The sequence below is a fragment of the Poecilia reticulata genome, chromosome 12 (assembly GCF_904066995.2).
Source record: "Poecilia reticulata chromosome 12, P_reticulata-male-v2, whole genome shotgun sequence".
Lineage (NCBI taxonomy): Eukaryota > Metazoa > Chordata > Actinopteri > Cyprinodontiformes > Poeciliidae > Poecilia > Poecilia reticulata.
Window position 1 is genome coordinate 26139794 of NC_088841.1, and position 72089 is coordinate 26211882.

At 36.9% G+C, this 72089-nt stretch overlaps 1 long non-coding RNA gene and 1 pseudogene across 2 annotated transcripts; both read right to left on the reverse strand.

The window, feature by feature from the left end:
• Nucleotides 1-1996: 1996 nt before the first annotated feature.
• On the reverse strand, nt 1997-16885 carry LOC145554423 (uncharacterized; annotated as a pseudogene). Its single transcript, XR_014090385.1, has 12 exons — nt 16690-16885; nt 16467-16570; nt 16117-16389; nt 15832-15925; nt 15654-15721; nt 15344-15565; nt 15186-15248; nt 14980-15111; nt 14851-14895; nt 14563-14673; nt 13413-13458; nt 1997-2586 (listed from the first exon to the last, which is right to left on the reverse strand). The product of XR_014090385.1 is annotated as an uncharacterized LOC145554423 (transcript).
• A 3858-nt stretch (nt 16886-20743) lies between these two features.
• On the reverse strand, nt 20744-27311 carry LOC145554349 (uncharacterized). Its single transcript, XR_014090333.1, has 3 exons — nt 25611-27311; nt 22710-22935; nt 20744-21404 (listed from the first exon to the last, which is right to left on the reverse strand). It is a non-coding gene; the product is annotated as an uncharacterized LOC145554349 (long non-coding RNA).
• Nucleotides 27312-72089: the final 44778 nt, after the last annotated feature.

A 72089-nucleotide genomic window follows, 5' to 3' on the forward strand; every position in this document is an offset into this window, starting at 1 on the left:
AGCTAATGTCAACACAAGTGACAAGATAAAGTATCAATCAAGCTGTTCAGATGCACAAACATTCTCCCAAACTTAAACTGTCATGATTTGTGGTTGTTGGTGGTGAGGATGAACACCGAGACCCAGGTGATGATGATGATGTTTATTATAATTTAATAAAGAGAAGCTCAAACACAGTCCAATACGGGCAACACGCAGGAAATCTTGCACACATCTAATACAGGTAGCCACTGAAAAAACTGAAGACTGAATGTGACAGCGACATTATAACTTGATTCCACTTAGCCCTGTAGGTTAAGTGGAATCAAACAAACCAAACCAACTTTATTTACAAAGCCCTTTAAAACAACCACAGCTGATACAAAGTGCTGTACATTAAAACACAACATAGTAAAAAATTAAAACATACAGCTTAAAAACAAAACATACAATTTAAAACTAGATCCCGCTGGTGTTGAAAGCCAAGTAAAATGATGGTGCAGTGGTGTATGCACAGCAGCTATGAGGGTTGCCAGCCTGTTTGGTTCAACCTATCTCTGTGAATCAGTGTTTTCTGACATGAACTTCATCAAGAACAAACAGAACATGCCTCACTGATGCACATCTGAAAGATGCACTCACAGTTGCAGTTTCAAGTTACACACCAGATTACAGAGCACTGGTGAACAGCATGCAATTCCAGTCTTCGCACTAATAAGGATTCCAGTCTTCTCACTAATAAGGAAACCAATACCAGATGTCAGTAGCAACATGGCAGTGTCATGGCAAAGTTTAATTAAAATATTGAGGAATTGTGTTCTATTTAAAAGTGTGTTCATGACATATAACAGTTACAATTTTGTTAAAAATGCAGATTTGGTCATGAGTTCAAAATGTGCTAAGATTTATTTAAAAATATGTAAGTTGATTCTTTTTTGCGGCAACGTTCCATGTCCCATGTTTTGCTTACAATTATTTTTTTCAAAATTTAAATGTTTAACAATTTGTGGTTCATATGTAAATGTTCATAACAGGGTGGAACACATTCAGAGATAATGGTGAAAAAAAACACATGTAATTATTAATTTATCTATTCCTGAGCTTGACCACTATTAATTTCTCATTGTTAAACATGTCAGTGTTGTAACAAAATATTTAAAATATATCTAGTGTCACTATTTAATAATTCGAGAGTAGTAGGGGAAATTCATTTTGAAAATTACCCCATTGCAGAGAAGGATCTCAATGATTTAGCTCAAAGTTCAATAAATATTGACTAATATAATATCACTAATATACATATTAGTTATATTATGAAAATAACCAATGAATTGATGAAATAAGATTAGTAACCAGCTTCTGCAGCCGAGGATCAGACCGCCAGGGTCCCCTCCCTTGGCCGCCGCCCATAGCACAATGCACCCGACCCCTTTGGCCCTCGACAGGTGGTGAGCCCATCGGATGCCTCCTGGACGCCTCCCTGGTGAGGTGTTCCGGGCACGTCCCACCGGGAGGAGGCCTCGGGGAAGACCCAGGACACGCTGGAGGGATTACGTCTCTCGGCTGGCCTGGGAAGGCCTTGGGATTCCCCGGAGGAGCTGGAAGAAGTGGCTGGGAGAGGGAAGTCTGGGCCTCCCTTCTGACCCGACCCCGGATAAGCGGAAGAAATGGATGGATGGATGAAGATTAGTAACACTTTATTTGAAGGGGGTGAATAAGACTGTCATGAAACTTTCATAAACATTACATAACACCTGTCATGAACATAAATAAACCTTCATGAATATTTATGACTTGTCAAAGTGTGATTCAGTAAATTATGACACTTTTAATACAAAGTTGACATTCAAAATATCCTTATGACAACTTGACATTAACCAATAAATCATTACTGTTTAAATGTTACTTTTAATGAAATAAACTTACCTAATTTTAATAATGCAATTGGTAAAGAGATTTTGTAAATAGAAATTCGTCAAACCAGTTCTGAAAATCCAATGTTTTTTTACTTTTCTAGAAGGAATTTAATCAGTTGATTGATGGAGTTATGAGACAAATGATGAAAAACAGAAATAATCCAGTTGCATTCACAATGGTCCACTCCAGAGTGAAGATGTTTTGACAGTTGCCTGAATGTCTTCCATCAGGTTTGAAGTTGACAGGAGGTGATGTTTCCTTTGATGCGCGCTATGGGTCTAGCTCATCAGTCTAGTCGACTTGGCAACAGAGAGAGAGAGTCCTGGATCTGGAAACGGAATCTGTAACAGAAATCTTGCCTGTTTAAAAACAGACCTTAACCTGGGGTCCTCTATAAAAAGAAAAAAAGCTTACATTAACACATTTTTCCCCCTCACTGTAGTGAAATACATTTATATTATAATGAAACTCATGTGAATACTCATACATTTCAACATAGAATGGACTGTATTCTACAATTCAAGTAGTTTCAGTTTAACTGCTTCATTGGTTGTTAGTTGATATGAGATGATGTTTCCTTTGATGCGCTGTATGGGTCCAGCTCATCAGTCTGGTCCACTTTGCAGCAGAGAGAGAGAGTCCTGGACCTAGAAACAGAATCTGGAACTGAACTCCGAAGAGAAATCTGACCTGTTTAAAAAAAACAGACCTTATCAACACAGGGTTATAAAAATAAATAAATCTTAAATTTAAACATTTTTCCCCCTCACTTTAGTGAAATGCCTTTATATTATAATTAAACTGTTTGAATACTCGTACATTTCAACATAGAATGGACTGTGTACTAACCATGTCCATTAAGACATTTTAGTGCAGTTGGTCAGATGAAACTCAACCCACATTAAACAAAACAATGATTATTTTTTCGTTTATTTTTTTTGCTAAAGAAATTACAGAAAAGATTCTATTCTCAAGTAAATCTTTAAATAAAATTAAATTAACGTTAATCTAACAAAAATGAAATACTGTGTCCTGGTTACACTTTCTTAATGCAAAAAATATATATTTATTAAGAGGTTTCAAATTTCATGCTTGTTTTCAATGTGTTCCATGGTTGTACAATAAAATTCACATCATACAAACTATTTTTTTAAAATGATAAACTCTTTACCTGTCAATTATTTGAACAATAGTAGGTTAAACATAACAGGAGAAAGCTAGAATTGGATCACCAATTTGTGGAATTGTACATTTCAACTCTTTTCCTGTGTATTTTACATTAAAATCTTGCTAAACTGCTCCTTCAAATTTGTTTTTGCTTTGTAATGAATGTAGCCATAAATTATGATTTCAAAACAAATAGTACAATGCTAAAATGTTTGTTAAAAAGCTGTAGTTACACCTGGATTTCATTTTTGTAAATTTAAATATGAGGCATTTTAAACATGATAATTTGCAAAATTATCTGGACTCATTGCATAAAGCAAATGCAGATATTTTCTATTTAACTCCCAATTTTAGATTAAGGAAAAAATGTTAAACTGTTCATTTATATATATATTTTTTAAATATTTAAAGCTTATGAGGTTTCATACTTTAATTTTTTTTACCTTCAATTGTCAGCACAAATGTAGTCGGGCAGTCCTGGGAATTGAACCCAGTTCCACAAATGGAAGTACCAATAAACTGCCTTTGCTTTTTTTGTGCTATGTGACAAGGTAAAGCAAACCCTGCATTAAGAACAGCTTCAAAGATTTAACACATGTACATATTAATTATTCAAATTCAAAAATCCTTTATTGATCCCAAAGGGACATTAAATATCAATAATATGCCAATTGTTAAAATGTTGCTTTTTCATTATTCCTTTTAGGTCTGTATCCAATTGTTCATCTGTCAAAGCTTAATAAATGGCAACTTAATGCAGGAAACGAAACCTTTTTCTAAGGAGAGGTTTTAAATTCCAATTTTATGTAGGAACTGTCCTCCTCTGATCAGTGAACACAATCAAATCTGATTTGATTGTGTGGTGTAGATATGAAGTGTTGTGAGTGCAAGCGGGGCTCAAAGACCCCTTGGTTTGGTTTATCTTTCCCCATTTCCTTTTGTATGTCAGGTGTGTGTAAGTGGGATGTGGGCATCCCTTGTTTTTGCTCCCTGTCTTTCCCTCTTATTAATGTGCTTAACCAAATTTAATTGAGGAGGCAGTAGTTCGGAGACAGCTGCAGTCGTCTTGGAGTGGGTATCTTCTAATTATTCCCTGACTATCCATGTGAAAACAGCATCCCACTGCCCGTTTATGTGCGGCATATGGAACAACTGCTTCACTTTTCAAGCCTAAGGATACCTATTTGGCCACCATGTGAAACAGCACCCACTGCCCGTTTATGTGCGGCATATGGAACAACTGCTTCACAGACTAACCATCAAATGTTTTGAGCAACAGAAGTAAAGATGTAGTTAGTGGCTTTGCTTAGTGTTTAAAGTGCCCAATTTTTTAAGTGCCATCACTCTTTCAAATGTAGCTCATGTCTTGCAGTCTTAAACATTTTTAAATTATTTTCATCAAGAAAAACCAATATTTCAAAACATCACATGATTACAACCGCTCAAAAACACACATTACTCCCTCGTGATCACTAAAATATGTAGGCACAACTACGGCTTCAACTTTATGCTTCTCTGATTTAACATAAACGTGATCTATTAATGTACCTTTTTCAGTGGTTGGTCATCAACCATTTGTAGGTATCCTTTATCAGACATAAATTTTGAGATAGTTGATGACTTCAAAAGATCATCATTAAAATCTGCAATCAGTGCTATTGTGATCGCTTTGTTTTTCAAGCCAATCAAACAAAGTTTGTAAATTTATTTTAAATAGTGACAGAGGATATAATGGTGGGCGATAAATTACCCCAAGGACCATTTTTAAATGACTAAACCGGTACACCAAACACTCCAAATTCAGCTCTGGCTGCTGCAGAACTTCAAATTCAATGTCATTTGCACAATAAATGCCAACACCACCATGTTGTTGGTCTTGCAACACACTCAATTGTGGATGCCTGTTAGAATAAGATAAATGTCGTGGACGGTTGGAGAAACTGTAACCATCAATTTTTACTGTATCCGTTTGAGTTGAAGTCAACCATGTTTCTGTAACAGCAACACATTTAGGTTTCCATTTCTCTGTAAAACAAGCCAAATCTTTTACATGCCGAGATAAACTTTGCACATTCATCAGGAATACAGTAAAAGGAGATTTGTTAAATCGGTCCAACTGAATAGATCCACTCAAAAGGGGTCTCATATCCTCAAGAGCAACAGCAATGTCATCCTTACAATATATCCTCTTTTCATCAAAATCTTGAATCGTCAATCCTGAAAGACTTTTAACACGACTCACGGCCACATAAGCTTGTCCCGGGGCAAAGATTTTACTAAAAGAAACAACAGCTTCCTCAACAGTCATTCCTTGAACTTTGTGTACAGTGCATGCCCATGCTAACTTGAGTGGAAATTGCCGCCGCAAGCCGCCTTTAACAGTGGCTCTGTCCTCCTCAGGTTCAATAGGTGTTGATCCTGCTAAATCTGATGATGCATAGTGGCAGCTCTTCCTCTTCTTCATGCCTACTCGATCATCATCAAATTTAACATAGACAACTTTAGGAAACTTGTCCTTTTCAGGTATTAATATTTCTGTCACAGTACCAACAACACCATTAGCTAAACCATCATTAACATCCACATTTTTACACAACATAACACGTGCTCCTTTGCCCAATAACAACACTTCTGATAAGCAGGTATTTGAAGCTTTTGCATGACTCCCTTCTAGCAACCTCAATTTTCCGTTTTTTTATCATTTACATAATCCTGTGCCCCAATTCTAACAAATTCAGGACAAGTCTGATATAATTGATGAATATTGTGCTCGCTCACTTGTTTATTAGTCGCAAATATGTGCAAGGCTGAGCTAACCTCACCCGTTTCACAATGTTTTAAAATGTTTATATCATCAGCCAGCATTGGTGTACTTTTGGACGAGTTCTCATCCTGTTAAGCAGTTGAGAAAATACAGCATCTTTTTGCCTCACAATTTCAGTTAATTCTACAATTTGAAATAACTCTGACCATATTTTGTGGCAACACCCTCAGCGTATATCGGCTTACCTCGAACAGGGGGGAGCTGATAGACATCGCCGACAGTAATTATACTGATACCCCCATATACTTTCGTGGTTTGTTTAATCTGACGCAATCGGCCGTTAACATATGATAAGAGATTGTGATCGACCATTGATATTTCATCTATAATAAGAAGTTGAAGATCACTATATTTGACACGCAAGGAATTTAGTTTATCTTCGCCCAAAGGAGTGTACGGTAGGCGTACATCCTTTCCAATAGAAAAGTGGTGTGATTGTTGTCGCTTCTAAATTATACGCTGCAATGCCAGTGGGAGCTGTCAGTAATACGCATGTATTATCAGGAAACCTACACACAGTGGACAATAACCGTTTTGATTCATATTCAATTGCCTTAATTAAATGACTTTTTCCTGTACCGGCCCCCCTGTATAAATATGTGCAATGGTTCTGGATTTTTTCCATTAACCTTATTTAAACACCACTGCCGGATTTGATAAAAAACAGAAAACTGTTTTTCATTCAAAGATCTAATCAATGCAAGGCCTTCAGATCTACTCATTTGTTTTTTCTCAAATACTGAAATGTCTTTAGGGTTAGAACTTAAATCAGGAATATGTTCCTGAGCATCATTTTCTATTGGTTTCTCTTTTCGTAATTCCACACACTCCAAGCGTTCCAATTCAACCTCAGGACACAACTCGGCCCATGTATCCTCCAGCATTACATCACCAGTAACATTGTCCACAGCCTCAAAATGATCAGATTCCAACTCAAATTCACTCCTATTTAAATCTACAACAGACTTTACAGAATGTTTTGTTCCATCAACAAATCCAATAACACCAGTCCTGTAAAAGTCACCATAGGTTTCACAATGTGCAGGTTTAAGTTCACTATCAGAGCGGTAAGGCAGAAATAACTGCATTATACTTTGATAAAACTTTTCTGGTTGTTTTGTTTCAGAGAAACGTGCATATCGAACAACTGCTGGTTTTGTCCGAGTTCTTTTTACAACAATCCCAAAGCCATTGTTCAACTTTACTGAATTTCTACATTTCTCATTTTTTGACAAAACACGATACTCTGAAGCAAACGTAGCCAGGCACATATCAGAAAACACATCTTCATTCGGCCTATTCTTATAGCGGTCAACTATACCGGTCATAAACATGTCTTCTGGGGTAAGATCCTGAGATGAAGCTTTTTCTCTCAAAACAGAGATGGGTAAACTCATTTTCACAATATTATCACCTGTTGGAATAAAAACAACTTTCCGAGAGCACTCCTTTAAATGCATGTTAGTCAGTCGGTACACGGCTTCTTGAGCACAAACATCCCGGTTATGTAAATAGACACTACCGAGTGTCTTTAAAGCCTCTTTAGCACTAACATTACCATCTTTAGCTGCTTCTCTCTGCGCATTTCCCAACAGAAGGCCAATTTCACGCTCACTTTTGGACATGTAAGATACTATATAAACACAGCATGCATATGCATCAACACAGTACTGGATATCAATATTTGCATTCCAAGCTTTTAACAGCGGCCTGCTATATTGATTAATCCAGACTTCATTAATTTGTCTTTTCAACACTACATGAGTATTCCTACTGGATCGCTTATATGCAGTTTCAAATAAACCTTGACTTATCCCCAAAGCTTGAAACATTTCTTCCACAGTACTATATGTACAGTTCTCATCCGAGATGGCATTCTTTACACTAGTTAAAATATCACTTGCTCTATCTCTCTCAATTTGTTCCCAACTTTTCTTGTCCTTGCTAAGACATTCACAATGTGCCTCATCAGTTTTATTCAAATTGCATTTGCAAGTCTTCACTGGATCTTGATATTTTTCACCACGACAAATAAAGGTTCGGCAAGATGCAGGCCGTGGGAAATTAAAACGACAAACGGTTTTTTTCTTTTTACAAGATTTTGAATGTCGTTTTGAATGCTGCTGTACAGATGTAACAACTTCAAACAACGGATCTTCTTCAGTTGGAATTTCACATGTTACATACTTATCAATAAATGCAGTAACCTCTTCATCCGTGTTCTTGTCGAGAATTGGAGCACCCGAAATCCAAAAAAGGCAATGACAATGGGGAGAACCACGCTGCTGGAATTCTACACGATAATAGTAGTCTTCAATTTTTCCAATTGGATTTGAAGGAGACATTAAAACTTCTTTAACAAAAACATGCCATCTAAAATCAAACATTCTGGCAGCAGTAACAGGATTTTGACGCAGCAATTCACACTTATCTGCCCACTGCAACTGTTCCAAAGTCTGCGTTCGCCCTTCCTGCTTCAAAATGCTGTAAAGTAAATTTTTCCATCTCATATCAGCAGAAGAAAATGAGGCAAACCATGTGGGTTTTCCCAACATTCTAACACAAGCTAGCAAGTCGCGTTGAGCCGACTGCCAGAAGGCAGGTGTGCCTCGAATAGGTTTCAAGAAGCGATACCCATCATCAAACTGTAACAACTTATTTAAAGAGTCCTCATTTTTAATACCTCAGTCATATTTTGAAATGTAGGACTTGTGCCTTTACGCAATGCTATAGACACTTTAGAGACAACTTGCTCCAGTTCTGACATGTATTGAGCAAAGAAGATGTATTCTACATTACGTGCAAATCTACCATCAGCATGAAGAAGTCTGTTATTAAAGTAGCGGCTTAAAGTCAAACGATATTGCCGCTTTTCATGGTATGTATTATACCCCAAAGGAAACAAAACAGGGAAACATTTTGCTTCATTTGTACAATCAGAAAGCAATTTTACCGGGTTATTATTTTCACTTGGTGCAATATTCAACACATTATCAACATATTGATCCAAAGCTTCTTGTCCTATATCTACTGGCATAAGACAAGTGTCCTGGAACATGCAGTGTTGCTGTCTGTCATGTAAAAGGTCATCATCATTTTCATCTATGGACATGTCCTCATCTTCTTTAACACTTTCATTCTTTATTAAAACTGAACTATTTTCTTCTGGAGAAAACTCATTGATCCAAGATTCATTGAACTCTACATCTTTATAATGAGAATTACAATGTTTCAAGTACCGAAGAGCTTCCTGGACATGCATTGTATCAACATACTGATAATCATAATGACCTTTGTATGTCAATTTACGCTTCAACTTCACAGGTAACAAAGAGCCTTCCATATTACTTCTTGGAACAGGCTGCAAGTTTCAACTATATTTGTAGGGACACATGTAACAGGTCCATGCACTCCATTTTGTCCACCTTTGGGCAAAGCCAGCATTTTCATAAATGGTATATGTAAAGCAATTAAGTGTTGCTCCAAAGTATTCAAACATGCCAACTGAGGTGGGATGGGATCAACAGACAAATTATTACATGAACTTTCTGGGGGTATTTGACCTTTACTCATTTTATAATGGCAAGAATAACAGATATACAGCCTATTTCGACAGGTATTAAGAGTGCATGGAGATGCACACACATCATCACACCTATGCACATAATCGTCACTTATACATTTATCTGCAATTAAAGACATTTCTTTAGTTTTTCTGTACTGGTCTTTGTGACAATTCAATATCTGATGCTTGAACAACAGACGAAAGCAAACGCAACAAACAAAATTTGGCCCCTCTTTTACCTTCTCCAAAAATTGTGCAACAACAAAATCAAACTCCTTTGACTTTTCTTTAATCTCCCGTCTTTTTAGCTTTACATCTGATATTATGTGCAACTTATGTCCTGGATAAAGGTATTGCTTTTTACTTGATTCTTTTACTTTTTGTCTATGAGATTCATTTTCATTATACTTTTTAATGCTCATTTGCTTCAGTTTGTCTCGATAAGATTCGTCTTTCTTATATTTCGCAATGCCAATTTGCTTCAGTTTGTCTCTATAAGATTCGTCTTTCTTATATTTCGCAATGCCAATTTGCTTCAGTTTGTCTCTATAAGATTCGTCTTTCTTATATTTCGCAATGCCAATTTGCTTCAGTTTTTCTCGATAAGATTCGTCTTTCTTGTATTTCGCAATGCCAATTTGCTTCAGTTTGTCTCTATAAGATTCGTCTTTCTTATATTTCAAATGCCAATTTCTTCAGTTTTTCTCGATAAGATTCGTCTTTCTTATATTTCGCAATGCCAATTTGCTTCAGTTTGTCTCTATAAGATTCGTCTTTCTTATATTTCGCAATGCCAATTTGCTTCAGTTTTTCTCGATAAGATTCGTCTTTCTTATATTTCGCAATGCCAATTTGCTTCAGTTTTTCTCGATAAGATTCGTCTTTCTTATATTTCGCAATGCCAATTTGCTTCAGTTTCTCTCGATGAGATTCGTCTTTAGTATATTTATTAATAGTCCTCAGCTGAACCTTTTTTTGATAAGTCTCATCATCATGATATTTTGTTCTACTCGAGTTTTTCTTCTTTTCCTTGTATAAAAAATTTGTCTTGTATTTGTTATTCTGCTTAAATTTTACTTTTTGCATATATGTCATTTGAGTTTTGTATTTGATCATTTTCTTCCCATTCCTTTTTTGTCTTAAATACATAGAAAAACTGTAGTTTCTTTTATTGCTCGTTACAGTTTGTTTTGTATCTTTCTGTACTTGGGAAGATCTTGTTTGAATGGATTTTCTCTGTAATGAACCACTTGGATTACAAAGTTCAAAGCAACAGTCTTTATTAGCCTGCTTTACACACATAACAGCATCAAAATGATTATTACAGTTCTGAAGATACAGAGCTTCATGATGAGTAAAATTACTGTTTTTTGAACTGTATTTGCGCCACTGTGTGCCATTAAATACATAAATGTCCAATCCCAACATGATTGCAGCAGATTTAAACTCAATTTCGGTAGCACAGTGACCCAAGTACTTCATCTGTGACTGGTTAACATATTCTGACACAGAAGCATAATCTCTTCCCAGAAACTCTTCACATTCTTCTATATTCTTGGTTATATATGAAACTACAGCAAGTCTAATTTTACGGTGATTATTCTGTGAACCACTGAGTACATGAGATATAGCTCTGAAAAAACTGTTGGCATCATTTACAATATTTTTAGTTTTACACACACTTCCTAAAGGCCCTCCCAATTTTACTGGTTGGAAATTGTTTTCTTCAAAGTCTATTTTTAGTTTGTTGCACAGAGTTTTAGCAGTAACTTCAGACAGGGGAGTAAATAGCAAAGTCTCTTGATCATCTTGCACAATACCCACACACTCCTCTTGCACAAAACTCTCAGTTTTGACCATCTCTACAAGAGCGATTTTTGTTTTGCAATAGCTTTCCGAGTTTTACATTTCCCAGAAACATCTTGATTTGTGCAATAACCATAACATATTTGTGACTTGGGCTGCTTTACACAAAGAACATTCTCATAATGATTACCATTAATATTTTGCAAATAGAGACCATGATTGCACAAACTGTTTGTAGATGTATATTTAAGCCATTTATCACTACAATAAGTAAAGATATTTATGTCAAAAAAGTCAGCTGCTGCTTGAATCTCTACTTCAGTTGCCCAACTGCCAACATATTGCATCCTTGAAGTCCTAATATATTCTGACATGGAACAATACTCATTTCTGAGAATACTTGTATACATTTGGAAATTCTTTTTCAACTGGTTTGTGACAGCAAGCCGAATTTTGCGATGAGATTTCTGATTGCCACTGACAGCTTGACTAAGTGCTCTAAAAAAGCAGTTTCCATCACCTACTATTTTTTCTGTCATACATGGCACACCCAGTTCACCAACCACGCAAGATACAGAATGTGCCCGTTCAAACTCTACATTCAACTTGCCACACAATGACCGTGCAATGTCTCCAGAGATGGGGTCAAAATACAATTCCTTACTTTGGACATCAGTAACAACCACATCATCATCACCATCATCCCTGTTTGATGTTTGCAGTTGTAATGAATGTCCTCCATAAGAATCCTCCTGTATATCACCATTGCTCCCTTCAAACAGACTAGTGCTACTTGGAACAGCAGCTGAATGTTCAGATACACTTTTACTTGAGTCCATCTTAACAATATCAACTCCACTGATCTCAAAAAACCTCAGAGTGACATTCAGTTCAGCAGAAAGCCTTGTAAGATATGCAAAGACATCATCTATACAGTTAAAGTAAAGAACAACGCTCTTACCATGTGCATCTACCATGCCCTCATTGTTACGTGCATGGGAGTCTACAATAGCATAACGCCCACTATTACTGATGAGAGCGCAAGTACTGCCACATACTGTCATAAAGCAGGTTTCATACTTTCCACACATCTTACTCAATCCATCCCAGAGAGTAGTAAGCACACCCTCCTCTATTAACTGTCCTCCCACTATATCCACATCTCCAGAAGCATAATCTGCATGATAAAAACATTCAAAATGCTGTCCATCAACATGAATATTTTCAGGCAAGTCTGGAATAGCAAGAAGCTCATGTCCACCACTGATTAAATGGTCGTCATGCAAAGCTGTGTACAGCTTATCGCCTACAGTCAGTACATCGTCCAATATCTCAATATTCCACGAAAAAACGCTTGTCAGTGTGTGCTTTGTTAAAGCTACAAGACTAATGGCTGCACACTGAAGTCCACCATATGTAAAGCGATCATCACCCTGATGAAATGACCCACTGAATGATGCAACATGGCTACTGGAAGCATGGCATGCATCTGTAGAGTGTGTGTCTTCAGTCAGTGCTGTGCATGTTTCCATATTACTGCACATCTCTTTTACAGAAATGGCATAGATTGCATATTCGGTTGCATATAAGGATTCCCCAAGTTTGTTCAAATGAACCATTAAATCAAGTAAGCTTGTGTTAAACACCACTACAGGCGTACCAGATTCTGATGCTAAGCCCTCCGAATTCCGTGTTCCAAAGTCTACAACAGCAAAGTACTCTCCATGCTGGATTACCAAGGTAGTTGCATCATGAAGAGAAAAGATACACATTCCATTTCTCATCAAATACATTTGTAATAGTTCAAAGAGTTCCCCCTCCTGGTCAAAATCACATGTCACCATGTCACAAATTCCTACATTCCACTTTCCACCAAAAATAGTCTGATCTTGAACCAACTTGCACAACTCTGGCTTTGAGCCTATGCTGGGTCTTTCTCGAGCAATATATTCCGCCAACTTGCGACCTTGCACAGAGACTTCATCTACATCTGACGTCTTCCAGGTACAAATGGGAGAAATGTGATGTTTTATTGCGGCTACAATACTGCATGACATGAGGGTCCCAGATGTAGACCGATTACTACCAAAAATGTCCCTGGGACAAGAGCCGACTGCAACCCCTCCGAACACCTACATAAAAGATCAGTCTTACCTTTGGATGACGTCGGCGTGCACTGGCAATCATTCCTCTCAAGCGTCTAGAATGAAAATTTTAAAAACATTAAGACTTCTATATTTTCACTTTATTTAGTCTTTTTCCTTAAATGAAAAATGCTTAGCGGAACTGCACAAAACAATTACTTAAGTTATTCAATAATCTCAAATAATTGTAAAATATATGCACATAATTTGAATGTTTCATTTTAGCATTTCTTACAACATAAATAAGTAACATGTACAAGCAATTAAAGATTATTGTAGTGAGGTTCCAGCTAAAATGTGTATTACAGTGGTCCTGCAATCAGTGTTTTTCTTTGCATTCTGTTAATTGGTTATAAATGTCAGAGGACACAAAACATTCCCTACAGTCTAACTCTCATCTACAGTCTGGTTCTTTTCCTAAAATATGTTAGAAAGCAAGCTTGCATTACTTTTTTCTCCAAAAGACAAATCAGATAACATTAAACATGATACCCATCTATATTTCATTTTGTACATAGTATACCACATGTACCATTACTTTTTATATACATATTTGTGCCAACACAGCAGTCACCATTAAGCTCCAAACAAATGATGCATTTGCAGTAAACTATGACATCATTTAGCATATTACCTTCAAACGTATTTAAGAAAGTAGACATGCACAACTGCTACATCCAAAAAAATAAAAATGTACAAACACTTCCAACACAATTGAAAACCTCACCCTTTTCTGCTGCATTTATGTTCAAATCAAAATAAGCATGATCTCTTGAGCATTTTTGGCCTAAAATATATACTAAGATTTCCTCTTTATTTTAGAAATTCTACATCTACTCAAGCTAACACTACATCTGAAACATTGTTACAATCCAAAGAAATAACTTTTGCATTATCTTAAATAGTTAATTGATATTTCAGTAATTCATTGAGGGGATTCTGATTAATTGCTTACACTTTGTTACTTTTTGTACAGATAATCTGTCCCTGCAAAATATTTACATGTAACGTTTCAATCTTATGGAATGAAACATATCCAACATTATGCATAACACATTAAACAAATAAGTTATACTGTATTATTCCAAATAAATTAGATTTTATGACAATTAGAAAATATTTTTCTTATTACACAGAACGATAAACATCACAATACATACCAACTGGCTGGGAGGACTCGCCGACAGACCAAGACAGTTCAACATCTCTTGAGATTCACAAGGCAGCACATTGCAGACAGACATCTTGGCTGCTTTAGCTTTCGCCTCAACCTAAAACCAAATGAGACCAAAGCAAAATATTAAACTTGCTTTGCAAAAAGTCAACAAAGATTCAATATAACGTGTTTTCAGTTAAAACACAACTCAATATTTGTTATACATTAAACCTTAATTTGCAAAATACTTTTATTCTACAATAACAAATTATTAACTTATGCTTTCACAAACCTGCTGTCTCCCAGCTGACTTCTTTTGATGTTCCACAGACTTTGTCTGTAAAAAACAGTTCAGGTTTGGATTCTTTATAAAAGAAAATACTAAGATGGTAAATGGTACTTCCAGTCTTCTGCAAATTACCTCATTGCCTGTGTGAACATCTGAAAGGTCTGATGGAGAGACCGTTTCCATGGCAACCAAGATATCAGGTGAAAAACGGGAAGGATTCAACAGAACAGAACACTTTCTTAACGATACTGGAGTCCCATCAATCTGCAAAATAAAAATTTTAATTAAGATACCAGTAACATTTACAATTAGATCTTATAAATCGCTACAAGCCTCACCTTGTGATGAACCACCCTTGTCTTCAGTGAATCAGAAGATTCCAATTCCCCTGAGTGGTTCCTCTGTAATGATAGAGCACATATGAGTTGTTTAAGATATTTAACAGTTAAAGAAACATCTTTCTTCTACTGCAAGGAAACTGCAAATATATCGATACCTTTCTGCCAGATCTCACAAGAGTCCACTCTGAAGATGGCAAAGATGGGACTCTTCTTTCCTCCCCTTTCACGACAATGCGAGGAACAAATCTTGGCTTGTAACCAGTAACTGCCTGACTCTGTACCGGTGGCTTTGGAGTTGACATTTCGAGATATCGATAAGCAAACATCCACATGAGTTTCTGGAGAATGGGCATGCCGTGGTCATCGCTGAGGTGGATCTGCACACATTACAATGAGAGATAAAATTAACATTCCATAGAAATGCACAATTTTACCTTCCTATTTTGAAAATGACTATGTACTCACGCCATCAGGGCTCCACAGATTGAGACGCTTCAGAGGAAAGTAGTCAGCTACAGGAAAATAGGGGATACCTGAAAAGACCAGAATAAAAATAAAAAAAAATCATACATTCCGTTCATCAAACACAACATACAAAGACCTATAATACATTTTACCAAAGAGAAACGTATTAAATACCTACCAAGCTTTGCTGCCCTGCGATGAAATTCTTGCTGAAACAAGTTCTGCTTCTCTAGGGATTCAGTCAAGCGCAGGGGGAAGCCAGTACAAAAAACCTAAGAAAAACAACCCATTTAGACATTTATGCTTATATCACCGTTTCTCAATTCCACACCTCAGTGACCATTGCTCTGCATTTTACATATGTCTAGCAAAGGGAAATACCTAAAACATGCTAGACAGTGGTCTCTGCAAACTAAAATTAATGAACACTGCTTTACATTCTTGCTGAAAACACAGTACATACCTTAGGCCAACGATACAAGACGGTCAAAAGGTACTTTTCAAATTCCTCTCCCGCTTCCTCTGGATTAAGGGATGCAGTAAGATTATTTGAAGGAGCCGTCACACAGACAGCATCAGGCTGACGGGGAACAACAGCGTGGTAGGCCTCAATGCGCAAGTCAGCTGCAGACGCACCAGGAGTGCACATCACTCCAAAATCAATGCACCCATCCGAAATCTTAACAATCCCATCAGCAAACGATCACAGATGAGACGCGCCAATCAGCAGCACAAACTTTAAAACAGAGAAAAACATAGAAAGATGAGAAATATGTAAACATTCCATTTGAAATGAATTCTAATTACACTTACTTTTCCATCAGAGCGCTCCTCCGGAATTACAAGCTTGTGACAATGATTGGTAAATGAACTGGAGGGCCAGTCTTTAACTCGATGTCGCCAGCCGGTTCCACTCCCTATTGAAGAACAAGCAAAAATAGAAATAAGTATTTTAAAACAAGTTAAATAGGTACTCTGAATATTTCATGATACAAATACATCACATTTAAAAAATGTAATTAAAATAAACACCAACGTGAAACAAAATCACTGGAAGTCACTGAGATTCCTACTCGGACTCGAGCTGTTTCCATTCGTCGGAGAGCAGCCAGAGATCTTCGATAAGATTTTCCTCTAGGCATCTGCATTTAAACATTAAAGGATTCAGTGGCATACAGATTTATAGATGATTACAGCAATATAATTGAAAAATGTATTAAAAACAAAAAATATTAAACATCACTGCACAAAAATGTAAAGTTTTTGCCATTGCTTTTATAAAAATAAAATTTATTTTTTTAAATAATAGCTTTCATAATTTACATTATGTAAAATGAAAATCACTAAAAGAAATCCAGCAGTAGAAAATGTACCAACTAAAATAGTTAATTCTAAAAAGCAAACAAAAAAGCAACCTCAAAATGCAGCTTTCACAGCTTAAAACCCCTAATTTTCCTTAAAAATGAATTAAATCCAAAAAATACCCATCAAGTCTCAAATTTGAATGAGGATACTACCATGTTTCTCATGAATATCACGTATTATACTAATTAAAAATATCGACTACAGATATACAACCTGAATGAAACAAAATGCAGATGGTAATCAGTAACTGTTTTTACCCGTTAAAAACGGAGCAAAATGGATCATAGCTATGTGCTTAAGCCCTAAATGGGTCGGTGTAGTTAAAAAATTTCAAAAGTAAAGGTGTCAATTTAACATATGATCCATATTGTTTTGGCAAAAATGACTTGATATAATATTGGGGATTTACCCAGCATTAAATAAATTATAAATAACCATTTGGTGTTACAAACTTCATCTTATACAAGAAGACTAATGAACATTTTCAAAGGCCTGAATGCTAATGTTATTAGCAAGCATTTTTTTAAACTGCATAAATCCTCTTCCTGAGCAACATCTGAATTCTCCGCCTGGTAAATAACACTTGTCTGCAACCCAGTAATATGGTCTTCCATTTAATCCACTCGAACCCTAAGCAAAAGGATAAAGATTTACTGTACTCTGGAATCCAACACTACAAAAAGGTGCTTGGTGTACAATATTCTGAATTAACTTCTATATTATAGTAGAAATAGATACAACTACACTGGACACCAACTACATCCAAGTAGCTAGCCGCTACAAGCCAACTCCATCCAAGTAACTAGCAGCTACTAGCGGCTACAAGCCGACTCCATCCAAGTAACTAACGGCTACGAGCCAACTACATCCAAGTAGCTAGCCGCTACAAGCCAACTCCATCCAAGTAACTAGTGGCTACAAGCCGAAAACATCCAAGTAGCTAGCCGCTACAAGCCGAAAACATCCAAGTAGCTAGCCGCTACAAGCCGAAAACATCCAAGTAGCTAGCCGCACAAGCCGAAAACATCCAAGTAGCTAGCCGCCACAAGCCGAAAACATCCAAGTAGCTAGCCGCTACAAGCCGACTACATCCAAGTAGCTAGCCGCTACAAGCCGACTCCATCGAAGTAACTAGCGGCTACGAGCCGACTACATCCAAGTAGCTAGCCGCCACCAGCCTTTAAGTTAATGCAAATGAATACAGCTCTCCACTTATTTTCAAACGCAACAAACGTCAGTCATAACATCTTTAACAAACACATGCAAGGACTTACCTCGACGAAAATATCCTCGAAGAATTGATGAACCAACTAAATATGCTTAAAAGCTATTCAGTAAAGTTCCGTCTGGTGTTTGAAAAGTTTGCTAACTCGAAGCTCACACGAAGCTAACTCAGAGCGTGTCTGTACAAGACTGACTCATTTCTCAAGGAAGACCGTAAAAATGGCCACTCAACCGATTGTTTAAAAAAAAACAACCAATGACATAACAGCATAACTCTACTTCAACCAATAGAGCAAACTGTGCATGACGTCACCGGACTATACACGTTCCTCATTCGCTGCAAACCATATTTGAAGGCAACAGCATGTAGATGGCTATGGTAGGCAGTTTTATCATGCATTCAGTTTCATGTGTAACATTCTAGGTATCTTACAAAGCATTTTCACTTTAAAAACCAACATTTTGACTATCTAGAATGAACATTTACGATATATGCGTTGACTAGTAAAACTAAGAATTCAATATCTCTTAAATTCCTTGTGAGCCCCTCTATAATGCCATGAAGCAATCTATAAAGAGTTACCTGCAAAATTTTAGGTTCTCTGGAAAGCTGTTGTAACATACATTCCATTTCATATGACTATCATTAAAAACATTCAATTGCCTGAAGAATTACAAATTACATGCACAAAATTGTTAGTAACTTTAAAAGACTAAAAAGGCCTTTGAAATATGCCATATATTGTAAAGAAATACGTTTGTGCTTTGGAATACTACTTCAGAAATCTCCAAAGATATTTCTGTTTATAGAATCATGAAAAACATAAAAAACTTCTAAACAATTTAAAAAAGTTATTTATATGATTCTGATAATAATTACCTTTATTTTTCCTCATTATTTATGTACATTTATTTTTATACAAGTCATACTTGTTTTTATTAAATTAACTAGCTATTTTTATATACTAATAATAAAAGTTTGTTTTCATGTTTAATAAAATTATGTATCTAGTAATACTGTGATTTTTCCAGCTATTAACCTTCCTTTCTGGAACAGTCATGCTAAGAGCTTCTGGAAAATAATATATCAGATTATATGCAGAATAATCTGATATGTTAGATTATTCTGCATGTTTTTAATATCACATGCATTAAAAACATTGTTACAACCTTTGGTCTCAAAGTTTGAACTAACCTTTATTTTCTTTCATTAGGCTCCTTACTATGCATCTCATAATGGAGAATTGCTTATTTAGATAATTAAATATCAAAGTAGGGAAATGATCTCATGAATCAGACGATTGAAAATATCAACCTTTGTATTTTAAATTTCCATAATAATATTATAAATGATAGATCTTTAGGAGTATGTTACTTTAGTGGAAATATTAATGATGATTTTTTTTAAACTGCTATAGATAAAGACTGCTATAAAGACTGCTATAAAATAAGTAAACCGGGAGTTTCTATGTGATCTTTTGGCTCTAATAACTTTGACTCGTGTTTCCGTTACTGAATAACAATTTCTTTGTGAAAATATATTATGACATATAAACCAGTCCCTGTTAGACATGCATATGAAATAATGACTACTTTTTAAACTATGACTACTTAACATCCACTATAATGTACTTTTCTCGATCTATGATTATCAGAATTCATTTTGTCTTTAATTTGCCTTATAAAAAAGGGTCCACACTTGTACCCACTAGGTTAATCAAACAGCTGTATCTCAGTACATGGCCCTATCTGCACCAGATATTTTGTGCATTGCCAGGGAGCTCTGCAAAACGATTTAAAGTCTAGTGATTGGGGATGGCAAAAGCGGAACAGCGTTAGGGTAACGTAAAAAAAATAGGTGTTCCGGCTTGACACATAAATCGCACACATCATTCACGTAAAGCAGCATAGGAGAAACTAATAAGATGAATAAAACATCAGAATTAGCATAAATACATATGACATAAGACGTTTGAAGAAAATAAAACAAAATTGTTTTATTACTGCATTTTAATTGTATCAGTGTATCCTAATCACATTCATGTACTTCACCCTCAACTTATTATACATTTTACATTGAATGAATAAAGCAGATTTTATGAAGTGAGCCCATATTTAAAAAGTGAAATGTTATTACTCACCAAACAAAATCCTTCACTATCTTAGCAAATGAAAACTATTTACTCCTTACAAATAATTTTTGTATTGTGTAAAAAAACACCTTGTACACTATAACAATTTAAAGTATTCTTCTTTGTTGATTTAACCCAATACCTTAATTATATTGAACAATGCAAACTATTACTTAATATTCAAAAATGAACATTACAAATCAAGACAAAAAAAATAGCAAGATAATAAAATACGTATTCTTTGTTGATCTAACCCATTTTCCATAAAACATTTCGGTACCTTTAAAGTGCATTACAAAACCTACCACCTAATAAGAATGTACCACCTAAATTTTAACCCTGTTAAAAAATGGTTTATGAATAATGTTTCTAATATTACAATTATTTTAGAAATGATTGTAAAACATTGTGAAAATTACTAATGAATTTGTTCCATTACCTGCTGTGATCTACTAATCATTCGTAAAAACTTCTTTACACCACTCAAAAAATAGATCCCCAGTAAACAAAGAAACCACCTAGAAAATGTCCTAAACTATATCCTGTTCCACAATGAAATTAGAAATATCCACAAGATTATGAACAGCTATTCATATGCACTACATACTTAACATTCACAAAAAAATGGCAAATCCGACATAAAAAAACTCTTAAAACAGTTAATCTCTCACCATTTATGAAAAACTCACTAATCTAGAAATATCTCACTTTATCTGTCCCTGAAACTAAAATGCTTGCCTTAAAAACTGTTGTTTCCAACCTTGAAAGACGATGTTCTTTTATAATATTACACAAATATTTTAAAAACAAAAATTACTAAACAGACAACTCCACACCAAACCACTTTTATTATAAATACTTAAGTTATAATAGTAAAAACACACCAAAAAACAAATTCACACCAAAACTATTTACAGAAAAAAAATGTCACTACGTTAATTATCTTGATCACACGTTGCCTCTGCTTCCATCAAGCCTTCAACATCATCCACAGAAAAATCTTCAGTCTGAGTGAAGAAATCCTTTTTTTCTGCAAAATATTAACATTAAAAAATTAAAGACAGATTAAATGCTGTATTGAATATACTACACATATTCCAACACTCAACAACATGAAAAAATAGGAAGTACTAAGCAAGAAAAATTTATTCCTTATCAACATATGTGCATGTCTTACAATGTTCTTGCTTTCTAACATTAACTTTACAAAAAGTATTACATAATGTTTAATTTATTTGAAAACTAATGCATATATTTCCAAAATAATTTGAATTCTAAAAAAAAAATACATGATTTACTACTCACAAAAACCACATCCAAAACATAGCAAAGTTGCTTTAAACCTGCTGATCAGTTGATTTTTTATGACCTATGTAAAAATGCACCTGCTGTAATTTTTAAACCTTTCATAAATGACTAACACTTGACTATTTGCTTGTTGTTTTAAAAGACATATTCATAACAATAATAAAATTCACACAGATATTATATAAACTATAACATTATTATGGGCTACATTGGATCAAATATAGCACAAACTATACAAAAACAATTGACCAAAATTAAAGAACTACTTTCTTACAAATATGTTGTATCTTCAAACAAACGCAACTATTTCTAAATTAATATCCAAAACAAATAAATAATTCATATGTACAAACAGCAACTTTCTCACATGTATTTCTAAATTTTTTACAATAAAAAATTTGGTATAAAGTAAGGCAATTACAATATTTTAATCCCTGGAAATTACGCATATTATTTTAGTTAAACATGAAATTCTCCTGATCTTCGGAGGTTATGCACCTTATCCTTGAGTACTTTTTTGTGAAGTGAACACAGATAACATTGCAAAATGTTAATTTTTTTTAATTCATTTCACAAAAACATATAATACACCTAAATATATTCAAGCATTTGACATTTTGGAAAAATAATCTCTATCTAATTAAGATATATGAAAAGAATCCTAGTCTACTATAAAGACAAAACTGTCCGACTTACACTATCATTATTATAAAAGTACTAAATATATGCAATTGTTATTTTGTAGATAAACTTTCACTTCTATATTTTCAAATTTTTATAATTCTTATGATTAAACTCTTTCATAAGAAATTATTTTTTACATGAAGAAACAGAAAGAATCTAAGAAAAATATTTTTCATAAGCACTGCAAATACCAAAGATCCCATTCAATTACCCAATTTTTCATTCACAAAAAGAACTAATCTGTGAATGACCCTTATAAATTGATATCTTATAAATAAATTTGTTTCTTCTACATGCTAAAATGATACCTTTCATAAACATTAAAAATTATTTAAATGCCTACCGTCATCAAAAAATGCCGCACACGCATGCAAAATGTCCAAATCCTTTTGAGCATTTGAATATTGCCTTTCAGCTTTCTCCAACTGTTCCTTAAGAAATTCCACCTTCTTTTCTAACGCCTTGCACTTCCTCTCCCTTTGAGACAAGGCAGTAAATGTCTTGTCAAAGACATGACACACATTTTTGAAGACGTCTTCTCTGGTACTGACACCATCATTCACAAGATACTGAAAATAAAAACAATATATATATGTAAATATTTAACATATTTCGACTTTAAAACACTAATGTTGAACAAATCATCACAATGATAAAAAATATAGAAATGAAATGACTGGCATAGGCTATACTCCATAACTCTAACGGCTGTATATGAAATGTACTTAAATTGATTATGAAAAATAGTAAGAAAATACAAGAGTATAAACAAATAATATAAACATTTGCAAAAAAACCTAATAAGTGTACCTGTCATTATGAATTATTGAAGAAAACTTATAAACATAACAGAAGCTGAAAAACTTCCACACAACTAGACTTGCAGATAATACATTGACACTGTACTATTGAAACACTGCAATCCACTTGAATTAACAAGGAACATATATCAAAAAAGCATAAAGTACTCTCCAATATCTATTCCATGATTAAAACATTTAAATAATGATAATTAAAGAATTGCATAAATATAGTCATGGCCAAAAGTTTTCAAAACAATTCACAAGTTAATATTTACAAAGTCTAACGAGACTTTGCATAAACTCCAGAATGTTATACAAAGTGATCAGCTTAACAGCAATTAATTGTAAAGTCAATATTTGCCTAGAAAATGTACTGTATCCCCCAAACACATTTAAAATTCATTGCAGCCCTCCCTAAAAAGCACCAGCTAACATTGTTTCAGTCTTCGCTCCATTAACAAAGGTGTGGTGTTTGAGGAAAGAAATGGAAATCAATCTATCACGATTAAGAAAGAATGACACAACTGGACACTTTAAAAAGAGACTGGTAATTCTCTTCTGTGAACCATGGTTATCTCTAAAGTAAAACGTGCAGTAATCATTGCACTGCAGAAAAATAGCCGAACAGGAAAGAGTACAACAGCTAGAAAGATTGCACCTCAGTCAACAATCTATCGCATCATCAAGAACTTCAAGGAGAGAGGTTCCATTGTTGCCAAAAAGGCTCCAGGGCGCCCAAGAAAGACCAGCAAGCGCCAGGACCGTCTCTTAAAACTGTTTCAACTGCGGGATCGGACTACCAGCAGTGCAGAGCTTGCTCAGGAATGGCAGCAGGCAGGTGTGAGAGCATCTGCACTGTGAGGCGGAGACTCTTGGAGCAAGGCCTGGTCTCAAGAAGAGCAGCAAAGAAGCCACTTCTCTCCAAGAAAAACATCAGGGACAGACTGATGTTCTGCAAAAGGTACAGGGAGTGGACTGCTGAGGACTGGGGTAAAGTAATTTTCTCTGATGAATCCCCTTTCCGATTGTTTGGGACATCTGGAAAAAAGCTTGTTGGGAGAAGAAAACCAGTCTTGTCTCATGCCAACTGTAAAGCATCCTGAAACCATTCATGTGTGGGGTTGCTTCTCAGCAAAGGGAGTCGGCTCTCTCACAGTCTTGCCTAACAACACAGCCATGAATAAAAAATGGTACCAGAATGTCCTCCGAGAGCAACTTCTCCCAACCGCCCAAGAGCAGTTTGGTGATGAGCAAAGCCTTTTCCAGCATGATGGAGCACCTTGCCATAAAGCTAAGGTGATAACTAACTGGCTCAGGGAAAAAAACAGAAATTTTGGGTCCATGGCCTAAAACCCCCCCAGATCTTAATACCATTGAAAACTTGTAGTCAATCATCAAGAGACGGGTGGACAAACAAAAACCTAGAAATTCTGACAAAATGCAAGCATTGATTGTGCAAGAATGGACTGCCATCAGTGAGGATTTGGTCCAGAAGTTGATTGAGAGCATGCCAGGGAGAATTGCAAAGGTCCTGAAGAAGAGGGGTCAACACTGCAAATACTGACTTGGTGCATTAACTCATTCTACCTGTCAATAAAAGCTTTTGTTACTCATGAGTGCAATTGTATTTCTGTATGTGATGAAAACATCTTAAATACACACATTAAAACAAGAGGACAGCAGATCATGTGAAAATATAATATTTGTCATTCTGAAAACCTTTGGCCATGACTGTACAAATAAACAGAAATAAGTGCTTGCGTTATCCATTTGAAGATTGCCAGCAATTCTTCTAAAAACAACCTATGTAATCTGAAATACACAAATAAAGAAAACCTCTAATACAATTATATTAAATAGTTCAAATAACATTAACTATTTGTCAATATGCTTAATTCCTCTCCAAAAAATTATTATACTACTTACTAAATCTTTTAAAACCTATTTTTATTCCATTAAAACCATTACCATTTCTTACTCTTCTACCTAAAATAAAATATTTAGAGATAAATACTGTTTTAATAATGAATGTAATTTTAGTTTATAAAAGAGATCTAGATACCACCTGTACTCCTACAACTATCATGTACATGTTATTCTTACATCTTTATATTATAAGAAAACATAAAATTAATGTAATAAATATACATTACAAACATAGAAAATCTAAAGTATTGTTAAAAAACCTATGACATTTTACCCATCTAAGCAGGAATACTCAAACGGTAAAATCTCCTCCCCACCAACTAAACTGGGAGACATTTCAACAATAACAGCTTCTATCCCCTCACCAGAACCCCTCACCTATTTTCTTGAAAACACATTTTAAAAATGATTTATGTCCAACAATTACTAAGATAATTCCATCTAAAATGAGCATCAAATACATGACCTGATAACAATCCTTTCGAAAAAATACTTTGTACATCTCAAATACATACGCAAGCGACCTGAGCCTCTTGCTTCAAACAGTGAAGTTCAGGATTGGAGAACACTGCAAACTTTGCAGGGGAACAGTGAGCCATCTTCTAGAAAAGAAAAGATTAGAAGTAAATAAAAGTGACAAAGAAAAAAGAACAGACTGAACACTTATTTTCAAATAACAAAAAAATAATTAAACACGCTCACCTCTACGTGTCCTCTGCAACTAAACTCAACGGAACTCCAACTAAAAATGTTAGATGGCACATGTACTGATTACCCTAAGTAGTCCAGGTGTGGATCAGGGAAACGTGTGATGCATTTAAAAGGCTTCTGTGAAAACACTGACAACATGCCGAGTGTTCACTTCAATTTTGTTGTACAGCACTGACTTCAAAACTTTATAAAAGCACTATTTTCATATTGGTTTACTTCTATATAAAGCACAAAATGTAACCCATGAGTTTTGCTATAAGTTTGTGCGCATTTGCAGCTCATTCCGTAAATGTTTTGTCACCAGTAAATGCTTGAATGAAATATGAAATCCATTTTTCCGATTTCCTTAAATGCAACACATTTCTAAAACACACTCTAAAAAGAAAAAGTTGAACCAACTTAAATGAATTACTTCTATGGATAACAAGCAATTCAATTAAGTTTATCCTACTTAATTTATTAAGTTTAACCAATTCAATATATTCTAATCATCCAACTAAGTATTTTAATAAAATGTATTAAGTATGTTTAAGATAAAATATTAAACTCAGTCTTACTCAAATCATTGAACTTACACAACACTTTTCCAATAACTTTGACTACTCAAAGCACTTCACATTACAGGCACATTCACACACCACTATCCATATCAATACATGGCAGAAGTGAGCTGGAATTGAACCTAGAACCTTTCCATTACAAGACGACAGTATTTCAAATAAAGTAAAAATAAAAACATCCGTTAAGGAAAAGATTTGTAACTTTTACATTAGAATACAGGAAACTGTAAAATGAGTTTTTAGAATATTTAGTTTGGAACTACTTAAAAGTTTGAGTTGACGTTCTGTAGAATCAAGACAAAAATATTTTGAATGTTTATTAGAAGAAAATAAATGATTTGAGTAAGAGCGACTTAAATCTGTTATCTTAAACATACTTAATAAATTTGTTAAATAAAATTAACTAATTGACTTGGAGAATTAGAATATATTGAATTGGTTAAACTTAACAAATTAAGTTTGATAAACTTCATTCAACTGCTTGTTACCTATCGAAGCAATTCTATTAAGTTGGTTCAACTATTTAGTGTAAGTTTTGTGTTACATGACCTGAAAAAAGTTAGTTAGCATAGTAAAAGAATTAAGATAAATTAATGTAATTAAGTGCATAAGATGAACTTCAGCTCAAAAACCACTTTTTAGAGAATCATTTAAAAGTTACAAATCTTTTCCTTAAAGGACCTTTTTGCTTTGACTTTACTTTAAATACTTAAGTTAAATATTTGCATCCCACCTCTGACCATGACTCAAACTTACAAAGGAAACATTCCCCAGTGACTGTGGCTCTGTGGGTAGAGCAGTTGTCTCATAATCAGAAGGTTCTAGGTTCAATTCCAGCTCCCTCCTGCCAATATGGATATTGCTGTATGAATGTGACTCTAATGTGAAGTAACTGCCTTAAATTAGTTATTTCAATCTTAATACATTTGTTTTAAAATTAACAAATTGAGTTGGATGATTATAATATATTGAATTGGTTAAACTTAATAAATTAAGTTGGATAAACTTAATTCAATTGATTATTACCCATAGAAACAATTCCATTAAGTTGGTTCAACTTTTTCTTTTTAGAGTGCAGAAAAGACAAAATTAGAGAAGTTTGCTTTGTTTAATAAAGTATTGCTTCATGTAATCCAAAATCAATTATAATACATGTTAACAAACATCACATAAACCTAGACAATTATTCCAGCTGAGATTACATCTGAAAAACCTGAAAAAAAGTACATCCATCCATTTTCTATACACCCTTGTCCCTTACTGGGGTCGGGATGTGCTAGTGCCCATCTTCAACTAACACTCCGGGCAAGAGGCGGGGTGCCCCTGGAAAGGTCACACGTCTGTTGTAAAACCAAAGACATACAAAATAACATCTAACACACTTCAAAGACCATGGTCTTTCAGACCCTTAACAATACCACTTAAAAACACATCATGCCCCTCATCAGTTAAGTGAACATTGTCTTCCAAAAATAGCCCTGGCTTGTCAAAAACTATATTTGAATGACGTACAGATATTCCATTAGAAGCCAAAACAAAAGCATGCATGACACTATTAACAAATTTTCTTGCTTTTTCCATCTTCCCAGGAGGTCCGTATCTCCAATGACGTCTTTGGTTTATTAAAGAAAACACAATCTTCATCTGTGGAAAGTTTTTCTGAAGGTACTCCAGATCCCTCTTCATTGCTTTGACAAGCAGCACACTTTTCACCTTGCCCAAGTCATTGCCACCACAATGAATTACCAGTACATCTGCAACAGTTCTTCCTTCAAGGCACTGGTGGAAAACGTCAAGTAGGGAGTTCCAACACATGCCCCTCGACCAAACCACTCAACATGGGCGGTTAGTCCAAGGTTGCTCCCAATAGTATCCCTTGCACGGTGATTACTTCGTCGGATATAACTGTCACCAAGAATCCAGACTGAGTTGGGTGTTGATAAAAAAGAAAGTAACATAAATACTTGTATAATTTATATGAAAACTAATGTGTGATGGTTCCAGTGTTTCATTTCTCATCATCATACATAAAAAAATATACATAAAAAAATGTAAACTAAATTTAAAAAAAGAAACTGCATGTTATATTTTAAACTAGCAACCACTCTTAAACTACTGGAACTCTTATTTTCTTTTCAGTATGCAACTTATTAAAAATATTGTCCAAAAACATACCTTTCTTCAGCTGTGTGAATGTTCTCCTAAATGGTACTTGTTGTTGTTGTTTAGGAACTACAACGTGAAGAACTGACTTGACTTTGCTAAAAAAAAAAGAAAAAACAATTAGGAAGTAGGAAACTTTGTAAGCATATACCTTTTCATACAATACAAAGTGTTTACATTGAACACTTACCTCATCTTGTTGAGAAGATTTTCTGTCTGAAAAACTCCTTCCAAATATCACCAAGAATGTTTGACCTCTGAGTGAGGAAACCTGCCTGTTTGTATGTAAGTCTGAAAGGTTCCAATTAGCAGGGGGCCGGACATTAAGCAACTCCCACCCCCAACACAAAGTCACACCCAGTAACACATAGAGTGTATTTGGATGCAAATTAGTAAAATGCAAGTTCAACGAGCAATGCCTTTTGTGATGTTTGTTGAGAAACCTGGCTTCATGCACTGCTGGGTGAGGGATAAAATTAGTCAGCAGTTAAATTGTGTCTCAAACAGTGTCGCATCTGATCGAACTCCTTCAGCTTTTGAAATAAAACCTTCAAACTCAGTAAGCAGAAAGTTGAAACATTAAAGGTAAAAAGTTATAACAGAAATGTCGGTATATCAAAAAATATAGGTGTCCCAAACTTTGACTATTCGCCATAAAACATTAGTGAAATAACTTCCACATAAAAGGTCACAGCTGCATCAGACTTCCTATGTCTCACTTCTGAAATCACCCTAGCCCTGCCAACTTCCAAAAGGAATTCCCATGTTTTTTTCTGCTTTATGCCTTACTTTTACTGTCTAATTCATATGTGTTTAATCCTCTGCTAACTGAGATAAATGACATGATGATGAACTCTCAGTGAATGACTACTGACCATGTGGACGTGAAAAAATGGAAATCCCTCGCCATATGCTTATGATCGTCTCTTATTCAAAATACATAATCCCAACATCCAAATACGGTTTAATTGTAATTTGACTCCAGTGCACCCCCTACGTTAAAAAAACAGCTGGATATCTTTGCTACATGTCCCAATATGCTCCAGATTTTTGGGGCATCGCCTGGGAGGGCTGCCGAACGCATCAAAGCATATGGCCTGGTGAGTTTTCATAGAAGCTGAAGGGGTAATGCAAGGGGTAAAAGTTCACTGACTACCATAAAATAGTAAAGTTATATCTCCTACAAAGAAACTCACAGAGCCACCAAACTTTCTGTGTGTGATCACCTGTTCCTCCCTGTTATGTTCCACCATGTTAGGAAAGATTGTGAAAAATGTTTATTCAGTAGAATTTAAAAAACATAATGTTAGATTTAGTCATTAAAGGTTTGTAATTCTTTTACAGGTTAGCTAGCTAAATGTTAACAACATATAGAGCTACAGGTAGATTAGTTAGAAAGTTCCACCCTGTTATGTTCCACCCTGTTAGGAAAGATTGTGAAAAATGGTTATTCAGTAGAATTTAAAAAATATAATGTTAGATTTAGTCACTAAAAGTTTGTTATTCGGTTGAATGTTAGCTAGCTAAATGTTGACCACATAAAGAACTACAGGTAAATTAGTTACAAAAGTTCCACCCTCTTATGTTCCACCCTGGTATGTTCATGAACAAAATAAGGTAGAAATTAGGGTGAAAAGAAATAATTTTAAGTCAAATAAAAAATTTTGAGAAGATGGAATAGAATTGCAGAATAGTCTGAGGTATTATCAGATGTCTTTGCCATTTGTCTGTTTTCATTTCACTAGTTACCCCCCATTGACTCTTGTGAAGGGAAAAATGAGTACCTCTCCTGGAAAATTCTACTACAGGGATATCACGTGTTCTTGCCAAATAGAGCCAGGAAAAATAATCTACCTATACTTTGACTTGAAAGAGCGAATCCTGCAACTAATAATGAAAATCATCAGATTTTAGAATCAAAGACTTTGATTTTTCCACCCTGTTATAAGACAATCCACATTGTTATGTTCCATTCCACACATGTTTTTATTAAATATTGTTACAGAAACATTAAGTACTGTGGATTTTTCTGAGCAATGTTGAGAGTTGAAGACCATCCATCTATCTCCTTTCACCCTTGACCCTCAGTGGGTCGGGAGGGTTGCTGGTGCCCATTTCCAGCTGGCGTGCCGGGGAACAGGCGGGGTACACCCTGGACAGGTCGCCAGTCTGTCACAGGTTAACACAGGAAAAACAACCATGCACACACACACTCACACCTAGGGGCAATTTAGACAGAACAATTAACCTGACAGTCATGTTTTTATACTGTCGGAGGAAACCAGAATACCCGGAGAAAACCAACGCATGTACAGGGAGAACATGCAAATTCCATGCAGAGAGATCGGGGCCGGGACTCGAACCCAGAACCTTCTTGCTGCAAGGAAACAACTCTACAAACTGCGCCACTTTTCAGCCCGAGTTGAAGACCAATAAATGCAAATATTGGTATACGTTTTTAAAATTTCCAATATTTTCAATGCTGTAGGTAATAATGAGTAAAAAAAACAGATTTTTCTTTACAATAGTCATAAATGATTTGTAACTTCATGATGTGTTACAATTTCAAGAATAAAATATTATATAGTAAAAGGGACACACTCTTTCTAAGAAAAAGTCAATTTTTTTAATTTAAATGTTTAACTATTTGTAATCCATATGTAAATTTTCAAAACAGGGTGGAACACATTCAGAGAGAATGGTGAAAAAAAACACATGTAATTATTAATTTATCCTATCCTCAGCTTGCGCATTATTAATTTCTTATTGTTAAACATGTAAGTGTTGTAACAAAATATTCAAAACTTAAAACAATACTTTTTTTCAAAAATCCTGAGGCTGAAATGTTGCCGCAAAAAAAGAATCACCCAATCACTGAGATTAAAAGAGATAAAGTGCTGAATATTGATATCTGTTTCCCACCTTGTTTTTGTTGCTAATTGTTGTGAGAAATTAACGTGATCAGCGTCTTCTCATGGATGAGTATCATTAATCATTATTGATAATATATAACTGAAGGCAAATGGAGTAGATTTATTTCAAAAGAGAGTGTCGAACTGGTAGGCCATTGTATAATTCTGTACCCATGAAGTAGTTCTCAGTTTCAAAAAGGTTGGTGACCCCTGATCTATTCACTGCAGCAAATCAGCAACAGATTTTTGTGCTTTGTCTGTGAGAAAAGCCAAACATGACACACTGAGTGATTCAAGGAGGGCGAGTTCGGCTGCTCAGTCAGAGCATCGGCGGTGGCTGGGGGAAGGCGGTGCTGGGACCACGCGGTGGCTATAGGCCGAGCGGCGCTTGGCTGCGAGGGCCGCTCGATGCTCCGCGGAGCTTTAATTAGGCCCGAGCAGCTAAGCGCTGCGAAGGCCTATTGTTTTTCAAATGTTTCTTATTTTTATTTTTCTTCTGTCAAATGAATTGCCTTTTTGGGGGCTTTAACATATTCAAAAACTCACCAAAATTGGTGGGCCCATAGAGACTGTGAAATATTTACGTATTTTAAGGTCCGCGCAAAAATCGCAAAAAAATTGGCTCAACGGCGCCCCCTAGAAAATTTCAAAAGACCCTTTCCTATTCAGTTACTTTATTGTAGAGACTTGAAATTCGCTACAGTTGTAGAACTCCCCAAGACGCTCAGAATTTACAATTAATGTCATAGTGCAAGTATCCTAGGAAGTCGGCCATTTTGGATTGAAGTTCCGATTTTCACCCCATTTTGGCCGTTTACACACGTCGCATTTGATCAAACTCCTCCTAGGGCTTTTGATGGAACGGCTTCAAACTTGTGCAGTTGGATCAGAAGGCATGCCCAATTAAAAGTTATCAAAACGGTGAGTTTTCGTGCATGCTGAAGGGGTGATACCAGGGGTCAAAGTTCACTGACTCACCATAAAATAATTAACAATTATATATCCTACAAAGAAACTCATAGAGCCACCAAACTTTCTGTGTGTGATCACCTTTGGATGACCTACGACACCCAGTTGTGAAATTTTGAGATTACCTAAGCCACGCCCCCTTAAAACAGGAAGTTTCATGTTTTATTTTGATCGGCCCCTATCTGACCTCTTTAACATAATCAACATGAAACTGTGTCCACAAACAGAAGACATGTTGGTGTGTCAGGGTGTCCAACCCCGTTTGGTTTGGATGCAGCAGGTGGGCGTGGCGGCGTGGCGAATATACCTGTCCTTACGTTTGGCTCTGTATTCCACAATTTTGAGTCCAGCTGCACCAAACTCACTGAGATGGATCCTGAGCCAACTCCGGACAGTAATCCAGTGCAATATTTGGTGCGCGTTGCCTAATGTCTCAACAGCGCCCTCTAGAATATTTTAAATCATCAGCCCCAAGCCATGCTTTAACCTAGAATTATGAAACTTGATACACATGTGTATCTTTTCAGGATGTACAAAAAAGTCACTTGGAGCCATGGTCCAAACCCAACAGGAAGTCGGCCATTTTGGATCAAAGCCGCCATTTCCGGTTTTTCATAGACGTCGCATCTGATCGAACTCCTCCTACAGCTTTTGAGATACAGACTTCAAACTCCCTGAGCACACACTTAAGACATTGAAGGTGAAAAGTTATCAAAAGAATTCTCGTACATATAAGCATGTGGACGTGGCTAAGTGTCAAACTTTGGCTTTGTGCCACGAAATACTAAAATGCAATAACTTCTACAGGAAGAGTGACAACTTCATCAGACTTTCCATCTCTCATTATTGGCCAGCCTTTATCACATTCACAAGGTCATATGATGACATCACCGTAGCCACGCACCCCTCCAACAGGAAATCACCTGTTTTTATCTGCCGGAAGTCTTTTACTCTTAATTAAATGGGTTCTATGCTGTGCAAATTGATATAAAATGACATGATGATGAACTCTGTGTATGTTGGCTGCTAGCTGAAGCATGTGGGCATGCCTTATTAGCAAATAGCAATGCCAGCCATGTCTACAATCGTCTCTAAATCAACCAGGCTTCATCCAATTTGCACCAGATTTTCTATGATCGACTGTGGTGATCCTCTAAAGATTAGATTATAACTTGACTCCACTGCACTCCCTAGGTTAATCAAATAGCTGTATCTCCTCTCTACATTGGCAAATCTGCATGAGATGTTGCGGGCTGCATCAGGGAGCGCTGCTGTAAACACAATGCAGCTCATGTCAAACACAAGTGAGAAGATAAAGCATCAATCAAGCTGTTCAGATGCACATACATTCTCCCAAAACTTAAACTGTCATGATTTGTGGCTGTTGGTGGTGAGGATGAACACTGAGACCCAGGTGATGATGATGACGATGATGATCTTTATTGTAATTTAATAAAGAGAAGCTCAAACACAGTCCAGTACGGGCAACACAGCAGGAAATCTTGCACACAGCTAATACAGGTAGCCACTGAAAAAACTGAAGACTGAATGTGAAAGCTACATTATAACTTGATTCCACTTAGCCCTGTAGGTTAAGTGGAATCAAACCAAACCAACTTTATTTACAAAGCACTTTAAAACAACCACAGCTGATACAAAGTGCTGTACATTAAAACACAACAATAAAAAAATTAAGACATACAGCTTAAAAATACAACATACAATTTAAAACTAGATCCCGCTGGTGTTGAAAGCCAAGTAAAATAGATGGTGCTGTGGTGTATGCACAGCAGCTATGAAGGTTACCAACCTGTTTGGTTCAACCTATCTCTGTGAATCAGAGTTTTCTGACATGAAGTTCATCAAGAACAAACACAGAACATGTCTCACTGATGCACATCTGAACGATGCACTCACAGTTACAGTTTCAAGTTACACACGACATGGAGTACTGGTGAACAGCATGCAATACCAGTCTTCTCATTAATAAGGAAACCAATACCAGATGTCAGTGGCAACATGGCAGTGTCATGGCAAAGTTTAATTAAAATATTGAGGAATTGTGTTCAATTTAAAAGTGTGTTTGTGACATGCAAGAGTTACAATTTTCTTAAAGCTGCAGCAGATTTGGTAATGAGTTCAAAATGTGATAAGATTTATTTAGAAAAATGTAAGTTGATTCTTTTTTTGCAGCAACATTCCATGTCCCCATGTTTTGTTTACAATTATTTTTTGTAAAATGTGCCAAATATGTACAACAAAGTATTTAATTATACATTTAGATGTTTGCACGCTAGCTGGAGATGGGCACCAGCAACCCTCCCGGTCGGTCACCCTAAGGGACAAGGGTGCAGGAAAATGGATGGATGGATTTAGATGTTTACCATTATTCAAATATAAACAAAATGCCTTTTAAATATAATTTTGTTCTTTACACACCTTTTTGTTGATGGACATGTTCAATTTCATGTGTCCCCAGTAAAGCGTAATAAACTTAATCATGAGATTTAAACTATAAAATATATTTATATTTATGTTTTTCTTCAATAAGTTTGATTGGCTGGACTTAACCTTATTTTGATATGCAATTTAAACTACTGAAACTGTTTTCTCATTTGATATTTTCTTCATATTATATATGTGCCAGCAGTAACTTTCCACCCTGTTAGGATGTTTCATTTCTGCATTCAAAAAGTCTAAAATTCCATAAAAACCATTTAATGTAAGTGACATCAATTGGTTGTGATGTGAATTCAACCATGGAAAACAAAGTGAGCTTCAGCTGTCACTATCTCTGTACTTTTTCTTATCTTATCTTAAATATGTTAAACCTGTATATGGTAGGCTTAAAGTTCCACCCTGTTAGGAAAGATTGTGAAAAATGTTTATTCAGTAGAATTAAAAAAACCTAATATTATAATTAGTCATTAAAGGTTTGTTATTTTTTTAAAGTTTAGCTAGCTAAATGTTGACCACATAAAGAGTTACAGGTAGATTAGTTACAAAGCTCCACCCTGTTATGTTCCACTCTGTTATGTTCCACCCTGATAGGAAAGATTGTGAAAATGTTTAATCAGTAGAAATTAAAAAACATAATGTTAGATTCAGTCACTAAAAGTTTGTCATTTGGTTGAATGTTAGCTAGCTAAATGTTGACCACACAAAGAGCTACAGGTAAATTAGTTAGAAAAGTTACACCCTTTTATCTTCCACCCTGTTATGTTCATGAACCAAATAAGGTAGAAATTAGGGTGAAAATAAATAATTTTAAGTAAAATAAAAAAATTTGAGTTGATGGAATAGAGTTGCAGAGTAGTCTGAGGTATTATCAGATGTCTTTGCCATTTGTCTGTTTTCATTTCACTAGTTACCCCCATTGACTCATGTGAGGGGAACAATGAGTACATGTCATGGGAAAATCAACTACAGGGATATCAAATGTTCTTGCCAAACAGAACCAGTACAAACACTCTACCTGTACTTTGACTGAGCGAATCCTGCAACTAATAATGAAAATCATCAGATTTTAGAATCAAAGACTTTGATTTTCCACCCTTTTATGGGAATATCCACCATGTTATGTTCCATTCCACACATGTTGTTATGAAATATTGTTACAGAAACATTAAGTACTGTGAATTTTTCTGAGCCATGTTGGGAGTTGAAGACCAATAAATGCAAATATTGGTATAAGTTTTTAAAATTACCAATATTTTCCATGCTGTCAGTAATAATGAGTAAAAAAACAGATTTTTCTTTACAATAATCATAAATGATTTGTAACTTCATGATGTGTTACAATTTCAAGAATAAAACATTATATAGTAAAAGGGACACACTCTTTCAAAGAAAAAGTCATAATTTAATTTAAATGTTTAACTATTTGTGGTCCATGTGTAAATGTTCATAACAGGGTGGAACACATTCAGAGACAATGGTGAAAAAACACATGTAATTATTAATTTATCCAATCCTCAGCTTGCCCATTATTAATTTCTTATTGTTAAACATGTCAGTGTTGTAACAAAATATTCAAAACTTAAAACAATACTTTTTTTTCAAAAATCCTGAGGCCGAAATGTTGCCGCAAAAAAAGAATCACCCAATCACTGAGATTAAAAGAGATAAAGTGCTGAATATTGATATCTGTTTCCCACCTTGTTTTCATGGCTAATTATTGTTAGAAATCATTAACGTGATCAGTTTCTTCATAGATGAGAATCATTAATCATTAGTGATAATGTATAAGGCAAACTGAGTAAATTTCTTATTTCAGAACAGAGTGTAAAACTGGTAGCCTTTATATAAAACAGTACCCATGAAGTAGCTCTCAGTTTCAAAAAAGTTGGTGGTCCCTGATCTAATCGCTGCAGCCAAACAGCAACAGACTTTTGTGCATTGTCTGTGAGCAAAGCCAAACATGACACACTGAGTAAATTCAAGGAGGGCGGGTTCGGCTGCTCCGTCAGAGCATCAGCGGTGGCTGGGGGAAGGCGGTGCTGGGAACACGCGGTGGCTATAGGCCGAGCGGCGCTTGGCTGCGAGGGCCGCTCGATGCTCCGCGGAGCTTTAATTTTTTTTTTTTTTTTCTCGCCTCAAATGAATTGCCTTTTTGGGGGCTTTAACATATTCAAAAACTCACCAAAATTGGTAGGCCCATAGAGACTGTGAAAAATTTACGTATTTTAAGGTCCGCGCAAAAATCTAAAAAAAAATGGCTCAACAGCGCCCCCTAGAAAATTTCAAAAGACCCTTTCCTATTCACTTACTTTATTGTAGAGACTTGACATTTGGTACACTTGTAGAACTCCCCAAGACACTCAGAATTTATAATTGTTCTCATAGTGTATGTCAAACAGGAAGTCGGCCATTTTGGATTGAATTTGTAAATTTCACCCCATTTTGGCCGTTTATAGCCTTCGCATTTGATCGAACTCCTCCTAGGGCTTTTGATGGATCGGCTTCAAACTTGGTCAGTTGGTTCAGAAGGCATGCCCGATTAAAAGTTATCAAAACGGTGAGTTTTCGTGCATGCTGAAGGGGTGCTACTAGGGGTCAAAGTTCACTGACTCACCATAAAATAATAAACAGTTATATCTCCTACAAAGAAACTCACAGAGCCACCAACCTTTCTGTGTGTGATCACCTTTGGATGCCCTACAAGACCCAATTGTGAAATTTTGAGATCACACAAGCCACGCCCCCTTAGAACAGGAAGTGTCATGTTTTATTGTGATCGGTGCCTATCTGACCTCTTTAACCTAATCAACATGAAACTGTGTCCACAAACAGAAGACATGTTGGTGTGTTATGGTTTCCAACGCTGTTTGTTTTGGATGCAGCAGGTGTGCGTGGCGGCGTGGCGAATATACCTGTAACGCCGTGTCCATACGTTTGGCTGTTAATTCCACAATTGTGAGTCCAGCTGCACCAAACTCTCTGAGATCGATCCTTATCCAACTCCGGACATTAATCCAGTGCAATATTTGGTGGGCGTGGCCTAATGTCTCAACAGCGCCCCCTAGAAGAGTTTAAATCATCAGCCCCAAGCCATGCTTTAACCTAGAATTATGAAACTTGGTACACATGTGTATCTTGTCAGGATGTACAAAAAAGTCTCTTGGAGCCATGGTCCAAACCCAACAGGAAGTCGGCCATTTTGGATCAAAGCCGCCATTTCCGGTTTTTCATAGACGTCGCATCTGATCGAACTCCTCCTACAGCTTTTGAGATACAGACTTCAAACTCGCTCAGCACACACTTAAGACATTGAAGGTGAAAAGTTATCAAAAGAATTCTCGTACATCAAAGCATGTGGGCGTGGCTAAGTGTCAAACTTTGGCTTTGTGCAATGAAATACTAAAATGCAATAACTTGTACAGGAAAAGTGACAACTTCATCAGACTTTCCATGTCTCATTATTGGCCAGCCTTGATCACATTCACAAGGTCATATGATGACATCACCTTAGCCACGCCCCCCTCAAACAGGAAGTCACCTGTTTTTGTCTGCCGGAAGTCTTTTACTCTGACTCAAATGGGTTCAGTGCTGTGCAAATTGATATAAAATGACATGATGATAAACTATGTGTATGTTGGCTGCTAGCTGAAGCATGTGGACGTTCCTTATTAGCAAATAGCAATGCTAGCCATGTCTACGATCATCTCTAAACCAACCAGGCTTCATCCAATTTGCACCAGATTTTCTATGATCGACTGTGGTGATCCTCTAAAGCTTGGATTATAACTTGACTTCACTTCACTCCCTAGGTTAATCAAACAGCTGTATCTTATCTCTACATTGGCTAATCTGCATGAGATGTTATGGGCTGCAGCAGGGAGCGCTACTGTAAACACAATGTAGCTAATGTCAACACAAGTGAAAAGATAAAATATCAATAAAGCTGTTCAGATGCACAAACATTCTCCCAAAACTTAAACTGTCATGATTTGTGGTTGTTGGTGGTGAGGATGAACACTGAGACCCAGGCGATGATGATGTTTATTATAATTTAATAAAGAGAAGCTCAAACACAGTCCAGTACGGGCAACACAGCAGGAAATCTTGCACACAGCTAATACAGGTAGCCACTGAAACAACTGAGGACTGAATGTGACAGCGACATTATAACTTGATTCCACTTAGCCCTGTAAGTTAAGTGGAATCAAACCAAACCAACTTTATTTACAAAACACTTTAAAACAACCACAGCTGATACAAAGTGTTGTACATTAAAACACAATATTATTAAAAAAATTAAAACATACAGCTTAAAAACCAAAACATACAATTTAAAACTAGATCACGCTGGTGTGGAAAGCCAAGTAAAATTGATGGTGCAGTGGTGTATGCACAGCAGCTATGAAGGTTACCAGCTTGTTTGGTTCAACCTATCTCTGTGAATCAGCGTTTTCTGACATGAACTTCATCAAGAACAAACACAGAACATGTCTAACTGATGCACATCTGAAAGATGCACTCACGGTTGCAGTTTCAAGTTACACACCAGATTATGGAGTACTGGTGAACAGCATGCAATGCCAGTCTTCTCACTAATAAGGATACCAATACCAGATGTCAGTGGCAACATGGCAGTGTTATGGCAAAGTTTAATTAAAATACTGAGGAATTGTGTTCAATTTAAAAGTGTATTCATGACATGTAACAGTTACAATTTTGTGAAAAATGCAGCAGATTTTGTCAGTTCAAAATGTGATAAGATTTATTTAAAAATATGTAAGCTGATTCTTTTTTGCGGCAAGATTCCATGTCCCCATGTTTTGCTTACAAGTATTTTTTGTAAAATTTGCCAAATATATACAACAAAGTATTTTAATTATACATTTAGATGTTTGCACGCTAGCTGAAGATGAGCACCAGCAACCCTCCCCTGCCCACTAAGGGACAAGGAAAATGGATGGATGGATGGATTTAGATGTTTGCCATTATTCAAATATAAACAAAATGGCTTTTAAATATTAACTTTTTCTTTATACACCTTTTTGTTGACTGACATGTTCAATTTCGTGTGTCCCCAGTGCAGCGTAAAATACTTCCTCAAGACATTTAAACTATAAAATATATTTATATTTGTTTTTCTTCATTAAGTTGATTGACTGGACTACACCTTATTTTATTATACAATTTAATCTACTGAAACTATTTTCACATTTGATATTTTGTCCCAGTACTACCTTTCCACCCTGTTATGATGTTTCATTTCTGCCTTGAAAAAGTCTAAAATTCCATAAAAACCATTTAAAGTGAGTGACATCAATTGGTTCTGATGTGAATTCAAACATGGAAAACAAAGCGAGCTTCAACTGTCACCATCTCTGTACTTTTTCTTATCTTAAATATGTTAAACCTGTATATGTTAAGCTTAAAGTTCCACCCTGTTAGGAAATACTGTGAAAAATGTTTATTCAGTATAATTTAAAAAACATAATGTTAGATTAAGTCATTAAAGGGTTAACCCTTCGGAGACAATTGACGCGTATCCGAGTTTTTTTTTTACATGTCTGATTTGGCGTGTTGTAGCAGCAAGACTCCGCCTCCCCCAGTCTCACTTTCTACTGGTGTTTAAAGTGCACATGTTAAACTACACAACAGTTTTTAAATTGTGTCAATAGGTCAAGTAAAACCGGAGTTATGCTTAAATATGTAAACCATATTTGTTTCAATTAGCGAAATTGTAAAACCCGCTCCTTTCCACAGTGAGACGGAGCGCTCTCTCAACACAAAGAATACAATATAACAGATCCCATCACTCGAGCTCACGTATTAAACTGATAAGAGTTGACATTTTGTTGCAAATAAACGAAGGACAGTGACGCAAGTAACAGCGCGAAAATAGAGAAAAAAATGTACCGCGGGAACAGAGAACAGAAAAAAGAGAGGCACGTCAACAGATAGTTGTGATATCAGACGATCAGTAAAATCTACCTCGTAATTTGTATTTCGGACATTGTATTTTGTTTTTTTCTGTAAAGAATGATGAGAAGAATGAATGTGGGGCAGGCAGCAAAGCTCTTTTTTGAGCTCGAAGATGAGGGAAACTCGCAGTCTGAGTCTGGAGCAGACAGCGAGGATTCTGATGACAATGTAGCGATTCAGTCATTCATATCAGGAAGAGAGAGAGAACATGGCTATCAGGAAGAAGATGAGGTAGGGACAAACGTAGCTAAGCAAAGATTGAAACTGAGAAGTTGGCGGCGCTGTGCAACTGCGCGGTCTCGATCACCGAGAGATGACGCTGCTGAGCCACTCCCCCACAGTGATCCCTGGAAGACGGAGGAGGATCCTGACAGTGTGCCGGGAGTAAAGCAGGTTTCAGCCATGGCGAACACCCGGTGTCCAAATAAACAACCTGTCTTCTCATAGTCAGAAAGATCTTTTTTTATTATATTTTGCCTCTGACACAGTGAAAACAATTTGCCTCAACACAAACAAAAATGCAGCAAAAAAACATTAGGGAAAAAGTACAAATGGAATGACATTGAAATGGAAGATTTGTAAATTTTTTTGGTCTATTGATATATATGTCTTTAGTTTCACTGCCCAGTATTCAGGACTATTGGAAGCAAAACAATATTTTGTCTGTGCCCCTTCCATGCAGTGATGTGTTTGTGCACAAATGAATGAATTACCTACATTTTGTTGATGATAATCTTCTAAACATGAGTTGTTTCCTGTATTTTTACATATTGATTTTGAAATTTATAGTGTGTTAAAATTGTCAGGAGAAGTAATTGCCAGGATTTAAATATATTTAGGAAAGTTATACATTTTTTGGAATCTTGATTTGATATTTTGTAAATAGTAGCACAGGAACGAATGGATTACCTACATTTTATTGATAATAATTTAATATACATGAGTTGCTTGCTATATTTGTACATATTAATTTTGAAATATAGAGTATACTTTAGAATTCTAAACCATAAAACGTAATTGTTATACATATTTGTGGGTTTCACAGTGACAAAAACAAAAACTTTCTACTCGAATTTTCTTTTTTGTGGGATTTTAGGCCCAAAATGCAATGTCAGTATGTCCAAATGACAAAAATACGTGTAAATTGACAAAGTTCAGGTTGTCCTAAAAAAATGTTAGCACATAAAGAAATATTCATGTTTTTTTATTAAGAAATATAAAGGTAAAATCAAAAATTAATAAAAAACGGCCATTTAGAACACTGAATCCCATGGGTTAATGGATTGTAATTCTGTTGATGGTTAGCTAGCTAAATGTTGACCACATAAAGAGCTAAAGGTAGATTAGTTAGAAAGTTCCATCCTGTTATGTTCCTCCCTGTTAAGAAAGATTGTGAAAAATGTTTATTCAGTAGAATTTAAAAAAAACATAATGTTAGATTTAGTCACTAAAAGTTTGTTATTCGGTTGAATGTTAGCTAGCTAAATGTTGACCACATAAAGAACTACAGGTAAATTAGTTAGAAAAGTTCCACCCTCTTATGTTCCACCCTGTTATGTTCATGAACAAAATAAGGAAGAAATTAGGGTGAAAAGAAATAATTTTAAGTCATATAGATATCACATGTTCTTTCCAAATAGAGCCAGGACAAATACTCTACCTATACTTTGACTTGAAAAAGCCAATCCTGCAACTAATAATAAAAATAATCAGATTTTAAAATCAAAGACTTTGATTTTTCACACTGTTATGGGACAATCTACCATGTTATGTTCCATTCCACACATTTTAATTAAATATTGTTACAAAAACATTAAGTACTGTGGATTTTTCTGAGCCATGTTGGGAGTTGAAGACCAATAAATGCAAATATTGGTATGAGTTTTTAAAATTACCAGTATTTTCAATGCTGTCAGTAATAATGAAATAAAAAAAGATTTTTCTATACAATACAGTCAGAAATGATTTGTAACTTCATGATGTGTTACACTTTCTAGAATAAAACATATTATATAGTAAAAGGGACACACTCTTTGTAACAGGGTGGAACACATTGAGAGACAATGGTGAAAACCCCCCCACATATAATTATTAATTTATCTAATCCGGAGCTTGCCCAATATTAATTTCTTATTGTTAAACATGTTAGTGTTTTAACAAAATATGTAAAACTTAAAACAATATATTTTTTTCAAAAATCCTGAAGCCGAAATGTTGCTGCAAAAATAGAATCACCCAATTACTGAGATTAAGAGATAAAGTGCTGAATATTGATATCTGTTTCCCACCGAGTTTTCAATGCTAATTATTGTGAGAAATCATTAACGTGATCAGTTTCTACCCATAGATGAGAATCATTAATGATAATGTCTAAGGTAAACTGAGTTAATTTGTTATTTCAGAAGAGCATGTAAAACTGGTAGTCTTTATATGACTCGGTAGCCTCGAAGTAGCTCTCAGTTTCAAAAAGGTTGGTGACCCCTGATCAGCCAATCTGCAACAGATCTTTGTGCATTGTCTGTGATGGTGCAGTGGTTTATGCACAGCAGCTATGAAGGTTGCCAGGCTTTTTGGTTCAACCTATCTCTGTGAATCAGCGTTTTCTGACATGAACTTCATCAAGAAAAAACCCAAAACATGCCTCCGTCAGAACATCAGCGGTGGCTGGGGGAAGGCGGTGCTGGGACCACGCGGTGGCTATAGGCCGAGCGGCGCTTGGCTGCGAGGGCCGCTCGATGCTCCGCGGAGCTTTAATTATTATTATTAGGCCCGAGCAGCTAAGCGCTGCGAAGGCCTATTGTTTTTCAAATGTTTATTATTAGGCCCGAGCAGCTAAGCGCTGCGAAGGCCTATTGTTTTTCAAATGTTTATTATTTTTTTTATTTTTCTCGCCTCAAATGAATTGCCTTTTTGGGGGCTTTAACATATTCAAAAACTCACCAAAATTAGTAGGGCCATAGAGACTCCGAAAAATTTACGTATTTTAACGTCTACGCAAAAATCGCATAAAAAATGGCTCAACAGCGCCCCCTAGAAATTTTCAAAAGACCCTTTCCTATTCACTTACTTTATCGTAGAGACTTGAAATTCGCTACAGTTGTAGAGCTCCCCAAGACACTCAGAATTTACAATTAATGTCGTAGTGCAAGTATCCTAGGAAGTCGGCCATTTTGGATTGAAGTTCAGATTTTGACCCCATTTTGGCTGTTTACACACGTCGCATTTGATCGAACTCCTCCTAGGGCTTTTGATGGAACGGCTTCAAACTTGGTCAGTTGGTTCATAAGGCATGCCCGATTAAAAGTTATCAAAACGGTGAGTTTTCGAGCATGCTGAAGGGGTGATACCAGGGGTCAAAGTTCACTGACTCACCATAAAATAATTAACAATTAAAGCTCCGCGGAGCATCGAGCTGCCCTCGCAGCCAAGCGCCGCTCGGCCTATAGCCACCGCGTGGTCCCAGCACCGCCTTCCCCCAGCCACCGCCGATGCTCTGACGGATAAGCCGAACCCGCCCCCTTCAATTACTCAGTGTGTCATGTTTGGCATTGCTCACAGACAATGCACAAAAATCTGTTGCAGATTGGCTGCAGCGAGTAGATCAGGGGTCACCAACCTTTTTGAAACTGAGAGCTACTTCATGGCTACCGAGTCATATAATGGGCTACCAGTTTGACACTATTCTGAAATAACAAATTTACTCAGTTTGCCGTTAGTTATATATTATCAATAATGATTAATGATACTTATCCATGAGAATACTCATCCATGAGAAGACACTGATCATGTTAATTATCTCACAATAATTAGCAATGAAAACAAGGTGGGAAACAAATATCAATATTCAGCACTTTATCTCTTTTAATCTCAGTAATTGGGTGATTCTTTTTTGCGGCAAAATTTCGGCCTCAGGATTTTTGAAAAAAAAAGTATTTTAAGTTGTGAATATTTTGTTACAACACTGACATGTTTAACAATAAGAAATTAATAATGGGCAAGCACAGGATTGGATAAATTAATTATTACATGTGGGGTTTTTTCACCATTGTCTCTGAATGTGTTCCACCCTTTTATGAACATTTACATATGGACCACAAATAGTTAAACATTTAAATTGAAAAAATAATGAATTTTTCTTAGAAAGAGTGTGTCCCTTTTACTATATAATATGTTTTTTTATTGAAATTGTCACACATCATGAAGTTACAAATCATTTATGACTGTATTGTAAAGAAAACCCTGTTTTTTTTACTCATTATTACTGACATCATAGAATATATTGGTAATTTCAAAAACTTAAGACCAATATTTGCAATTATTGGTCTTCAACTCCCAACATGGCTCAGAAAAATCCACAGTACTTAATGTTTCTGTAACAATATTTAATAAAAACATGTGTGGAATGGATCATAACATGGTGGAGTGTCCCATAACAGGGTGGAAAATAAAAGTATTTGATTCTAAAATCTGATGATTTTCATTATTAGTTGAAGGATTCCTAACAGGGTGGAACTTTAAGCTTTACATATACAGGTTTAACATATTTAAGATAAGAAAAAGTACAGAGACGGTGATTGTTGAAGCTCACTTTGTTTTCCATGGTTGAACTCACATCAAAACCAATTGATGTCACTTACATTAAATGGTTTTTAAGGAATTTTAGACTTTTTGAATGCAGAAATGAAACATCCTAACAGGGTGGAAAGTTAGTACTGGCACATGTATAAGATGAAGAAAATATCAAATGAGAAAATGGTTTCAGTAGATTAAATTACATATTAAAATAAGGTGTACGCCAGTCAATCAACTTATTGAAGAAAAACATAAATATAAATATATTTTATAGTTTAAATGTTATGAGGAAGTCTATTACGCTGCACTGGGGACACATGAAATTGAACATGTCTGTCAACAAAAAGGTGTGTAAAGTACAAAATAATATTTAAAAGGCATTTTGTTTATATTTGAATAATGTTAAACATCTAATTCCATCCATTTTCCTGCACCCTTGTCCCTTAGTGGGGTTGGGTGGGCTGCTGGTGCCCATCTCCAGCTGGCGTGCAAACATCTAAATGTGTAATTAAAATACTTTGTTGTTCAGTTGTTTCAGTGGCTACCTGTATTAGCTGTTTGCAAGTTTTCCTGCCGGTGTTGCCCGTACTGGACTGTGTTTGAGCTTCTCTTTATTAATTTATAATAAACATCATCATCATCACCTGGGTCTCAGTGTTCATCCTCACCACCAACAACCACAAATCATGACAGTTTAAGTTTTGGGAGAATGTATGTGCATCTGAACAGCTTGATTGATACTTTATCTTGTCACTTGTGTTGACATTAGCTACATTGTGTTTACAGCAGCGCTCTCTGGTGCAGCCCACAACATCTCATGCAGTTTGGCCAATGTAGAGAGGAGATACAGCTGTTTGATTAACCTAGGGAGTGCAGTGGAGTCAAGTTATAATCTAATGCTATTGGATCCTTTAGAGAATCACTGAAGTCAGCCATAAATATCTGGTGGAAATCACATGAAGCCTGGTTGATTTAGAGACGATTGTAGACATGGCTGGCATTGCTATTTGCTAATAAGGCATGCCCACATGCTTCAGCTAGCAGTCAACATACACAGAGTTCATCATCATGTCATTTTATATTAATTAGCACAGCATATAAACGGCCAAAATGGGGTGAAATTTACAAATTCAATCCAAAATGGCCGACTTCCTGTTTGACATACACTATGAGAACAATTATAAATTCTGAGTGTCTTGGGGAGTTCTACAAGTGTACCAAATTTCAAGTCTCTACAATAAAGTAACTGAATAGGAAAGGGTCTTTTGAAATTTTCTAGGGGGCGCCGTTGAGCCAATTTTTTTGCGATTTTTGCGCGGACCTTAAAATACGTAAATTTTTCACAGTCTCTATGGGCCTACCAATTTTGGTGAGTTTTTGAATATGTTAAAGCCCCAAAAAGGCAATTCATTTGACAGAAGAAAAATAAAAAAAAAATTAAAGCTCCGCGGAGCATCGAGCGGCCCTCGCAGCCAAGCGCCGCTCGGCCTATAGCCACCGCGTGGTACCAGCACCGCCTTCCCCCAGCCACCGCTGATGCTCTGACGGAGCAGCCGAACTCGCCCTCCTTGAATCACTCAGTGTGTCATGTTTGGCTTTTCTCACAGACAAAGCACAAAAATCTGTTGCTGATTTGCAGCCAAGCGCCGCTCGGCCTATAGCCACCGCGTGGTCCCAGCACCGCCTTCCCCCAGCCACCGCTGATGCTCTGACGGAGCAGCCGAACTCGCCCTCCTTGAATCACTCAGTGTGTCATGTTTGGCTTTTCTCACAGACAAAGCACAAAAATCTGTTGCTGATTTGCTGCAGTGAATAGATCAGGGGTCACCAACCTTTTACAAACTGAGAACTACTTCATGGGTACAGAATTATACAATGGCCTACCAGTTTGACACTCTTTTGAAATAAATTTACTCCGTTTGCCTTCAGTTATATATTATCAATAATGATTAATGATTCTCATCCATGAGAAGACACTGATCACGTTAATCATTTCTCACAATAATTAGTAATGAAAACAAGGTGGGAAACAGATGTCAATATTCAGCACTTTTCCTTTTTTTGTGGCAACATTTCGGCCTCAGGATCTTTGAAAAAAAGTATTGTTTTAAGTTTTGAATATTTTGTTACAACACTGACATGTTTAACAATAAGAAAATAATAATGGGCAAGCACAGGATGGGATAAATTAATTATTACATGTGGGTTTTTTTCACCATTGTCTCTGAATGTGTTCCACCCTTTTCTGAACATTGGCAAGAACATGCAATATCCCTGCAGTGGATTTTTCCATGACAGGTACTCATTGTTCCCCTCACAGGAGTCAATGGGGGTAACTAGTGAAATGAAAACAGACAAATGGCAAAGACATCTGATAATACATCAGACTACTCTGCAAATCTATTCCATCATCTTAATTTTTTTTTGACTTAAAATTATTTCTTTTCACCCTATTTTCTACCTTATTTGGTTCATGAACATAACAGGTTGGAAGATAACAGGGTGGAACTTTTCTAACTAATTTACCTGTAGCTCTTTATGTGGTCAACATTTAGCTAGCTAACATTAAACCGAATAACAAACCTTTAGTGACTAAATCTAACATGTTTTTTAAATTCTACTGAATAAACATTTTTCACAATCTTTTCTAACAGGGTGGAACTTTCTAACTAATTCATCTTTAGCTCTTTATGTGGTAAACTTTTAGCTAGCTAACCTTCAACAAAATAACAAACCTTTAATGACTAAATCTAACATTATGTTTTTTAAATTCTACTGAATAAACATTTTTCACAATCATTCCTAACATCGTGGAACTTTAAGCCTAACATATACAGGTTTAACATATTTAAGAAAGAAAAAAGTACAGTGATGGTCACAGTTGAAGCTCACTTTGTTTTCCATGGTTGAATTCACATCAGAACCAATTGATGTCACTCACTTTAAATGGTTTTTATGGAATTTTAGACTTTTTCAAGGCAGAAATGAAACATCATAACAGGGTGGAAAGTTAGTACTGGGACATGTATAATAAGAAAATATCAAATGTGAAAATAGTTTCAGTAGATTAAATTGTATATTAAAATAAGGTGTAGTCCAGTCAATCAACATATTGAAGAAAAGCAAATATAAATATATTTTATAGTTTAAATGTCTTGAGGAAGTCTATTACGCTGCACTGGGGACACATGAAATTGAACATGTCAGTCAACAAAAAGGTGTATAAAGAAAAAGTTAATATTTAAATAGCGGTGGATCACTCGGCTCGTCCGTCGATGAAGAACGCAGCTAGCTGCGAGAACTAATGTGATTTAATATTTGTTTATATTTGAATAATGGCAAACATCTAAATCCATCCTTCCTTTTTCCTGCACCCTTGTCCCTTAGTGGGGTCAGGAGGGTTGCTGGTGCCCATCTCCAGCTGGCGTGCAAACATCTAAATGTATAATTAAAAAACTTTGTTGTTCAGTTGTTTCAGTGGCTACCTGTATTAGCTGTGTGCAAGTTTTCCTGCCGGTGTTGCCCGTACTGGACTGTGTTTGAGCTTCTCTATTAAATTATAATAATCATCAACACCTGGGTCTCAGTGTTCATCCTCACCACCAACAACCACAAATCATGACAGTTTAAGTTTTGGGAGAATGTTTGTGCATCTGAACAGCTTTATTGATACTTTATCTTTTCACTTGTGTTCACATTAGCTACATTGTGTTTACAGCAGCACTCTCTGGTGCAGCCCGCAGCATCTCATGCAGTTTGGCCAATGTAGAGAGGAGATACAGCTGTTTGATTAACCTAGGGAGTGCAGTGGAGTCAAGTTATAATCTAATGCTATTGGATCCTTTAGAGAATCACTGAAGTCAGCCATAAATATCTGGTGGAAATCACATGAAGCCTGGTTGATTTAGAGACGATTGTAGACATGGCTGGCATTGCTATTTGCTAATAAGGCATGCCCACATGCTTCAGCTAGCAGTCAACATACACAGAGTTCATCATCATGTCATTTTATATCAATTTGCACAGCACTGAACCCATTTGAGTCAGAGTAAAAGAAAGACTTCCGGCAGACAAAAACAGCTGACTCCTGTTGGAGGGGGGCGTGCCTAAGGTGATGTCATCATATGACCTTGTGAATGTGATCAAGGCTGGCCAATAATGAGACATGGAAAGTCTGATGAAGTTGTCACTTTTCTTGTAGAAGTTATTGCATTTTAGTATTTCATGGCACAAAGCCAAAGTTTGACACTTAGCCACGCCCACATGCTTTGATGTACGAGAATTCTTTTGATAACTTTTCATCTTCCATGTCTTAAGTGTGTGCTGAGCGAGTTTGGAGTCTGTATCTCAAAAGCTGTAGGAGGAGTTCGATCAGATGCGACGTCTATGAAAAACCGGAAATGGCGGCTTTGATCCAAAATGGCCGACTTCCTGTTGGGTTTGGACCATGGCTCCAAGAGACTTTTTGTACATCCTGGTAAGATACAGATGTATGCCAAGTTTCATAATTCTGAAATAAAGCATGGCTTGGGGCTGATGATTTAAAATATTCTAGAGGGCGCTGTTGAGACATTAGGCCACGCCCACCAAATATTGCACTGGATTACTGTCCGGAGTTGGATAAGGATCGATCTCAGTGAGTTTGGTGCAGCTGGACTCACAATTGTGGAATTAACAGCCAAACGTATGGACACGGCGTTACAGGTATATTCGCCACGCCGCCACGCCCACTTGCTTCCTCCAAAACAAAAAGCGTTGGAAACCATAACACACCAACATGTCTTCTGTCTGTGGACACAGTTTCATGTTGATTAGGTTAAAGAGGTCAGATAGGGACCAATCACAATAAAACATGACACTTCCTGTTCTAAGGGGGCGTGGCTTATGTGATCTCAAAATTTCACGATTGGGTCTTGTAGGGCATCCAAAGGTGATCACACACAGAAAGTTTGATGGCTCTGTGAGTTTCTTTGTAGGAGATATAACAGTTTATTATTTTATGGTAGGTCAGTGAACTTTGACCTCTGGTATCACCCCTTCAGCATGCACGAAAACTCACCGTTTTGATAACTTTTAATCGGGCATGCCTTCTGAACAAACTGACCAAGTTTGAAGCCGATCCATCAAAAGCCCTAGGAGGAGTTCGATCAAATGCGACGTGTGTAAACGGCCAAAATGGGGTGAAATTTGCAAATTCAATCCAAAATGGCCGACTTCCTGTTTGACATACACTATGAGAACAATTATAAATTCTGAGTGTCTTGGGGAGTTCTACAAGTGTACCAAATTTCAAGTCTCTACAATAAAGTAACTGAATAGGAAAGGGTCTTTTGAAATTTTCTAGGGGGCGCCGTTGAGCCATTTCTTTTGCGATTTTTGCGCGGACCTTAAAATACGTAAATTTTTCACAGTCTCTATGGGCCTACCAATTTTGGTGAGTTTTTGAATATGTTAAAGCCCCCAAAAAGGCAATTCATTTGACAGAAGAAAAAAAAAAAAAAATTAAAGCTCCGCGGAGCATCGAGCGGCCCTCGCAGCCAAGCGCCGCTCGGCCTATAGCCACCGCGTGGTCCCAGCACCGCCTTCCCCCAGCCACCGCCGATGCTCTGACGGATAAGCCAAACCCGCCCCCCTTCAATTACTCAGTGTGTCATGTTTGGCATTGCTCACAGACAATGCACAAAAATCTGTTGCAGATTGGCTGCAGCGAGTAGATCAGGGGTCACCAACCTTTTTGAAACTGAGAGCTACTTCATGGCTACCGAGTCATATAATGGGCTACCAGTTTGACACTATTCTGAAATAACAAATTTACTCAGTTTGCCTTTAGTTATATATAATCAATAATGATTAATGATACTGATCCATGAGAATACTCATCCATGAGAAGACACTGATCACGTTAATGATTTCTCACAATAATTAGCAATGAAAACTAGGTGGGAAACAGATATCAATATTCAGCACTTTATCTCTTTTAATCTCATTAATTGGGTGATTCTTTTTTGTGGCAACATTTCGGCCTCAGGATTTTTGAAAAAAAGTATTGTTTTAAGTTTTGAATATTTTGTTACAACACTGACATGTTTAACAATAAGAAATTAATAATAATGGGCAAGCACAGGATTGGATAAATTAATTATTACATGTGGGTTTTTTCACCATTGTCTCTGAATTCAGTGTTCCACCCTTTTATGAACATTTACATATGGACCACAAATAGTTAAACATTTAAATTTTGAGAAATAATGACTTTTTTTACATAGGGTGTGTCCCTTTTACTATATAATATGTTTTTTTCTTGAAATTGTAACACATCATGAAGTTACGAATAATTTATGACTGTATTGCAAAGAAAACACCTTTTTTACTCATTATTACTGACAGCATTGAAAATATTGGTAATTTCAAAAACTTATACCAATATTTTCATTTATTCGTCTTTAACTCCCAACATGGCTCAGAAAAATCCACAGTACTTAATGTTTCTGTAACAATATTTAATAAAAACATGTGTGGAATGGAACATAACATGCTGGATTGTACCATAACAGGGTGGAAAATCAAAGTATTTGATTCTAAAATCAGATGATTTTCATTATTAGTTGCAGGATTGGCTCAGTCAAAGTACAGGTAGAGTGTTTTTCCTGGTTCTGTTTCGCAAGATCATTTGATATCCCTGTAGTTGATTTTCCCATGACATGTACTCATTGTTCCCCTCACATGAGTAAATGGGGGTAACTAGTGAAATGAAAACAGACAAATGGCAAAGACATCTGATAATACCTCAGACTACTCTGCAACTCTATTCCATCAACTCAAAACTTTTTATTTGACTTAAAATTATTTCTTTTCACCCTAATTTCTACCTTATTTGGTTCATGAACATAACAAGGTGGAAGATAACAGGGTGGAACTTTTCTAACTAATTTACCTGTAGCTCTTTATGTGGTCAACCTTTAGCTAGCTAACATTAAACCGAATAACAAACCCTTAGTGACTAAATCTAACATTATGTTTTTTAAATTCTACTGAATTAACATTTTTCACAATCTTTCCTAACAGGGTGGAACATAACAGGGTGGAACTTTCTAACTAATTCATTTTTAGCTCTTTATGTGGTAAACATTTAGCTAGCTAACCTTCAACAAAATCACAAACCTTTAATCACTAAATCTAACATTATGTTTTCTAAATTCTACTGAATAAACATTTTTCACAGTCTTTCCTAACAGGGTGGAACTTTAAGTTTTACATATAATTAATTCTGTTTTGCTTTCATCGCTGTGCTACAATCCGCAGAGGTCTCCTTCTATCCCTAGAAAAATACCACCCTGGGTGGTTGCTCATATTGCCCATGTCAGAAACCACAACTGTTGTGACTTTTTTACACTCATATGTTGTTCAGTATAAATGACTGATTTACAATTATATGTTAAGCATAGAATACATGATTATTATTAATTGAATTGAACATGATTGTATAAAATACAAGGATGAAGTGAAATATATTTAAGTGCAAGACATGATTTATTTGAATAAAAGAAGTCTTTTATTTTGAAGAATGCTTAAGTATCTGGTTGACATGTCCATCAACAAAAAGATGGGTAAAGAACAAAATAATATTTAAATGGCATTTTGTTTATATTTGAATAATGGTAAACATCTAATTCCATCCATTTTCCTGCACCCTTGTCCCTTAGTGGGGTTGGGAGGGCTGCTGGTGCCCATCTCCAGCTGGCGTGCAAACATCTAAATGTATAATAAAAATACTTTGTTGTTCAGTTGTTTCAGTGGCTACCTGTATTAGCTGTATGCCAAGTTTTCCTGCCGGTATTGCCCGTACTGGACTGTGTTTGAGCTTCACTTTATTAAATTATAATAAACATCATCATCATCACCTGGGTCTCAGTGTTCATCCTCACCACCAACAACCACAAATCATGACAGTTTAAGTTTTGGGAGAATGTTTGTGCATCAGAACAGCTTTATTTATACTTTATCTAGTCACTTGTGTTGACATTAGCTGCATTGTGTTCACAGCAGCGCTCCCTGCTGCAGCCCATAACATTTCATGCAGATTAGCCAATGTAGAGATAAGATACAGCTTTTTGATTAGCCTAGGGAGTGAAGTGAAGTCAAGTTATAATCCAATCTTTAGAGGATCACCACAGTCAATCATAGAAAATCTGGTGCAAATTGGAAGAAGCCTGGTTGATTTAGAGACGATTGTAGACATGGCTGGCATTGCTATTTGCTAATAAGGCATGCCCACATGCTTCAGCTAGCAGTAAACATACACAGAGTTCATCATCATGTCATTTTATATTAATTTTCACAGCATTGAACCCATTTGAGTCAGAGTAAAAGCAAGACTTCCGGCAGACAAAAACAGGTGACTTCCTGTTGGAGAGGGGCGTGGCTAAGGTGATGTCATCATATGACCTTGTGAATGTGATCAAGGCTGGCCAATAATGAGAAATGGAAAGTCTGATGAAGTTGTCCCTTTTCTTGCAGAAGTTATTGCATTTTAGTATTTCATGGCACAAAGCCAAAGTTTGACACTTAGCCACGCCCACATGCTTTGATGTACGAGAATTCTTTTGATAACTTTTCATCTTCAATGTCTTAAGTGTGTGCTGAGCGAGTTTGAAGTCTGTATCTCAAAAGCTGTAGGAGGAGTTCGATCAGATGCGACGTCTATGAAAAACCGGAAATGGCGGCTTTGATCCAAAATGGCCGACTTCCTGTTGGGTTTGGACCATGGCTCTAAGAGACTTTTTTGTACATCCTGACAAGATACACATGTGTACCAAGTTTCATAATTCTAGGTTAAAGCATGGCTTGGGGCTGATGATTTAAACTCTTCTAGGGGGCGCTGTTGAGACATTAGGCCACGCCCACCAAATATTGCACTGGATTATTGTCCGGAGTTGGATAAGGATCGATCTCAGTGAGTTTGGTGCAGCTGGACTCACAATTGTGGAATTAACAGCCAAACGTATGGACACGGCGTTACAGGTATATTCGCCACGCCGCCACGCCCACCTGCTGCATCCAAAACAAACAGCGTTGGAAACCATAACACACCAACATGTCTTCTGTTTGTGGACACAGTTTCATGTTGATTAGGTTAAAGAGGTCAGATAGGGACCGATCACAATAAAACATGACACTTCCTGTTCTAAGGGGGCGTGGCTTACGTGATCTCAAAATTTCACAATTGGGTCTTGTAGGGCATCCAAAGGTGATCACACACAGAAAGGTTGGTGGCTCTGTGAGTTTCTTTGTAGGAGATATAACTGTTTATTATTTTATGGTGAGTCAGTGAACTTTGACCCCTAGTATCACCCCTTCAGCATGCACGAAAACTCACCGTTTTGATAACTTTTAATCGGGCATGCCTTCTGAACCAACTGACCAAGTTTGAAGCCGATCCATCAAAAGCCCTAGGAGGAGTTCGATCAAATGCGAAGGCTATAAACGGCCAAAATGGGGTGAAATTTGCAAATTCAATCCAAAATGGCCGACTTCCTGTTTGACATACACTATGAGAACAATTATAAATTCTGAGTGTCTTGGGGAGTTCTACAAGTGTACCAAATTTCAAGTCTCTACAATAAAGTAACTGAATAGGAAAGGGTCTTTTGAAATTTTCTAGGGGGCGCCGTTGAGCCAATTTTTTTGCGATTTTTGCGCGGACCTTAAAATACGTAAATTTTTCACAGTCTCTATGGGCCTACCAATTTTGGTGAGTTTTTGAATATGTTAAAGCCCCCAAAAAGGCAATTCATTTGACAGAAGAAAAATAAAAAAAAAAAAAAAAAAAAAAAATAATAAACATTTGAAAAACAATAGGCCTTCGCAGCGCTTAGCTGCTCGGGCCTAATAATAAACATTCGAAAAACAATAGGCCTTCGCAGCGCTTAGCTGCTCGGGCCTAATTATATATCCTACAAAGAAACTCATAGAGCCACCAAACTTTCTGTGTGTGATCACCTTTGGATGACCTACGACACCCAGTTGTGTAATTTTGAGATTACCTAAGCCACGCCCCCTTAGAGCAGGAAGTGTCATGTTTTATTGTGATCGGTCCCTATCTGACCTCTTTAACATAATCAACATGAAACTGTGTCCACAAACAGAAGACATGTTGGTGTGTCAGGGTGTCCAACCCCGTTTGGTTTGGATGCAGCAGGTGGGCGTGGCGGCGTGGCGAATATACCTGTCCTTACGTTTGGCTCTGTATTCCACAATTTTGAGTCCAGTTGCACCAAACTCACTGAGATGGATCCTGATCCAACTCCGGACAGGAATCCAGTGCAATATTTGGTGGGCGTGGCCTAATGTCTCAACAGCGCCCTCTAGAAGAGTTTAAATCATCAGCCCCAAGCCATGCTTTAACCTAGAATTATGAAACTTGATACACATGTGTATCTTGTCAGGATGTACAAAAAAGTCTCTTGGAGCCATGGTCCAAACCCAACAGGAAGTCGGCCATTTTGGATCAAAGCCGCCATTTCCTGTTTTTCATAGACGTCGCATCTGATCGAACTCCTCCTACAGCTTTTGAGATACAGACTTCAAACTTGCTCAGCACACACCTAAGACATTGAAGGTGAAAAGTTATCAAAAGAATTCTCGTACATCAAAGCGTGTGGGCGTGGCTAAGTGTCAAACTTTGGCTTTGTGCCATGAAATACTAAAATAACTTCTACAGGAAAAGTGACAACTTCATCAGACTTTCCATGTCTCATTATTGGCCAGCCTTGATCACATTCACAAGGTCATATGATGACATCACCTTAGCCACGCCCCCCTCCAACAGGAAGTCACCTGTTTTTGTCTGCCTCTAAATCAACCAGGCTTCATCCGTTTTGCACCAGATTTTCTATGATCGACTGGTGGACCTCTAAAGATTAGATTATAACTTGACTATACTGCACCCTTTCGGTTAATAAAATAGCTGCATCTCCTCTCTACATTGGCTAATCTGCCTGAGATGTTGTGTGCTTCACCAAGGAGTTCTGCTGTAAACACAATGCAGCTAATGCCAACGTAAGTGACTAGATATAAAGTATCAATCCAGCTGTTCAGACACACATATTTTCTTCCAAAACTTAAACTGTCATAAACTATTGTCGTTGGTGGTGGTGAGGATGAACGCTGAGACCAAGATGATGATGATGATGATTATAATTAATAAAGAGAATCTCAAACACAGTCCAATATGGGCAACACGGAAGGAAAACCTGCACACATCTAATACAGGTAGCCACTGAAAAAACTGAAGACTGAATGTTACAGCAACATATTACATTATAACTTGACTCTACTGTGCCCTGTAGGTTAAATGGAATCAATCCAAACCAAACCAACTTTATTTACAAAGCACTTTAAAACAACCACAGCTGATACAAAGTGCTGTACATTAAAACACAACATAATAAAAAATTAAAACATACAATTTAAAACTAGATCCCACTGGTATTGAAAGTAAAATAGATGGTGCAGTGGTGTAAGCACAGCAGCTATGAAGGTTACCAGCCTTTTTGGTTCAACCTATCTCTGTGAATCAGCGTTTTCTGACATGAACTTCATCAAGAACAAACACAGAACATGTCTCACTGATAAACATCTGAAAGATGCACTCAAAGATGCAGTTTCAAGTTACACACCAGATTACAGAGCACTGACGAACAGCATACAATGCCAGTCTTCTCACTAATAAGGAAGACATTGTCTGAGCAAAGCCAAACATGACACACTGAGTAAATTCAAGGAGGGCGGGTTCGGCTGCTCCGTCAGAGCATCAGCGGTGGCTGGGGGAAGGCGGTGCTGGGAACACGCGGTGGCTATAGGCCGAGCGGCGCTTGGCTGCGAGGGCCGCTCGATGCTCCGCGGAGCTTTAATTAGGCCCGAGCAGCTAAGCGCTGCGAAGGCCTATTGTTTTTCGAATGTTTATTAGGCCCGAGCAGCTAAGCGCTGCGAAGGCCTATTGTTTTTCAAATGTTTATTATTTTTATTTTTCTTCTGTCAAATGAATTGCCTTTTTGGGGGCTTTAACATATTCAAAAACTCACCAAAATTGGTAGGCCCATAGAGACTGTGAAAAATTTACGTATTTTAAGGTCCGCGCAAAAATCTCAAAAAAATTGGCTCAACGGCGCCCCCTAGAAAATTTCAAAAGACCCTTTCCTATTCACTTACTTTATTGTAGAGACTTGAAATTTGGTATACTTGTAGAACTCCCCAAGGCACTCAGAATTTATAATTGTTTTCATAGTGTATGTCAAACAGGAAGTCGGCCATTTTGGATTGAATTTGCAAATTTCACCCCATTTTGGCCGTTTACACACGTCGCATTTGATCGAACTCCTCCTAGGGCTTTTGATGGATCGGCTTCAAACTTGGTCAGTTTGTTCAGAAGGCATGCCCGATTAAAAGTTATCAAAACGGTGAGTTTTCGTGCATGCTGAAGGGGTGATACCAGGGGTCAAAGTTCACTGACTCACCATAAAATAATTAACAGTTATATCTCCTAAAAAGAAGGTCACAGAGCCACCAAACTTTCTGTGTGTGATCACCTTTGGATGCCCTACAAGACCCATTCGTGAAATTTTGAGATCACGTAAGCCACGCCCCCTTAGAACAGGAAGTGTCATGTTTTATTGTGATCGGTCCCTACCTGACCTCTTCAACCTAATCAACATGAAACTGTGTCCACAAACAGAAGACATGTTGGTGTGTTATGGTTTCCAACTCTGTTTGATTTGGAGGCAGCAGGTGGGCGTGGCGGCGTGGCGAATATACCTGTAACAACGTGTCCATACGTTTGGCTCTGTATTCCACAATTTTGAGTCCAGCTGCACCAAACTCACTGAGATGGATCCTTATCCAACTCCGGACAGTAATCCAGTGCAATATTTGGTGGGCGTGGCCTAATGTCTCAACAGCGCCCCCTAGAAGAGTTTAAATCATCAGCCCCAAGCCATGCTTTAACCTAGAATTATGAAACTTGGTACACATGTGTACGTTGTCAGGATGTACAAAAAAGTCTCTTGGAGCCATGGTCCAAACCCAACAGGAAGTCGGCCATTTTGGATCAAAGCCGCCATTTCCGGTTTTTCATAGACGTCGCATCTGATCGAACTCCTCCTACAGCTTTTGAGATACAGACTTCAAACTCGCTCAGCACACACTTAAGACATTGAAGGTGAAAAGTTATCAAAAGAATTCTCGTACATCAAAGCATGTGGGCGTGGCTAAGTGTCAAACTTTGGCTTTGTGCCATGAAATACTAAAATGCAATAACTTCTACAGGAAAAGTGACAACTTCATCAGACTTTCCATGTCTCATTATTGGCCAGCCTTGATCACATTCACAAGGTCATATGATGACATCACCTTAGCCACGCCCCTCTCCAACAGGAAGTCACCTGTTTTTGTCTGCCGGAAGTCTTGCTTTTACTCTGACTCAAATGGGTTCAGTGCTGTGCTAATTGATATAAAATGACATGATGATGATGAACTCTGAGTATGTTGGCTGCTAGCTGAAGCATGTGGGCATGCCTTATTAGCAAATAGCAATGCTAGCCATGTCTACGATCATCTCTAAATCAACAAGGCTTCATCCAATTTGCACCAGATTTTCTATGATCGACTGTGGTGATCCTCTAAAGATTAGATTATAACTTTACTCCACTTCACTCCCTAGGTTAATCAAACAGCTGTATCTTATCTCTACATTGGCTAATCTGCATGAGATGTTGTGGGTTGCAGCAGGGAGTGCTGCTGTAAACACAATGCAGCTAATGTCAACACAAGTGACTAGATAAAGTATCAATCAAGCTGTTCAGATGCACATACATTCTCCCAAAACTTAAACTGTAATGATTGTGGTTGTTGGTGGTGAGGATGAACACCACCAACATTATAATTTAATAAAGAGAAGCTCAAAGACAGTCCAGTACGGGCAACACTGGCAGGAAAACTTGCACACATCTAATACAGGTAGCCACTGAAACAACTGAAGACTGAATGTGACAGCTACACTATAACTTCATTCCACTTAGCCCTGTAGGTTAAGTGGAATCAAACCAAACCATCTTTATTTACATAGCACTTTAAAACAACCACAGCTGATGCAAAGTTCTGTACATTAAAACACAACAATAAAAAAATTAAAACAAACAATTTAAACCTAGATCCCGCTGGTATTGAAAGTAAAATAGATGGTGCAGTGGTGTAAGCACAGCACCTATGAAGGTTACCAGCCTGTTTGGTACAGCCTATCTCTGTGAATCAGCATTTTCTGACATGAACTTCATCAAGAACAAATACAGAACATGTCTCACTGATGCACATCTGAAAGATGCACTCACAGTTGAAGTTTCAAGTTACACACCACATTATGGAGTACTGGTGAACTGCATGCAATGCCAGTCTTCTTACTAATAAGGAAACCAATACCAGATGTCAGTGGCATCATGGAAGTGTCATGGCAAAGTTTAAATAAAATATTGAGGAATTGTGTTCAATTTAAAAGTGTGTTTATGATATATAACAGTTACATTTTTGTTAAAAATGCAGCAGATTTGGTCATGAGTTCAAAATGTGATAAGATTTATTTAAAAATATGTAAGTTGATTCTTTTTTGAGGCAACATTCCATGTCCCCATGTTTTGCTTACAATTATTTTTTATAAAATGTGCCAAATTTGTACAACAAAGTATTTAATTATACATTTAGATGCTTGCACGCTAGCTGGAGATGTGCACCAGCAAGCTTCCCGACCACACGAAGGGAAAAAGGTGCAGGAAAATGGATGGATGGATGGTTTTAGATGTTTACCATTATTCAAATATAAACAAAATGCCTTTTAAATATAATTTTGTTCTTTACACACCTTTTTGTTGATGAATATGTTCAATTTCATATGTGCCCAGTGCAGCGTAATAGACTTAATCATGACATTTAAACTATAAAATATATTTTTATATTTATGTTTTTCTTCAATAAGTTGATTGACTGGACTTAACCTTATTTTAATATGCAATTTAAACTACTGAAACTATTTTCTCATTTGATATTTTCTTCATATTATACATGTGCCAGTACTAACTTTCCACCCTGTTAGGATGTTTCAATTCTGCCTTCAAAAAGTCTAAAATTCCAAAAAAACCATTTAATGTAAATGACATCAATTGGTTCTGATGTGAATTCAACCATGGAAAACAAAGTAAGCTTCAACTGTCACCATCTCTGTACTTTTCTTATTTTAAATATGTTAAACCTGTATATGTAAACTTAAAGTTCCGCCCTGTTAGGAAAGATTGTGAAAAATGTTTATTCAGTAGAATTAAAAAAACCTAATATTATAATTAGTCATTAAAGTTTTGTTATTTTGTTGAAGTTTAGCTAGCTAAATGTTGACCACATAAAGAGTTACAGGTAGATTAGTTAGACATCTACCTATAACTAGAATTCCTGTTTGGAACATACCAGAGTGTTATGTTCCACTCTGTTATGATCCACCCTGATAGGAAAGATTGTGAAAATGTTTAATCAGTAGAAATTAAAAAACATAATGTTAGATTTAGTCACTAAAAGTTTGTTATTCGGTTGAATGTTAGCTAGCTAAATGTTGACCACACAAAGAGAAACAGGTAGATTAGTTAGAAAAGTTCCACCATGTTATTTTCCACCCTGTTATGTTCCACCCTGTTAGGAAAGATTGTGAAAAATGGTTATTCAGTAGAATTTAAAAAATATAATGTTAGATTTAGTCACTAAAGGTTTGTTATTCGGTTGAATGTTAGCTAGCTAAATGTTGACCACATAAAGAGCTACAGGTAAATTAGTTAGAAAAGTTCCACCCTGTTATCTTCCACCCTGTTATGTTCATGAACCAAATAAGGTAGAAATTAGGGTGAAAAGAAATAATTTTAAGTCAAATAAAAAATTTTGAGTTGATGGAATAGAGTTGCAGAGTAGTCTGAGGTATTATCAGATGTCTTTGCCATTTGTCTGTTTTCATTTCACTAGTTACCCCCATTGACTCCTGTGAGGGGAACAATGAGTACCTGTCATGGGAAAATCAACTACAGGGATATCAAATGTTCTTGCCAAACAGAACCAGGACAAATTCTCTACCTGTACTTTGACTTGAAAGAGCAAATCCTGCAACTAATAATGAAAATCATCAGATTTTAGAATCAAAGACTTTGATTTTCCACCCTGTTATTGGACAATACACCATGTTCCATTCCACAAGTTTTTATTAAATATTGTTACAGAAACATTAAGTACTGTGGATTTTTCTGAAGCATGTTCGGAGTTGAAGACCAATAAATGCAAATATTGGTATAAGTTTTTAAAATTACCAATATTTTCAATGCTGTCAGTAATAATGAGTAAAAGAACAGATTTTTCTTTACAATAGTCATAAATGATTCGTAACGTCATGATGTGTTACAATTTCAAGAATAAAAGATATTATATAGTAAAAGGGAAAAACTCTATGTAAGAAATGTCATTATTTTTCAAAATTTAAATGTTTAACTATTGTGGTCCTTATCTAAATGTTCATAACAGGGTGGAACACATTCAGAAACAATGGTGAAAAAACCCCACATGTAATAATTAATTTATCCAATCCTGAGCTTGCCCATTATTAATTTCTTATTGTTAAACATGTCAGTGTTGTAACAAAATATTTAAAACTTAAAACAATACTTTTTTTTCAAAAATCCTGAGGCCGAAATGTTGCTGCAAAAAAGAATCACCCAATTACTGAGATTAAAAGAGATAAAGTGCTGAATATTGATATCTGTTTCCCACCTTGTTTTTGTTGCTAATTGTGAGAAATCATTAACGTGAACAGTGCCTTCTCATGGATGAGTATTCTCATGGATCAGTATCATTAATCATTAGTGATAATGTATAAGGCAAACTGAGTAAATTTGTTATTTCAGAAGAGCGTGTCAAACTGGTAGCCTTTATATGACTCGGTACCCATGAAGTAGCTCTCAGTTTCAAAAAGGTTGGTGACCCCTGATTTACTCGCTGCAGCCATTCAGCAACAGATTTTTGTGCATTGTCTGTGAGCAAAGCCAAACATGACACACTGAGTAAATTCAAGGAGGGCGGGTTCGGCTGTTCCGTCAGAGCATCGGCGGTGGCTGGGGGAAGGCGGTGCTGGGCACACGCGGTGGCTATAAGCCGAGCGGCGCTTGGCTGCGAGGGCCGCTCGATGCTCCGCGGAGCTTTAATTATGCCTGAGCAGCTAAGCGCTGCGAAGGCCTATTGTAATGTTTATTAGGCCCGAGCAGCTAAGCGCTGCGAAGGCCTATTGTTTTTCAAATGTTTATTAGGCCCGAGCAGCTAAGCGCTGCGAAGGCCTATTGTTTTTCGAATGTTTATTAGGCCCGAGCAGCTAAGCGCTGCGAAGGCCTATTGTTTTTCGAATGTTTATTATTTTTTTTTTATTTTCTTCTGTCAAATGAATTGCCTTTTGGGGCTTTAACATATTCAAAAACTCACCAAAATTGGTAGGCCCATAGAGACTGTGAAAAATTTACGTATTTTAAGGTCCGCGCAAAAATCTCAAAAAAATTGGCTCAACGGCGCCCCCTAGAAAATTTCAAAAGACCCTTTCCTATTCACTTACTTTATTGTAGAGACTTGAAATTTGGTATACTTGTAGAACTCCCCAAGGCACTCAGAATTTATAATTGTTTCATAGTGTATGTCAAACAGGAAGTCGGCCATTTTGGATTGAATTTGCAAATTTCACCCCACTTTGGCCGTTTACACACGTCGCATTTGATCGAACTCCTCCTAGGGCTTTTGATGGATCGGCTTCAAACTTGGTCAGTTTGTTCAGAAGGCATGCCCGATTAAAAGTTATCAAAACGGTGAGTTTTCGTGCATGCTGAAGGGGTGATACCAGGGGTCAAAGTTCACTGACTCACCATAAAATAATTAACAGTTATATCTCCTAAAAAGAAGGTCACAGAGCCACCAAACTTTCTGTGTGTGATCACCTTTGGATGCCCTACAAGACCCATTCGTGAAATTTTGAGATCACGTAAGCCACGCCCCCTTAGAACAGGAAGTGTCATGTTTTATTGTGATCGGTCCCTACCTGACCTCTTCAACCTAATCAACATGAAACTGTGTCCACAAACAGAAGACATGTTGGTGTGTTATGGTTTCCAACTCTGTTTGATTTGGAGGCAGCAGGTGGGCGTGGCGGCGTGGCGAATATACCTGTAACAACGTGTCCATACGTTTGGCTCTGTATTCCACAATTTTGAGTCCAGCTGCACCAAACTCACTGAGATGGATCCTTATCCAACTCCGGACAGTAATCCAGTGCAATATGTGGTGGGCGTGGCCTAATGTCTCAACAGCGCCCCCTAGAAGAGTTTAAATCATCAGCCCCAAGCCATGCTTTAACCTAGAATTATGAAACTTGGTACACATGTGTACGTTGACAGGATGTACAAAAAAGTCTCTTGGAGCCATGGTCCAAACCCAACAGGAAGTCGGCCATTTTGGATCAAAGCCGCCATTTCCGGTTTTCATAGACGTCGCATCTGATCGAACTCCTCCTACAGCTTTTGAGATACAGACTTCAAACTCGCTCAGCACACACGTAAGACATTGAAGATGAAAAGTTATCAAAAGAATTCTCGTACATCAAAGCGTGTGGGCGTGGCTAAGTGTCAAACTTTGGCTTTGTGCCATGAAATACTAAAATGCCATAACTTCTACAGGAAAAGTGACAACTTCATCAGACTTTCCATGTCTCATTATTGGCCAGCCTTGATCACATTCACAAGGTCATATGATGACATCACCTTAGCCACGCCCCCCTCCAACAGGCAGTCACCTGTTTTTTCTGCCAGAAGTCTTTCTTTACTCTGATTCAAATGGGTTCAATGCTGTGCTAATTGATATAAAATGACATGATGATGAACTCTGTGTATGTTGGCTGCTAGCTGAAGCATGTGGGTGTGCCTTATTAGCAAATAGCAATACCAGCCATGTCTACAATCGTCTCTAAATCAACCAGGCTTCATGTGATTCCCACCAGATATTTATGGCTGACTTCAGTGAACCTCTAAAGAGCCCAATAGCATTAGATTATAACTTGACTCCACTGCACTCCCTAGGTTAATCAAACAGCTGTATCTCATCTCTACATTGGCTAATCTGCATGAGATGTTGTGGGCTGCACCAGGGAGCGCTGCTGTAAACACAATGCAGCTAATGTCAACACAAGTGACAAGATAAAGTATCAATCAAGCTGTTCAGATGCACATACATTCTCCCAAAACTAAAACTGTCATGATTGTGGTTGTTGGTGGTGAGGATGAACACTGAGACCCAGGTGATGATGATGATGTTTATTATAATTTAATAAAGAGAAGCTCAAACACAAAGATGGTGGTCCCTGATCTAATCGCTGCAGCCAAACAGCAACAGACTTGTGCATTGTCTGTGAGAAAAGCCAAACATGACACACAGTAAATTCAAGGAGGGCGGGATCGGCTGCTCCGTCAGAGCATCAGCGGTGGCTGGGGGAAGGCGGTGCTGGGACCACGCGGTGGCTATAGGTCGAGCGGCGCTTGGCTGCGAGGGCCGCTCGATGCTCCGCGGAGCTTTAATTATTTTTTTTTTTTTTATTTTTCTCGCCTCAAATGAATTGCCTTTTTGGGGGCTTTAACATATTCAAAAACTCACCAAAATTGGTGGGCCCATAGAGACTGTGAAAAATTTACGTATTTTAAGGTCTACGCAAAAATCGCATAAAAAATGGCTCAACAGCGCCCCCTAGAAATTTTCAAAAGACCCTTTCCTATTCACTTACTTTATCGTAGAGACTTGAAATTCGCTACAGTTGTAGAGCTCCCCAAGACACTCAGAATTTACAATTAATGTCATAGTGCAAGTATCCCAGGAAGTCGGCCATTTTGGATTGAAGTTCCGATTTTGACCCCATTTTGGCCGTTTACACACGTCGCATTTGATCGAACTCCTCCTAGGGCTTTTGATGGAACGGCTTCAAACTTGGTCAGTTGGTTCATAAGGCATGCCCGATTAAAAGTTATCAAAACGGTGAGTTTTCGTGAATGCTGAAGGGGTGATACCAGGGTCAAAGTTCACTGACTCACCATAAAATAATAAACAGTTATATATCCTACAAAGAAACTCATAGAGCCACCAAACTTTCTGTGTGTGATCACCTTTGGATGACCTACGACACCCAGTTTGAAATTTGAGATTACCTAAGCCACGCCCCTTAGAACAGGAAGTATCATGTTTTATTGTGTTTGGATCCTATCTAACCTCTTTAAAGCAATCGATATGAAAGTTTGTACACAATCTGAAGTCATGTTGTTTTGTCAGGGTGTCAAACCCCGTTTTGTTTGGGTGCAGCAGGGGGGCGTGGCGGCGTGGCGAATATACCTGTCCTTACGTTTGGCTCTGTATTCCACAATTTGAGTCCAGCTGCACCAAACTCACTGAGATGGATCCTGATCCATCTCCGGACAGTAATCCAGTGCAATATTTGGTGGGCGTGGCCTAATGTCTCAACAGCGCCCTCTAGAATATTTTAAAACATCAGCCCCAAGCCATGCTTTAACCTAGAATTATGAAACTTGATACACATGTGTATCTTGTCAGGATGTACAAAAAAGTCTCTTGGAGCCATCGTCCAAACCCAACAGGAAGTCGGCCATTTTGGATCAAAGCCGCCATTTCCGGTTTTCATAGACGTCGCATCTGATCGAACTCCTCCTACAGCTTTGAGATACAGACTTCAAACTCGCTCAGCACACACTTAAGACATTGAAGGTGAAATGTTATCAAAAGAATTCTCGTACATCAAAGCATGTGGGCGTGGCTAATTGTCAAACTTTGGCTTTGTGCCATGAAATACTAAAATGCAATAACTTCTACAGGAAAAGTGACCACCTCATCCGACTTTCCATGTTTCATTATTGGCCAGCCTTGATCACATTCACAAGGTCATATGATGACATAACCTTAGCCATGCCCCCTCCAACAGGAATTCACCTGTTTTGTCTGCCGGAAGTCTTGCTTTTACTCTGACTCAAATGGGTTCAATGCTGTGCAAATTAATATAAAATGACATGATGATGAACTCTGTGTATGTTGACTGCTAGCTGAAGCATGTGGGCATGCTTTATTAGCAAATAGCAATGCTAGCCATGTCTACGATCATCTCTAAATCAACCAGGCTTCATCCAATTTGCACCAGATTTCTATGATCGACTGTGGTGATCCTCTAAAGATTGGATTATAACTAAACACAAAGCAGCTAATGTCAACACAAGTGACTAGATAAAGTATCAATCAAGCTGTTCAGATGCACATACATTCTCCCAAAACTTAAACTGTCATGATTGTGGTTGTTGGTGGTGAGGATGAACACTGAAACCCAGGTGATGATGATGACGATGATGATGTTTATTATAATTTAATAAAGAGAAGCTCAAACACAGTCCAGTACGGGCAACACGGCAGGAAAACTTGCACACATCTAATACAGGTAGCCACTGAAACAAATGAAGACTGAATGTGACAGCTACACTATAACTTCATTCCACTTAGCCTGTAGGTTAAGTGGAATCAAACCAAACCAACTTTATTACATAGCACTTTAAAACAACCACAGCTGATGCAAAGTTCTGTACATTAAAACACAACAATAAAAAAAATGAAGACATACAGCTTAAAAATACAACATACAATTAAAACTAGATCCCGCTGGTGTTGAAAGCCAAGTAAAATTGATGGTGCTGTGGTGTATGCACAGCAGCTATGAAGGTTACCAGCCTGTTTGGTTCAACCTATCTCTGTGAATCAGAGTTTTCTGACATGAACTTCATCAAGAACAAACACAGAACATGTCTCACTGATGCACATCTGAAAGATGCACTCACAGTTGCAGTTTCAAGTTACACACCAGATTAAAGAGCACTGGTGAACAGCATGCAATGCAAGTCTTCTCACTAATAAGGTAGCCAATACCAGATGTCTGTAGCAACATGGCAGTGTCATGGCAAAGTTTAATTAAATATTGAGGAATTGTGTTCAATTTAGAAGTGTGTTCATGACATGTAACAGTTACAATTTTGTTAAAAATGCAGCAGATTTGGTCATGAGTTCAAAATGTGATAAGATTTATTTAAAAATATGTAAGTTGATTCTTTTTTGTGGCAACATTCCATGTCCCCATGTTTTGCTTACAATTATTTTTTGTAAAATTTGCAAAATATGTACAACAAAGTATTTTAATTATACTTTTAGATGTTGCATGCCAGCTGGAGATGGGCGCCAGCAACCCTCCCGACCCCACTAAGGGACAAGGGTGCAGGAAAATGGATGGATGGATTTAGATGTTTGCCATTATTCAAATATAACAAATGGCTTTTAAATATTAACTTTTTCTTATACTCCTTTTTGTTGACAGACATGTTCAATTTCATGTGTCCCCAGTGCAGCATAATAGACTTCCTCAAGACATTTAAACTATAAAATATATTTATATTTGTTTTTCTTCAATAAGTTGATTGACTGGACTACACCTTATTTTAATATACAATTTAATCTACTGAAACTATTTTAACATTTGATATTTTCTTATTATACAGGTCCAGAACTAACTTTCCCCCTGTTATGATGTTTCATTTCTGTTTGAAAAAGTCTAAAATTCCATAAAAACCATTTAAAGTGAGTGACATCAATTGGTTCTGATGTGAATTCAACCGTGGAAAACAAAGTGAGCTTCAACTGTGACCATCTCTGTACTTTTTCCTTTCTTAAATATGTTAAACCTGAATATGTTAGGCTTAAAGTTCCACGCTGTTAGGAAAGATTGTGAAAAATGTTTATTCAGTAGAATTTTAAAAGCATAATGTTAGATTAGTCATTAAAGGTTTGTTATTTTGTTGAAGGTTAGCTAGCTAAATATTTACCACATAAAGAGCTAAAGATGAATTAGTTAGAAAGTTCTACCCTGTTATGTTCCACCCTGTTAGGAAAGATTGTGAAAATGTTAATTCAGTAGAATTTAAAAAACATAATGTTAGATTTAGTCACTAAAGGTTTGTTATTCGGTTTAATGTTAGCTAGCTAAATGTTGACCACATAAAGAGCTACAGGTAAATTAGTTAGAAAAGTTCCACCCTCTTATCTTCCACCCTGTTATGTTCATGAACCAAATAAGACAGAAATTAGGGTGAAAATAAATAATTTTAAGTAAAATAAAAATTTTGAGTTGATGGAATAGAGTTGCAGAGTAGTCTGAGTATTATCAGATGTCTTTGCCATTTGTCTGTTTTCATTTCACTAGTTACCCCCATTGACTCATGTGAGGGAATAATGAGTACATGTCATGGGAAAATCAACTACAGGGATATCAAATGTTCTTGCCAAACAGAACCAGTGCAAACACTCTACCTGTACTTTGACTGAGCGAATCCTGCAACTAATAATGAAAATCGTCAGATTTTAGAATCAAAGACTTTGATTTTCCACCCACTTATGGGACAATCCACCATGTTATGTTCCATTCCACACATGTTTGTATTAAATATTGTTACAGAAACATTAAGTACTGTGGATTTTTTCTGAGCCATGTTGGAAGTTGAAGACCAATAAATGCAAATATTGGTATAAGGTTTTGAAATTACCAATATTTCAATGCTGTCAGTAATAATGAGTAAAAAAACCAGATTTTGTTTTACAATAGTCATAAATGATTTGTAACTTCATGATGTGTTACAATTTCAAGAATAAAATATTACATAGTAAAAGGGACACACTCTTTCTAAGAAAAAGTCAATTTTTTAATTTAAATGTTTAACTATTTGTGGTCCATATGTAAATGTTCAAAACAGGGTGGAACACATTCAGAGAGAATGGTGAAAAAAACACATGTAATTATTAATTTAGCAAACAATATTTTGTCTGTGCCCTTCCATGCAGTGATGTGTTTGTGCACAAATGAATGAATTACCTACATTTTGTTGATGATAATCTTCTAAACATGAGTTGTTTCCTGTATTTGTACATATTGATTTGAAATTATAGTGTGTTAAAATTGTCAGGAGAAGTAATTGCCAGGATTTAAATATATTTAGGAAAGTTATACATTTTTGGAATCTTGATTTGATATTTGTAAATAGTAGCACAGGAACGAATGGATACCTACATTTTATTGATAATAATTTAATATACATGAGTTGCTTGCTATATTTGTACATATTAATTTGAAATATAGAGTATACTTAGAATTCAAAACCATAAAACGTAATTGTTATACATATTTGTGGGTTTCACAGTGACAAAAACAAAAACTTTTTCTACTCGAATTTTCTTTTTTTGTGTGATTTTAGGCCCAAAATGCAATGTCAGTATGTCCAAATGACGAAAATACGTGTAAATTGACAAAGTTCAGGTTGTCCTAAAAAATGTTAGCACATAAAGAAATATTCATGTTTTTTATTAAGAAATATAAGGTAAAATCAAAATTAATAAAAAACGGCCATTTAGAACACTGAATCCCATGGGTTAATGGATTATAATTCTGTTGATGGTTAGCTAGCTAAATGTTGACCACATAAAGAGCTAAAGGTAGATTAGTTAGAAAGTCCCATCCTGTTATGTTCCTCCCTGTTAAGAAAGATTGTGAAAAATGTTTATTCAGTAGAATTTAAAAAAACATAATGTTAGATTTAGTCACTAAAAGTTTGTAATTCGGTTTAATGTTAGCTAGCTAAATGTTGACCACATAAAGAACTACAGGTAAATTAGTTAGAAAAGTTCCACCCTCTTATGTTCCACCCTGTTATGTTCATGAACCAAATAAGGAAGAAATTAGGGTGAAAAGAAATAATTTTAAGTCATATAGATATCACATGTTCTTTCCAAATATTATAACTTGGCTCCACTGCCCCCTTTTGGTTAATCAAATAGCTGCATTTCCTCTCTACATTGGCCAATCTACATGAGATGCTGCGGGCTGCACCAGAGAGCGCTGCTGTAAACACAATGTAGCTAATGTCAATCAAGCTGTTCAAATGCACATACATTCTCCCAAAACTTAAACTGTCATGATTTGTGGTTGTTGGTGGTGAGTACATGCTGCAGCCAATCCTTAACAGATTTTTGTGCTTTGTCTGTGAGCAAAGCCAAACATGACACACTGAGTAATTCAGGGAGGGTGGGTTTGGCTGCTCCGTCAGAGCATCAGCGGTGGCTTGGGGAAGGCGGTGCTGGGACCACGCGGTGGCTATAGGCCGAGCGGCGCTTGGCTGCTCGGGCCGCTCGATGCTCCGCGGAGCTTTAATTAGGCCCGAGCAGCTAAGCGCTGCGAAGGCCTATTGTTTTTCAAATGTTTCTTATTTTATTTTTCTTCTGTCAAATGAATTGCCTTTTTGGGGCTTTAACATATTCAAAAACTCACCAAAATTGGTGGGCCCATAGAGACTGTGAAAAATTTACGTATTTTAATGTCTACGCAAAAATCGCATAAAAAATGGCTCAACAGCGCCCCCTAGAAAATTTCAAAAGACCCTTTCCTATTCAGTTACTTTATTGTAGAGACCTGAAATTTGGTACACTTGTAGAACTCCCCAAGCCACTCAGAATTTATAATTGTTCTCATAGTGCATGTCCAACAGGAAGTCAGCCATGTTGGATTGAATTTGCAAATTTCACCCCATTTTGGCCGTTCATAGCCTTCGCATTTGATCGAACTCCTCCTAGGGCTTTTGATGGATCGGCTTCAAACTTGGTCAGTTGTTCATAAGGCATGCCCGATTAAAAGTTATCAAAACGGTGAGTTTTCGTGCATGCTGAAGGGGTGATACTAGGGGTCAAAGTTCACTGACTCACCATAAAATAATTAACAATTATATCTCCTAAAAAGAAGGTCACAGAGCCACCAAACTTTCTGTGTGTGATCACCTTTGGATGCCCTACAAGACCCAATTGTGAAATTTTGAGATCACATAAGCCACGCCCCCTTAGAACAGGAAGTGTCATGTTTTATTGTGATCGGTCCCTACCTGACCTCTTTAACCTAATCAACATGAAACTGTGTCCACAGACAGAAGACATGTTGGTGTGTTATGGTTTCCAACGCTGTTTGTTTTGGATGCAGCAGGTGTGCGTGGCGGCGTGGCGAATATACCTGTAACGCCGTGTCCATACGTTTGGCTGTTAATTCCACAATTGTGAGTCCAGCTGCACCAAACTCACTGAGATCGATCCTTTCCAACTCCGGATAGTAATCCAGTGCAATATTTGGTGGGCGTGGCCTAATGTCTCAACAGCGCCCCTAGAAGAGTTTAAATCATCAGCCCCAAGCCATGCTTTAACCTAGAATTATGAAACGTGGTACACATGTGTATCTTGTAAGGATGTACAAAAAAGTCTCTTGGAGCCATGGTCCAAACCCAACAGGAAGTCGGCCATTTTGGATCAAAGCCGCCATTTCCGGTTTTTCATAGACGTTGCATCTGATCAAACTCCTCCTACAGCTTTTGAGATACAGACTTCAAACTCGCTCAGCACACACTTAAGACATTGAAGATGAAAAGTTATCAAAAGAATTCTCGTACATCAA